General features: G+C 46.4%; 2 protein-coding genes across 3 annotated transcripts; one reads left to right on the forward strand and one right to left on the reverse strand.

Annotated features, from left to right (window-relative positions):
- Window positions 1-41,290: 41,290 nt before the first annotated feature.
- On the reverse strand, window positions 41,291-48,563 carry CMPK2 (cytidine/uridine monophosphate kinase 2). 2 transcript variants are annotated; one of them, XM_053380933.1, is made up of 5 exons: window positions 47,825-48,562; window positions 46,466-46,580; window positions 44,879-45,080; window positions 43,402-43,635; window positions 41,291-41,847 (listed from the first exon to the last, which is right to left on the reverse strand). In XM_053380933.1, exons 1-5 carry the CDS (start codon window positions 48,467-48,469, stop codon window positions 41,724-41,726), a joined length of 1,320 nt encoding a protein of 439 aa, XP_053236908.1. In that variant the 5' UTR covers window positions 48,470-48,562; the 3' UTR covers window positions 41,291-41,723. The 2 variants fall into 2 exon arrangements, with proteins under 2 accessions (XP_053236908.1, XP_053236909.1); XM_053380934.1 differs by lacking the exon at window positions 41,291-41,847 and having other exon boundaries at window positions 41,856-43,635; window positions 47,825-48,563.
- A 974-nt stretch (window positions 48,564-49,537) lies between these two features.
- On the forward strand, window positions 49,538-60,678 carry RSAD2 (radical S-adenosyl methionine domain containing 2). Its single transcript, XM_053380935.1, has 6 exons — window positions 49,538-50,298; window positions 51,594-51,755; window positions 54,179-54,408; window positions 55,705-55,854; window positions 56,939-56,971; window positions 59,456-60,678. Exons 1-6 carry the CDS (start codon window positions 50,016-50,018, stop codon window positions 59,618-59,620), a joined length of 1,023 nt encoding a protein of 340 aa, XP_053236910.1. The 5' UTR covers window positions 49,538-50,015; the 3' UTR covers window positions 59,621-60,678.
- The last annotated feature ends 1,804 nt before the right edge of the window (window positions 60,679-62,482 follow it).

Raw genomic sequence — 62,482 nt, forward strand, 5'->3', positions numbered from 1 at the left:
CAGCTCCAAGTCCCTAACGATTGAATGCAACCCATTTGCCCCATTTATTGAATCATGTATCAGGGCTGGGTAATTTGTGGCGCTAGGAATGTTATTGCATTCCAGCAATCATCAGTCTCAGCCAGCACAGCTAAGGGATGATGGGAACTGTGGTTCAACAAAATCAGGGAGGGGGCATAGGGTTCCCATTATTGATATAAAATGCTAAAAGTAGGCCAACATATATATTTTTTCATATTAAAAAAACATGTAAATTAAATTCAGCCTCCTGCCTTAGGAACAACCTACAGCTCCCTTCTGGATCATCAAGATGATTGACAACTTGAAGGTTGGAGATGATGTCAAGTTTTCATCTGTTCATAACCACATCTGAATACCACTAACATAATAAGATTACTTTCCACCCCGTCTCTTTAATTTGTCTCCCAAACAGCAACAACCTGTCCTCCATTTTGACTACGGCAAGAGTTATAAGGTGCTTGTCATGCCTATTTTAAATTAGCCATAAAATCTGCCTGGGCAAGAAAACCGAGTGCAGAGAAGCAGGCATGCAGCCAGAAATATAGTGCTAATTCTTTAAAGCATTGGCCTGCGCTCAAGCCGCCCAATTTCTCTCTCTGTTTTCCCTCTTGATTTGACTGTTCTTCTTCTCCCCCCCACACCTATTCTCAGGTTTTGGGTTTCTTTAACTCCTTTTCCACTCTTTCCTCCTTTCACTCTCTTCCAGATTGTGCAAAGTTTCCTCTTTCCTTCCAGCTCCTTTTGTCTCATGCTTTTACACTGGTAAGCCCAAAAGGAGGAGGAGGATTTCTATATGGTAACGTGTGGGAAGGCACTGAACCAATTTGGAGGAGAAGGGCAAGAAGAGCTTGCTATCCACACAGCAAGGAGGGTACTGAGAAGTATTACTATGCTTGGGAGAACTTGTGTTTTTTTTTTGTGTGTGTGTGTGTGTGTGTGTTTGTGTGTGTGTGTGTTTGTTTGTGTGTAATGCACTTGGAGGGAAGAGCTGGCTGGAACTCTAAACAGAAGCAGCAGAAGGCACTGCAACATTTGGTTGCAGGTCCCATTTGTGACATACCACAGATGAAGTCCCTACTTTGAAGCATTTACCATATAGAAGCATTTACCTTCTCCCAATCCAGAGGTTTTCATACCCTTTCCTTTTTGAAATATACCAAGCATGCCCCCCCCAACATTTCTCTGATGAAAAGAGGGACGCCCCATTCGATAATGGTAATTTTATTCTTTCTCCCCCACACAACTGACTGAGTTGCCCCAGCCACTCTGGGCGGCATCCAACATGTATAAAAACATAATAAAACACTCGACGTTTTAAAAAACACCTTCACTGTACAGGATTGCCTTCAGACGACTCGGGAGTCGGAGAACTCCATACCCCTCAACATTTCTCCATTGAAAATAGGGACACCCTAAGGCAGTGGTGCCCAAACTTTTTTCAAGGAGGGCCAGATTTGATGAAGTGAAGGGCTGTGAGGGCCAACCAAAGTTGTTGCGCTTTTTTTAGGATTGAAGTTGTTGAGCTTTTTTTTTAGGGTTGAAGTTGTTGAGGTTTTTTTTGAGGATTTTACCCCATAAACTGCCGAAAGGGCTGGATTAGACCCCCCGAAACGGACTTAGGACATGTCTGTGGTAGAGCCTTTGGCCAACAAGGGAATCAAAGGTGTGCTAAAGGTGGGAAAGGAGATTGCAGAGGAGCTGAACGGATTATTTGCATCTGTCTTCAGAGCAGAAGACTCGCGAGTAACATGAAAGTAATAAGGTGAAACAGGAGAGATGCAAGCCGGAAAGGGCGACGGAAGGGCCTGGCTGGGCGACAATTCACCTCGCAGGCGGTGCGCCATCCCTTTGGCCCAGGCGCAGCGGCGAGGCGGCGGCTGCTTGGTGACCTCCTCGCCCGTCTCCTCGTGAGGGAAACACGGCATCGGCGTCGGGGCGCCTCCGGCGGAGCAAGGCCACTGGCCTTCGCCTTCCCCTCCACCTTCCTCCTTTTCACCGCGCCGCCTGCGCCTCCGCTGCCTCCCGCTCTCGGCGGGCCCTCCTGGGCGTCGGGCTCCAAGGGCGAAGGCGCCCCTCCTCGGCCCCACTCCACCATGCCCATCTGCAGCATGGGCCCCGCCGCCGTGCTCCCACCAGCCGCCCTGGCCGCTTCGCCCGCCTCCTCCTCGGGCTCGAAGCCCGGGTTGTCCTGGCTCCAGGCCTGCCTCGAGCAAGACGAGAGCGGCAGCGGCAGCGAGCAAGACGAAGGAGGAGGAGAAGGAGAAGAAGCGACGACGACGACTCCGCCGCCGCTGCTGCCTGGCGGGTCCCACATCCGCCCCAGTTCCAGATGCTCCAGGCTGCCGGGAGGGCAAAATCCCGCCATAGCCCCCCGACCCTGGATGAAGGCCGCCGCCTCAGAAATTTTCTCTCAGACCGGCCGAGTAACGGCGCGGGAAGGGAGCGACTTCGCTTTCCCCACCGCCCGCCTTCCAGCCCCCCATCCCCGCCCACAGAGCGCCGCCTCGCAGGGGGAAGCGGGCAAGCCGGGCTGGCGACTACACGGGCCACATGATGAGGTCTGGTGGGCCGGATTCGGCCCACGGCCCTTGTGTTTGACACCCGTGCCCTAAGGAAAAGAGATTAACAGTAATCCTTCAAGTGGGTTGATTGGTTTGGCTATGTGTTGGTTAAGTGGTTAATTGGTGAGCTATGAGATGAAGGGGAGGGTCAGATGCCTTGTCAATCAAAGAATGCCTTGTCAACCAATCCCAGGCATCTTTGTCAATCCCAGCAGCCTTGCAACCAATCCCAGGCAGCTTTGTCAATCCCAGCAGCAGGTATAAAACAGCCATTGGCCTGCGCTCAGGCCGCACAATTTCTCTCTCTGTTTTCCCTCTTGATTTGACTGTTCTTCTTCTCCCCCCCCCCTATTCTCAGGTTTTGGGTTTCTTTAATTCCTTTTCCACTCTTTCCTCCTTTCACTCTCTTCCAGATTGTGCAAAGTTTCCTCTTTCCTTCCAGCTCCTTTTGTCTCATGCTTTTACACTGGTAAGCCCAAAAGGAGGAGGAGGATTTCTATATGGTAACGTGTGGGAAGGCACTGAACCGATTTGGAGGAGAAGGGCAAGAAGAGCTTGCTATACACATAGCAAGGAGGGTACTGAGAAGTATTACTATGCTTGGCAGAACTTGTGTTTTGTGTGTGTGTGTGTTTTGTGTGTGTGTGTGTGTGTGTGTGTTTGTGTGTAATGCACTTGGAGGGAAGAGCTGGCTGGAACTCTAAACAGAAGCAGCAGAAGGCACTGCAACATTTGGTTGCAGGTCCCATTTGTGACATACCACAGATGAAGTCCCTACTTTGAAGCATTTACCATATAGAAGCATTTACCTTCTCCCAATCCAGAGCTTTTCATACCCTTTCCTTTTTGAAATATACCAAGCATGCCCCCCCAACATTTCTCTGATGAAAAGAGGGGCGCCCCATTCGATAATGGTAATTTTATTTTTTCTACCCCACACAACTGACTGGGTTGCCCCAGCCACTCTGGGCGGCATCCAACATGTATAAAAACATAATAAAACACTCGACGTTTTAAAAAAAACCTTCACTGTACAGGATTGCCTTCAGACGACTCGGGAGTCGGAGAACTCCATACCCCTCAACATTTCTCCATTGAAAATAGGGACACCCTAAGGAAAAGAGATTAACAGTAATCCTTCAAGTGGGTTGATTGGTTTGGCTATGCGTTGGTTAAGTGGTTAATTGGTGAGCTATGAGATGAAGGGGAGGGTCAGATGCCTTGTCAATCAAAGAATGCCTCGTCAACCAATCCCAGGCATCTTTGTCAATCCCAGCAGTCTTGCAACCAATCCCAGGCAGCAGGTATAAAACAGCATGGCCTGGCCTGCGCTCAGGCCATTGGCCTGCGCATCTGAAGAAGTGTGCATGCACACGAAAGCTCATACCAAAACTAACTTAGTTGGTCTTTAAGGTGCTACTGGAAGGAAAAAAAAATTTTGTTTTGGCTTTTACACTTGTAAGCCCAAAAGGAGGAGGAGGATTTCTATATGGTAACGTGTGGGAAGGCACTGAACCGATTTGGAGGAGAAGGGCAAGAAGAGCTTGCTATCCGCATAGCAAGGAGGGTACTGAGAAGTATTACTATGCTTGGGAGAACTTGTGTTTTGTGTGTGTGTGTGTGTTTGTTTGTGTGTAATGCACTTGGAGGGAAGAGCTGGCTGGAACTCTAAACAGAAGCAGCAGAAGGCACTGCAACATTTGGTTGCAGGTCCCATTTGTGACATACCACAGATGAAGTCCCTACTTTGAAGCATTTACCATATAGAAGCATTTACCTTCTCCCAATCCAGAGCTTTTCATACCCTTTCCTTTTTGAAATATACCAAGCATGCCCCCCCAACATTTCTCTGATGAAAAGAGGGACGCCCCATTCAATAATGGTAATTTTATTCTTTCTACCCCACACAACTGACTGGGTTGCCCCAGCCACTCTGGGCGGCATCCAACATGTATAAAAACATAATAAAACACTCACCGGAAGAGAAGGCTCTGATGCCATTAAGAACTTAGGATAGAGGCGCGTCGAGGAAAGCTTAAAAAAGGTTAACTACTTCTATACTGGCTGTGGAAATTAGCTGTACGTTGGATTTCCTGTAGATATTACTTCCCTTCTTCTTTTTTTGGAATTTTTGATTTGTATGAGAGACTAAGTTTCCAGAGAAATAAGACACTGCTACATTATTGGAAACAATGCTATATTAAAGGGACTTGGTGACATCTAGTGGTGGGACTGAGATTGCATAACTTGACAATATTTCTTGGAGTTTTATGAAAAAGAATCTCCAAGGGATGGGGGTAGGCCAAGGTTTTGAGAATGGTATAAGTGCGATTTATTCTGAACAAAAAGCAAAACTGATTGTAAATAATGTGGTTACAGAAGAATTTGCTATTGAAAAAGGGACACGACAGGGATGCCCAATATCCCCACTGCTTTTTATATCTGTCCTGGAGGTTTTATTAAACATGATTAGAGGGGACCAGCTGGTTAAAGGGATTCAGGTCGGAGCTAAACAGTACAAACTGAGAGCATTTGCAGATGATCTAGTTTTAACTTTACACGAGCCAGACACTAGTACGAGAAGAGTTTTAGAGTTAATACAAGTATTTGGTCAAGTAGCAGGCTTTAAGCTGAACAAACAGAAAACGAAAGTATTGGATAAAAATTTAACAAGTGCAGAAAGAGAGAAATTCCAGAGTGATACTGGTTTATTGGTAGCAAAGAAGGTTAAATACCTGGGGATAAATTTGACATCCAAGAATGTGAATCTATTTAAAGATAACTATGAGAAATGCTGGGCAGAAGTGAAAAAAGATTTAGAAATATGGTCAAGTCTGAGACTTTCCTTGTTAGGCCGAATTGCTGTTATTAAGATGAATGTTTTGCCGAGAATGTTATTTTTGTTTCAAACATTGCAGATTGTGGACAAAATGGATTGTTTCAAGAGGTGGCAAAAAGATATATCTAGATTTGTCTGGCAGGGCAAAAAGCCCAGAATAAAATTTAAGATACTAACTGACGCAAAAGAAAGAGGGGGGTTTGCCCTGCCGGACTTAAAACTGTACTATGAATCAGCGGCTTTTTGCTGGCTGAAAAACTGGCTGCTTCTTGAAAATACAGATATTTTGGATTTGGAAGGGTTCAATAATAGATTTGGCTGGCATGCATATATATGGTATGACAAGGTTAAGATCCACCAAGGTTTTAAAAACCATATTGTTAGAAAAGCCCTATATAATGTATGGATTAGGTATAAAGATTTGTTGGAAAACAAAACACCCAGGTGGTTGTCACCGATGGAAGCTAAGGAAGTGAAAAAATTAAATATGGAATCCAAATGGCCGAAATATTGGGAAATCATAGAGTATGAGGAGGGAAAAGTTAAATTGCAGAGTTATGAGAAATTGAAGTCCAAAGTAAGAGACTGGCTTCATTATTACCAGATAAATGAAGTTTTTAAACAGGACAGGAAAATTGGCTTTCAGGTGGAGAGGTCGAAGTTAGAAACAGAGCTTTTGGAACCCAGTACTAAGAATTTGTCAAGAATGTATAACTTGCTGTTGAAATGGAACACACAGGACGAGATGGTTAAATCAGCTATGATTAAATGGGCACAAGACATTGGACATGGCATTATGTTTGCTGACTGGGAACAGTTATGGACCACCAGTATAAAGTTCACGGCATGTAATGCCTTAAGAGAGAATATTATGAAAATGATTTATAGGTGGTACATGACCCCAGTCAAGCTTGCAAAAATTTATCATTTGCCCAATAACAAATGCTGGAAATGTAATGAAACTGAAGGTACTTTCTATCACCTTTGGTGGACGTGCCCAAAGATTAAGGCTTTCTGGGAAAGGATTTATAATGAAATGAAAAAGGTGCTTAAATGCACTTTTGTGAAGAAACCAGAAGCCTTCCTCCTGGGCATGGTAGGCCAATTGGTGTCAAAGAAAGACAGGACTTTTTTATGTATGCGACAACAGCAGCAAGAGTACTTTTAGCAAAGTACTGGAAGACACAAGAACTACCCACACTGGAAGAATGGCAGACGAAGGTGATCGACTACATGGGACTGGCTGAGATGACCGGCAGAATCCGCGACCAAGGGAAAGAGACGGTGGAAGAAGATTGGAAGAAATTTAAAGTTTATCTTAAGAACTGTTGTAAAATTAATGAGTGTTAAAATGTTTTGAGTAATGCAAAATAGAATTGCAGCGATAAACAATTGGACATGAGAAAAAGGATTTAAAGGAAGTGCTATAAGTAATTAAAATTAGGGGTTGCTGGAAAGATTTAAAACAGGGATGCAGAAAAAGGAGGTATGGGGAAGTCGTTGAAAGAAGGCTTAATGAAAAGAGGGTTAAGAAATTATACGTGTTTATATGTTTGTTTGTTTTTGTATTGTTTTGTATTGTCTTTTAATATGTGTTGGAAAATTAATAAAAATTTATTAAAAAAAAAGAGAGATTGCATAACTTGGCTTCTAACCTTCCTTCCTTTTCATCGCCTTTTTTTTTTGTTACCTTTTATCTTCGCTATTTTTTGTCCCCCCCACCCATCTGTGTGGATTAGCCTGATTGGAGGCAAGAAGAACCCCCTGCAGCGGCGTAATCTGAGTGGAGGCAAGAAGACTCTACAATAAGAACTTTGTACTGACTGTTCGAAATATACATAAGGGGAGAAATATTATTATTGATGATTACAAATAGATAAGAAGGGTAATGCAAAAGAACTAGAACTGGAGAATTTGTAAAACGGAAACTGTATAATTTAAAAGGGTTAAGCGAATAATCCTTGCGGGGGGGAACAGGAGGAATGTACTGCACGGGGAAAGGGGAATTATAAGAGTATAAGATGTCCCATACAGTGAAGAAAGGACCGACCGAATGGAGGGACTCCTGGTGAGAGGAAAGGATCTAAACAAGAGACGGATTTTAAGGCAGATATCTTAAGGATGTTTGCGGAAATTAAACAGAGTGAGAAAAACTTAGAGTCTAAACTAGAGCAGGTAGATAATAAAATTGAAAAAATGGACAAAAAATGGATGAAACAGTTATCGAGTTGAAAGGTCAAATAAAAGAAGTATTTAGGAGAACTCAACATGCAGAGGAAGGGTTAAAAAAGACAAGAATGGAGTTAAAAGATATTAAACGGGAGGAAGAAAAGATCAAAGCAGAAATGATGGACTTAAATAAAGCACAGGAAGAGATGAAAGATGTTATAGCGATGGACTTCCGGGTTGGCGCCATCGTCTAATGGCGGATTCCCTCCGAGCTCCGGAGGGAATCTGCTCAACAGGGGTCGGGTTCTGCCGCGGCGGCGACGCGGGGACCCTTAGAAACCACAGGCGCTGAAGCCTGTGGACCTGGTGACTTGGTGGGCACCATTTGCGCGCGCCCCCGACCCGCAAAGAAGCCTTTTTAAAGGTTTCGGAACGGGGGACGGAGGGAGGTGGTGTGCTGAGAGTTCGACTGCTTCCCCTGCTGAGTGAAGCCGCATGCCATGGACGGAGAGCGTTAACTTCTTCTTTTGAACTTTTGGATCAAAGTAACGACCCGTGAGTAACACGGTAATTGGACTTAAAAGGGAAAATTACTTCTGGGAATTCGGCAAGATCGGGTAAGGTGCTAAAAAGGAAGTCAACCTGCCCGCCTTGTAAACATCGTAAAGCAAGGGTTTTATTACTAAGGTTGTGTGAATGTCTTTTTTGTGTGTGGAAAAGTGCAATTAACTTTATATTGGGCCAATTTAAGTGACTGTGCTGGAGGATAAGAGAACGGAATTCACCCCTCCCCCAAAACCCGGGAGCGATCGGGGAGAGAGCCTGTGGAAGCGGTTTATAGATTTTGACAGCTGTCAAATTAGCTGTCAAAGTTGGGGGGGAAAAGGAGAACTGTGTCTTTGCTGTCTTTGCTGGTTACATCTGATACAATTTGGTAACAAATTGTTAAAAACAAAGAAGAAAAGGTTAATTTGTCATTAAGTAACTAGAATCCCTCTAGAGGGGGTTCAGGACATTACAAAAATGGCTGTAAGTGGAAAAATACTGGCTGAACTGGAAAAGACCTTCCGTCTTTTGGGAAATCTACAGAAGCAGACAAATGTTTTGACTATGAGTGTAATAACAATGAAGGGAACAGTAAACAAAATTGCTGAACCTGGAAAGGATATGATTCAAGCTCCTGCAGATGAACAGGGAAGTGTTGTTGCTGATACAAAAATCCTTATAGCCAAACAGGAGAAAGAGTCTGAGTCATTTGAGATGCCATTTAAAGAATATGAGAAAGAAGGAGGCGCTGGGATGTTGCAGATGGCTAAAGAGAGCCAGAGGCCTGTTAAGTTGGAAACAATTGAAAATAAGAACATGACAATGAAAGTTTGGCTGGAAGTGAAGAATGGAATCTGGAGAGATCTCCTTTTATGGGGATCTGAAGACATATGGAATATAAATATGGACAGTACAGAGTTTGGAGCCTTTGGGACATTTGAACTTATGAGAAGCAAGAAACTAGATTTTGGCTCCATTGTTAAATATGGAGGTCTGGCTGGAAGAAATATGGATTTTACTGGAACAGAGCCTCTTCGAGATTCGGAATTTAAAATAAAGGACTATCAAGAAAACCGGCAGAGAGAAATTGAGAGAGGGTTAAGTGCCTCGGATGTGAGATCGCCAGGCTGATTTTGGATGGACTGATGGACTTTGGTTGGGGATCGAAACCGGGAAAGGGGGTGGGAGGGCTTCGGGAATTTAAAGGGTGTAAAAATATGATTCTGTTTTAATTAAGTTGGCTTTTGCCACTAACATAAAAATGGGGATTTGGGGAGAGATTTGGGGCCGACCTTAGCAAAAGATTATCAAAAATAAGTGTTTCGTGTATAAAGATTGGGATTTTTAAGTTTAAATAGGTTAATTAAATTGATGGAGGAATTTAGGGAAAGTATGCTAAGAATAAGTTTTGAAATATAAAGATAGAGGTTTAGAAGTTAAAATTTGTTTAAGATAATTGAATTAGAGGAAATAAGGTAAAGTGGGGGGGATAAAAATTGCTGAGCTAAAAATTGGAATTGGAATACAAGAAGGGCAGGTGTGGGGAAGTCAAGGAAATTGGGTATGGAATGTAATTACGGTAAACTTTTTAAACTGCTGTTTTTCTTTTTCTCTTCTTTTTCCTTTTTTTTCTCTTTTCTGTTTTCCTTTGTATTCTTTTTTGAAAATTTTAATAAACATAATTAAAAAAAAAAGATGTTATAGCGATGAAAGAACTCCGACAGAGGGAAGTGAATTTGAGGCTTAGAGCTGTGCCAGAGATACAAGGTGAAAACATCAAAGAGAGGCTGATAGCAGAATTGGCGGAATGGATGGATATACCAATAGAAGAAATGGCCAAAAATGTGCAGAATGCATTTAGAATGCGTGTGAATACAACAAAAGCAAAGAAATTTACAGGAGATTGTCTGATTACATTTAAGGATAAAGAAATGAGTAACAGAATTTTAGGAAAAAACAGGGAAAAGAGGCTGAACATAGATGGGAACTACATAATTATTTTTAAAGATATCCCAATTAGATTACTTAAACGAAGAGACTCTTATAAATCACTGGTACCGACACTGAAGAAAAACAAAATTGAATTTAGATGGGAGTTCCCGGAAGGAATATCATTTGTGTATAGAAGCAAGAGACATAGGTTGTCAAATTTAGAAGAAACTGGGAAATTTTTGAGGAAATATAAGGAATTAAGATCAGAGGTGAATGGAGCTAAGGGAGCAGAGGGAGGATCACCAGGAGAACCAAAAATGGAGGAAGAAGAAGAAGGGAGTGGAAGACAGACGGAGGAGGAAGAAGAGGAGAAAGAAGGAGATTCGGCGAACTTATAAAGAAAAGGAAACTCACGCAAATGGTGGGCACCATGGGGTTAAAAATTTGGAACTGGAATATTAATGGGATGAATAATAAAAAAAGAGGAATAAAATTGAACAATTTTTGAAAAAGAAAAATTTGGATATTATCTGTTTGCAAGAAACGCACGTGGCTAGAAGACACAAAAAAATTCTAATTAACAAAAGATTGGGGAATGAATTTGAATCTTCAGATAAAGAAAAATAAAGAGGGGTGGTACTGTATGTTAAAAATAAGATTGAAGCCAAACAAATCTTTAAGGATGATGAGGGAAGGATGATTGCGGTTCGAATCAATTGGCAAGGAGAAAATCTGGTCGTAGTGGGGGACTATGCACCAAATGGTAACAAAACTGAATTCTTCGAAAACCTAGAAGAGAAACTACTCGAGTACATGGATCAGAAAATTATTTTAATGGGTGATATGAACGGGGTGGTCTCCTTAGAAACGGATAGACGGAGAGAAGGAGTAAGCAAAGAAGGGAAATTACCAAAATCTTTTTTCTCAATGGTAAAAAATTGTAACCTGATAGATATCTGGCGGTTTAGACATCCGTTGGATAAACAATTCACTTTCTATTCGGAACCAAATCAGTCGATGTCACAGATAGATCAGGTCTGGATTTCAAGTGAATTGACACCAAGAACCAAACAAATAGAAATCAGACCCAAAGTAATTTCAGACCATAATCCGATTGAATTTGAGTTGGAGAGTTTTGAGAAAAGAACTTTTAGATGGAGATTAAAAGAATATCTTTTAGACGATCAAAAAATTGTAGAAAATGCACAGAAGAAGCTAACAGATTATTTTGCTGATAATTGTGATAAAGGAACAAAGAGTAAAGTGGTTTGGGACGCGAGTAAGGCCGTAATAAGAGGTTACTTCATCCAGCAGAATGCAATTAAAAACAAGAATAGAGAGAGAGGAAAAGAGGAAATTTTAAAGCAGATAATGGACAATGAACAAAAACTAATTAAGAAACCTAACTGTCGGAAAATAAAAGAAAAGATCAAAATCTTACAAGCCCAGTTTGCCACAATAATAAACAGAGAGGTGGAGTGGAATATTAAAAGACTAAGACAAAAGAACTTTGAATTCTCAAACAAACCAGGCAAGTGGCTTGCGTGGCAAATTAAAAAAAGGAAAGAACAGAGTACAATAAATAAAATTACAGTAGAGGGAGAAGAAATAAGCGATCCAAAAGGAATCAGGAAAGAATTTTTGGACTATTATAGAAGCCTTTATAAAAACAAGGAGAGAAACAATTTGAGGAGAATAGAGAGATTTCTGAAGGATAAAAGGGTGCAGAAAATCCCAACAGATAAAAAACAACAATTGAACGCTCCTATTGAAATAGAAGAGATAGTAGAAGTAATTAAAGAATTGAAGAGAGGAAAAGCCCCAGGACCTGATGGATTCACTGCGGGTTATTACAAAGAGATGAAATCTATCCTGGTGAACCCATTGAAGGAGGTTATGAATAACATTCTAAGAGAAGAAGAAATTCCGGAAACATGGAAAGAGGCATATGTTACATTTATTCCAAAACAAGATGCAGATCTAACTCAAGTCAAAAATTATAGACCGATTTCACTGCTGAATATAGATTATAAAATCTTTGCAGGAGTTCTGGCGAGGAGGATGAAGATTTTATTATCAGAAATTATCCACAAAGATCAAGCGGGTTTCCTTCCTGGCAGGCAGATGAGAGACAATACAAGGAACATAATTAATATGTTGGAATATCTGTCTGCCAGGTACGACAAACAAGCTATAATGATGTTTGTGGACGCAGAGAAAGCATTCGATAATGTGGCATGGGACTTTATGTTGAAAAATTTGGAATATATGGAAGTGGGCAAAGATTTTCTTAATGGGATAAAAGCAATTTATAGGGAGCAGAAAGCTAAATTGATTATTAATAATGTAGTAACGGAAGAAATAAAGATACAGAAAGGAACGAGACAGGGTTGCCCACTCTCCCCACTTCTATTTATAACAGTGCTAGAAGTCCTTCTGAATTCAATTAGGCAAAACAAAAAAATAAAAGGAGTGACAATCGGACATAATGAGTACAAAATTAAAGCATTCGCAGACGACTTGGTAATAATGACTGAAGATCCTATAACTACAATTGAAGAAATCTTAAAGGAAATAGATCTGTTCGGAGATGTGGCAGGCTTCAAACTAAATAAGAGGAAAACGAAAATGATAGCTAAAAATATGGATCAGAGGGTAATAGAAACAATCCAACAACAGTCACAGATAGAGGTGGTTAAAAAAGTTAAATATCTTGGAATTTGGGTAACCCCCCAAAATATAGATTTATATAAGAACAACTATGAAACGGTGTGGAAAGAAATCAGAAAGGACCTAGAAGTGTGGGGAAGATTAAAACTGTCATTCTGGGGAAGGATTAACACAATTAAGATGAATGTGCTACCAAGGTTGTTGTTTCTATTTCAGACCATTCCAATAATTAAGGGGAATGGAGTCTTTAAAGAGTGGCAAAGGGTGCTCTCAAGATATATTTGGCAGGGCAAAAAAACGAGAATTCAATTTAAATTGTTAACAGATATAAGAGAAAGAGGAGGTTTTGCCCTGCCAGATCTGAAATTATACTATGAGGCATCATGTCTTTGCTGGTTGAAAGATTGGGTTAAGTTAGTGAACAATGAACTGCTTGATTTGGAGGGTTTCGACAACAGGTTCAGCTGGCACACCTACTTGTGGCACGAAAAAAGGAAAGTACATAAGGGATTCGAAAACCACATCTTTCGAGGTCCACTAATTGAAATATGGGAAAGGTACAAAAACCTGTTGGAGCCTAAAGTTCCACACTGGTTATCACCTCTTGAAGTGTTAAGTGTGAAAAAGATTAATATGAGAAGTAACTGGGTAACATACAGCCAATTATTAATTAAAGAAGGTGGGAAATGGAGATTGAAACCTTATGGGCAGGTTAAAGAACTAGTATTTGATTGGCTACAGTATTTCCAAATAAATGCAATGTTTAAAAAAGATAGTAAAGAAAGAGGATATGCGGATAAAGACTCTAAATTTCAGACGGAGATTATAGACAACGATGTGAAAATTTTATCTAAAATGTATAAGATGTTGTTAGATTGGAATTTAGGAGATGAGGAAATCAAGTCTGTTATGATTCACTGGGCTAGAGATGTGGGCCATAGTATACAATTTGAAGATTGGGAAAAACTGTGGAAAGATGGATTAAACTTTACAGCATGCATGACAATAAAAGAAAATGTCATGAAGATGTTTTATAGGTGGTATATAACACCCATAAAATTATCGAAAATGTACAAGGTTTGTAATAAGTGCTGGAAATGCAAGGACAAGGAAGGCTCCTTTTACCACATGTGGTGGGAGTGTAGAAAAGTGAAAGAATACTGGGGAAAAATATATATTGAATTTAAGAGGATTCTAAAATATACGTTTTTAAAGAAACCAGAAATCTTTCTGTTGGGGATATTAGGGAATGAGATACAAAAGAAGGATTGCAAATTTGTGTACTATGCAGTTACAGCAGCAAGGGTAATGCTAGCCCAGAAGTAGAAACAGCAGGAAATACCAACGGTGGACGAGTGGAGAGCAAAGCTATTAGATTACGCGGAGTTGGATAAACTGACGGGAAAGATTAGATACTTAAGAGACCAAAAGTTCATTAAGGAATGGGGAAAATATGTACCGTATTTTTCGCTCTATAACACGCACCTGACCATAACACGCACATCGTTTTTAGAGGAGGAAAACAAGGGAAAAAACATTCTGAATGAAACAGTGGATGTATCATTTTTGTGCTTCATGCTGTGGCCACAGACATGTGATCTGATGGTGAATTTGGGGTGACCCAATGCAAAAATGCTGAGAATTCCTGTGGATCCATGCTTTATAACCACGTTTTTGCACCATTGCAGCCCTAGGCAACAGTGGGTGCGTGATTTTTCTGGTGCAGGCTGTAGCCATGGACATGCTATGTGATCTGATGGTGAATTTGGGGTGACCCAATGCAAAAATCCTGAGAATTCCTGTGGATCCATGCTTTGTAACCACGTTTTTGCACCATTGCAGCCCCAGGCAACAGTGGGTGCGTGATTTTTTTGGTGCAGGCTGTAGCCATGGACATGCTATGTGATCTGATGTGAATTTGGGGTGACCCAATGCAAAGATCCTGAGGATCCATGTGGATCCATGCTTTGTAACCACGTTTTTGCACCATTGCAGCCCCAGGTAACAGTGGGTGCGTGATTTTTTTGGTGCAGGCTGTAGCCATGGACATGCTATGTGATCTGATGGTGAATTTGGGGTGACCCAATGCAAAGATCCTGAGAATCCCTGTGGATCCATGCTTTGTAACCACATTTTTGCACCATTGCAGCCCCAGGCAACAGTGGGTGCGTGATTTTTTTTTGGTGCAGGCTGTAGCCATGGACATGCTATGTGATCTGATGTGAATTTGGGGTGACCCAATGCAAAGATCCTGAGGATCCATGTGGATCCATGCTTTGTAACCACGTTTTTGCACCATTGCAGCCCCAGGCAACAGTGGGTGCGTGATTTTTTTGGTGCAGGCTGTAGCCATGGACATGCTATGTGATCTGATGGTGAATTTGGGGTGACCCAATGCAAAGATCCTGAGGATCCATGTGGATCCATGCTTTTTAACCATGTTTTTGCACCATTGCAGCCCCAGGCAACAGTGGGTGCGTGATTTTGGGGGGGCAGGCTGTAGCCATGGACATGCTATGTGATCTGATGTGAATTTGGGGTGACCCAATGCAAAGATCCTGAGGATCCATGTGGATCTATGCTTTGTAACCACATTTTAAGTGGGGAGCGAAGGAAAAACAAAGAAGGGACATGAGAGGGGTGTGCAGAGAAGCAGCTGGCTAAGAATGCAGGAGAGGGATTTAATGGGAGGGAGAAAAGAAAGGCAAAAGTTTCCCCCCACCCAAGCCAGCCATCTCTCTCTCTCTCTCTCTCTCTCTCTCCCCCTCTCTCTCCCTCCCCCCCTCTCTCTCCCTCCCCCCACTCTCTCTCCCTCCCCCTCTCTCTCTCCCTCTCCCCCAGCAGCACGGGAGCACAGAGAGGAATTAGACTCTGCTTTCCCCTCTGCTTGCCTGGAGGGGAGGGGCTTTCCCTGCTCTTTGTTCCGTTTCAGCAAACACAGCAAGGAAACAGAGACGGGTGGGCAGTAAGACCCTGAGGCAGAATGCAGGAAAGCAGCCACTTCCTCTTTTCAGGTTTCCCTTCTCCGTGAAGCGCGATTTGATTTTTGCCTGATTTTTCGGCTCCAGGGACCACACATTCGCTCAATAACACGCACAGACATTTCCCCTTCCTTTTTAGGAGAAAAAATCTGCGTGTTATAGAGGGAAAAATACGGTAGATTACCTGGAATATATAAGTGAGGGCCAAACAACGTTAATGGGATTTAAAGAAGCACTGTGAAAGAATAAGAGCTATTGACTAAAGGGAACAGAAGAGAGAGAGATATATAATGTCAATACAAGCTAGGAAATGCGTAATTTTAATTATTACCACGAATGATTTACGGACAAGCTGAAGGAAGTCTTATAAGAGATGGTAATGTGGAATTTTTGATGTGAAATATGTAAAGTGTATACTTTTTTCTTTTTATTTTCTTTTTATTTTCTGTTTATGTTTATTTGTAATTCAATAAAAAAATTTAACTACGAAAAAAAACATAATAAAACACTCGACGTTTTAAAAAAAATCTTCACTGTACAGGATTGCCTTCAGACGACTCGGGAGTCGGAGAACTCCATACCCCTCAACATTTCTCCATTGAAAATAGGGACACCCTAAGGAAAAGAGATTAACAGTAATCCTTCAAGTGGGTTGATTGGTTTGGCTATGCGTTGGTTAAGTGGTTAATTGGTGAGCTATGAGATGAAGGGGAGGGTCAGATGCCTTGTCAATCAAAGAATGCCTCGTCAACCAATCCCAGGCATCTTTGTCAATCCCAGCAGCCTTGCAACCAATCCCAGGCAGCTTTGTCAATCCCAGCAGCAGGTATAAAACAGCATGGCCTGGCCTGCGCTCAGGCCATTGGCCTGCGCATCTGAAGAAGTGTGCATGCACACGAAAGCTCATACCAAGAACTAACTTAGTTGGTCTTTAAGGTGCTACTGGAAGGAAAAAAAATTTTTGTTTTGGCTTTTACACTGGTAAGCCCAAAAGGAGGAGGAGGATTTCTATATGGTAACGTGTGGGAAGGCACTGAACCGATTTGGAGGAGAAGGGCAAGAAGAGCTTGCTATCCACATAGCAAGGAGGGTACTGAGAAGTATTACTATGCTTGGGAGAACTTGTGTTTTGTGTGTGTGTGTGTTTTGTGTGTGTGTGTGTTTGTGTGTAATGCACTTGGAGGGAAGAGCTGGCTGGAACTCTAAACAGAAGCAGCAGAAGGCACTGCAACATTTGGTTGCAGGTCCCATTTGTGACATACCACAGATGAAGTCCCTACTTTGAAGCATTTACCATATAGAAGCATTTACCTTCTCCCAATCCAGAGCTTTTCATACCCTTTCCTTTTTGAAATATACCAAGCATGCCCCCCAACATTTCTCTGATGAAAAGAGGGACGCCCCATTCGATAATGGTAATTTTATTTTTTCTACCCCACACAACTGACTGGGTTGCCCCAGCCACTCTGGGCGGCATCCAACATGTATAAAAACATAATAAAACATTCGACGTTTTAAAAAAAACCTTCACTGTACAGGATTGCCTTGAGACGACTCGGGAGTCGGAGAACTCCATACCCCTCAACATTTCTCCATTGAAAATAGGGACACCCTAAGGAAAAGAGATTAACAGTAATCCTTCAAGTGGGTTGATTGGTTTGGCTATGCGTTGGTTAAGTGGTTAATTGGTGAGCTATGAGATGAAGGGGAGGGTCAGATGCCTTGTCAATCAAAGAATGCCTTGTCAACCAATCCCAGGCATCATTGTCAATCCCAGCAGCCTTGCAACCAATCCAAGGCAGCTTTGTCAATCCCAGCAGCAGGTATAAAACAGCATGGCCTGGCCATGTTGGGATACTGCCAGGGAGACAAAGTCCATCTGAGCCCCCAAGGCGGCTGCCGGACGTTCCATTGCTCTCCCGTAGTCACGCAGTATCAGCAACAGCGACACGAAGCCTCAAGAATAGATAGCTACATTCTTAGGCTTGTGCACACTCTATCAGCAGAATTCACACAGCAAAAGATGCACAGCAGGAGAGCATATTTACAGTTTATTCAGCGTTGGTCAGAACAAAGAAACCATGACCGCCTGCTCAGGCAACAACAAGAAAACGAAAGCAACGGAAAACATAAACATCCTGTGAACAGGAAATACGCAGACTCTGTGACTCACAAAGCCTGCTCCCTTTTAAGTTGGAACGGAAATATCCTAACATCCTCCCCCTTTCCGTATAACCTGTAGTACCTTTGGTTCAACCCAATTGCAACCTTTGTACGTAAACCTTAAGTTGTTCTCTGTTAACAACCTTAGACAACAGATCAGCAGGAATTTCATTTCCTGGCATGTAGGACACCTGAATGAGGCCTTTCTGAATACACTCTCTTGCACGATGTAGCTTAATCTGCAAGTACTTGGTTCTTTGCTTGCAACTCTCCGAGTTCAGCAAAGCCAAACAAGATCTATTGTCTTGATACACTTGTACAGGACATTTCACAGAAACCCCGATGTCCTTAAACAGTTGCATCAACCATTCACAATCCATGAGTGAAAATGACAGAGCATTGAGTTCTGCTTCACAGGAACTTAGGCTCACTGTCGTCTGCTTTTTGCACAACCAGTCAAACAGGCAGTGGTTGTACATGTAGCATACTCCAGAAGTGCTTGTACCATCCGTGGTGTCACTTCCAAAACTCGCATCTGCAAAGATTTCAAGACCTCCAGTCTTCTGACTGGTGAACCTCAGCCTGCAGTGCAAAGTCCCTTTCAAATAGCGGGCTATGCGCTTCAGAGCTTTCCAATCCTGAACAGTAGGATTGTTAGCATGTCTGCTAAGCAGGTTAGTGCTTACAGCAATGTCAGGTCTTGAACATTTAGCAATGAAATTCAACTTGCCTAGAATGCATCTGTACAGCGTTGTGTCAGAAAACGCTTCAGCAGTACTATCTACCTGGTAACCTGTCACCATCGGTGTGTCTGCTGGGTTTGCATCAACCAAATTTAACCTGGTTAATACATCAGCAATTTTCTGTGTTTGGTGTACCAGAAAATTACCTGCTTGGTCCCTCTCCACCTGCAGAGAAAGATAGTTGGATACCTCACCAAGATCCTTCATGCCAAAGTGCTCCTTCAGCTGAGCTAGGGTGCTTTGGTAAAAAGCCTGATTCTTCCAAAACATCAGAAGATCATCAACAAAACATAAACAATACAGTTTGTTTTGCCCCTCCTCCTTGACAAACACACACGGATCAGCTTTGCCCTGGTGAAAACCTAAAGAAAGCAACGTCTCAGTGAGTTTTGTGTTCCAACACCTGGCACTCTGCTTGAGACCATATAAGGATTTCCACAGTTTACAGACCATTCCCTTCTGTATCTGCGTTCCATCAGGTGGAAGCATAAACAGCTCCTCCCCCAAAATTCCGTACAAAAAAGCTGTGTTAATGTCATGATGGGAAACATGCAGTTTTTCCTCCGCAGCGATCTTGAGCATCAGCCGAATGCTCTCATATTTGACGGTGGGCGAGTAGGTCTCGTGGTAATCCTGCCCTGGTACCTGTGAAAAACCTCTGGCAACCAATCTGGCCTTGTGTCTGACAACCTTGCCATTCTGGTCTGTCTTGGCCTTGAAAACCCATTTGCTGCCAACCAGTCTCATTCCTGGGACTACCGGTACCAGCTCCCAAGTTTGGTTCCTGTTCAAGGAATCAACTTCAGCCTTCATGGCATTAAGCCAAGGCTCAGCATCTTTAGAGGTTAACTCCTGAACCTCTTTGAAGCTTGAAGGTTCCCACACCTTTTCTGAGCTACTAAGAACAGCAGTTGCCGTCTTAGCAAACTCATCAGCAAATCTCTTCGGAGGTTTGCCTTTGGTCGCCCTTTCAGACCTGTGAACCAGACGCAAGTCTTCTGGACTCATCTCCTCTTTCTTAGGAGAAAAATGACTAATGGTGAACAATGGTTCTTCTAGTTCATTGTCAGACGCATCAGATGGTCTGAATGAGGCCTTTGCGCTCTTGTAGTCTGCTGTGTCGTCACTGTCACTGACAGCAGCAGCAGCGCCGCCCACTGAACTGGAATCCGAACTCTGATCATCATCACCACCATCATCATCATCCTCAGTTTCCTCAGCTTTCTCAGGATGATCTGCTTTCTTCACATCACCTTCATCCTCCTCTGGGTAACTCTGGAAAATTCCCACATTTCCCCCCCACTTAGGATTGTATTCAACACTCCTTGTGAACTTTATGGATTTAGAGTTAGTCATCCGTACCCTGTATGCACCTTTTTCGTACCCCATGAACAAACCATGTGCCCCACGCTTCCCAAGCTTGTTGCTTTGTGGGGTGTGTACCCACATGTCAGAACCAAAGATTCTCATGTGCTTGACGTTAGGTTTCTTACCAAACATCTTCTTGTAGGGAGTGCAACCAATAGGTGATGACAGTCTCCTGTTAAAAGAATAAACAAAATTTGCCAAAGCCTCCCCCCAGAACTTCTCAGGGAGATTGGCATCATGCAACAAGGTTTTCATTCCTTGCAGCAACGTTTGATTTGCTCGCTCCGCAAGCCCATTCATCCATGGTGATCTAGGCGTTGACAAGTCATGCTGGATTCCCTTCTCAGTCAGGAAAGCTTCAAACTGCTGAGAAGTGAACTCCCCGCCTCGATCAGTAAACAGACAGCCGATATGTTTACCGTGAGCATTCTCCAACCAAGCACAGAATGCCTTGAACCTAGGAAATGCTTGCGATTTCTGCTCGAGCATAAACACATGAATGTACCTGGAAAAAGAATCAATTAGAACCATGAAGGACCTTGCTCCTCCCAAAGAGAGCGCAAGAGGACCAACCAGGTCTGCGTGCACTAGCTGGTAGGGTTTGGAAGCCTGCCTGCTAGACTCCTTGCCTTTTGGAGCAACCTTCACCTTGTTCTCTGCACAAGATACACATTTCATGTGAAACTTACAGGGTTTGATGTTCAAACCCTCAACCAACCCAGGCATTTTTGCCAGCACTTGCCAAGACATGTGACAAAATCTTCGATGTGCATCGTGAATACATCCTGCATGAAGAACCTTGTTTGTGCAACACAACAAGAATCAGCATCAGATATAACAGCTTTGTCACCAAAAGTTATACAGAATAAACCATCCATAAACTTTGCATGCAAAATGTCCTCTTTGCCTTTTCTGATGACACAGACAGTCCTCTTGAAGGATACCTCAAAACCACGCCCAATCAGCTGTGGGACACTAAGCAAATTGCCCGCAGCTCCTGGAACAAAAAGTACATCTCTGATGGTAGTATGCAGACTTGCAAGTTTCACAGTCCCAACTCCTGCAATTTGCAAAGTCCTCATGGCTCTTGAGTCCTGTGCCCTCCAATCATCTGTCACAGGGGCTGGGGGGTCCTCAGAAATGGTATTCCACACTCCAAGCTTTCTCATCTGGCCCTCACAGTACCTTGCCCAGGTCTGATAGTTGTGGCCATTTAGCTTTAGTGGACACGGAGCAGCCAGGTGGATCTCACCATCTTGAGGTGTGAAGGAGATAAACAGGTGGCGGTCCTTCGCAAGATGGTGGGTGCACCCTGAATCTACAATAAATTTGGCCTTTGGAGCAGATTTTGCAGCAAGCAAAACCTTGTTTTCCACCGGCATGGGCTTTTGCAGCATGCCCCCCTGCTCCTGGCCATCAGATTTGCCTTTAGCCTTTGGTGAAGCTGTGCCAGCAAACAAAGCCTTGTTTTTCCCTGGCTTGGGCTTTCCACCCCCCTTCTGCTTCGGGCCATCTGCAGGCTTTTTCCTTTGTTTATTTCCAGTCTTTGGACAAAACTTCTGAGTATGACCTTGGTTCCCACAGTTCCAGCACTTCACAGCTGCCAACGCTTTGGCTCCCCCTGGAGGCTGGAATGCTGTCCCACATTGCTCCCCCTGAAGCACACAAGCCGACTCAGCTGCATTTCTCCTGTCGTATTTGTTTTGCAAAGTCGCCAAGACCTTTGTAGCAGTGAGGTCTTGCGCAGGGAGGGTCGCCAGCTGACTTGACACGGCATGATAGCTTTCATCCAGGGAGTCCAGGATGAGAATTGCAAACAGTGCCTCAGGCATATTGAAACCTCTCTGAGTCAATTCCTGTCTGAGATGCTGCAAATGTAAAACGTGGGCTCTAAGGTCTTCCCCTGGCTCCAAACGCTTCCTGTGCAGCTTTCTGAAATAAAGCAACACAGACCCAGCCTCTCTTTGGAGATGACAGGCTCTAAGCCCATCCCACATCTCACGGGCACTGGTCTTGCCAGCCAGGGTGATTAATTCTTCAGGAGCTACTGAGAGCAAAATTATCCCCATGGCTCTTGAGTCCTGTGCCCTCCAATCATCTGTCACAGGGGCTGGGGGGTCCTCAGAAATGGTATTCCACACTCCAAGCTTTCTCATCTGGCCCTCACAGTACCTTGCCCAGGTCTGATAGTTGTGGCCATTTAGCTTTAGTGGACACGGAGCAGCTTCTGAGGATTGTAAAAGATTGCCTTCAAAGACCTCTTATCTCGGCAGCTCATAAATCACGATGCCTCTGGCTCGGCTCCCAGGCCAATTAGACCAGCCGGACTTCAAAGACTCTCTTGCACGGCATTCAGAAAAGCCTCTGCTTTCGCTTTTCCGGCACATACCTTTCAGCAGTCTGTCGCAGTCTTACTCTCCTGTAAGTGCCGTGAATCTGGGCCCGAAACCTGTTGTTGGGATACTGCCAGGGAGACAAAGTCCATCTGAGCCCCCAAGGCAGCTGCCGGACGTTCCATCGCTCTCCCATAGTCACGCAGTATCAGCAATAGCGACACGAAGCCTCAAGAATAGATAGCCACATTCTTAGGCTTGTGCACACTCTATCAGCAGAATTCACACAGCAAAAGATGCACAGCAGGAGAGCATATTTACAGTTTATTCAGCGTTGGTCAGAACAAAGAAACCATGACCGCCTGCTCCGGCTGCTCAGGCAACAACAAGAAAACGAAAGCAACGGAAAACATACACATCCTGTGAACAGGAAATACGCAGACTCTGTGACTCACAAAGCCTGCTCCCTTTTAAGGTGGAACGGAAATATCCTAACAAAGGGTGCCCCCCGTTTTAAGCGGGGAGCGGTCATTGCGTGGACAGGCGGAGTCCCCAGATCCCGCGCGGTCCCCCCCGTCATGTAGAATAACGACTCAAGACAACGTGCTATGGGATTAAATTGGCCACAACTTTATTAAATTTCAAATGTGGGTAGACCTTGGCTCAGGCATTGGGCGGTCTCCCTCCCCAGTCCCCAGCCAGGGACCTAGGGAGCATCAGGGTTATCCAGTGTGGGGGGGGGATGGGCCGGCTCTGGAGAACATATGTTAAAGCAGAGATAGCCGCCCCCGTAACGCCGCCTCCTCAGGGGAGAGCAATGACGACCTTTCGGCGTACGGTCAAAGCCTCCCTTCAGAAAACCCCTTTAACGGGGAACCCTGGTATCGCCGCTGCAAACAGGAAGATGGACAAAAGGATTCCACCCAAGGCCTGATACCGCCACCCAAGATCGCAAAGATTGCGGTCTCGCCGCCAAGACTACCTACATCTGAAAAACGCCTTTGCCATCCTCCAACCAGTGAATCAGGCCATGCCTGATGTCGCTCAGCGAACACTCGTTACCAAGGTCCTATAGGTGCACGCCATCGGGCCGAAATAGCTCCTGCATGTAAACTTTAATGTTGGGGTGTTTCACGACCCGACCTCCCATGCGAGTGGTTGCAGAGCACACTGCCCTATTGATTTTTTCCACAGTATAATTAAGTCTAGTGGGTTTGATGTTGCGTGGCAAGTCCCCTCCCCCATGTGAAATGAAGACACCGGACACAGAATTTAAGGTTAATGGGCATAAAAAGGCCACAACTTTATTGATTACAGAATTGAAAGGTATTGGCCTTAGGCATTGGCTCCTATCGACTACCCGGCATGGGGACCGGGGAGGATTGTCCACAAGCCGTGGGAGTCCTGTTGAAGTACGCCAACTAGGATCCCACGGGTGTCACCGCTCTGGGGCGTGCCCTTACCTCCCTAGGTTTCGGACAAGGCCACGCCCCTCGGAGTCCTCTACCGGACTACCCTTACTTTTGGGGAAGGTGATGGCGCTTCCTTCCCCCCTTCATTTGCATAACAATTGACCCCTGCCAATGCCTAACCGCCAATACCAAATAAGTTGTGACGTTTGCTACGAGGTAGGTGAAAAAACCAAAAGGCTTGAAGTGTGCCAACTTGGAAAAATTCCTACCAGGCCCCTTGCGGCGACCAACCGAAGTCCATAGCAAGGTCAAGACTAGCTAAACCTAAAGGGAGGGTGGGATGGGAAAACCGCTCAGCTGGAAAGGGGGCAAAGAGGGCGGTCCCCGGGCGCGCCTAGTCTTAAATAGGCTAGGCCACGCCTCCCCGGCCCGCTGATTGGCGGGCCGGGTCGCCGACACGCCCGGGGATTCCCTAATGACGCGGGGGCAAGGGCCAGCCCCCGCGTGTGGGATGTGGGAGGGATTTCTGCCCGCAACCCCCTCTCCTCCCAGGTCAGAAATGGCTTTGCGTGGCAAGTCTCCTCCCCCATGTGAAATGAAGACACCGGACACAGAATTTAAGGTTAATGGGCATAAAAAGGCCACAACTTTATTGATTACAGAATTGGAAGGTATTGGCCTTAGGCATTGGCTCCTATCGACTACCCGGCATGGGGACCGGGGAGGGTTGTCCACAAGCCGTGGGAGTCCTGTTGAAGTACGCCAACTAGGATCCCACGGGTGTCACCACTCTGGGGCGTGCCGGAGGCCCTTACCTCCCTAGGTTTCGGACAAGGCCACGCCCCTCGGAGTCCTCTACCGGACTACCCTTACTTTTGGGGAAGGTGATGGCGCTTCCTTCCCCCTTCATTTGCATAACAATTGACCCCTGCCAATGCCTAACCGCCACTCGAGCAAAGCTCGCCGCCAATACCTTCAAGCCTGTAACCAATTCCTAATCCCTGCTATGATGTCCCCCAACCAAATATCATTTCCATCGTCAGACAGATGCACGCCATCCCATCTGTAGAGGGCCTCATTGCTGTACTGGATGCTCGGGTGGTGGATGATGCCCCCGCCCAGAGCTGCCACTCTACGCTCCACAGCCCGCTGCAAGACCCTTCTTGCTTTATTGATTCCAACTGGGCTCACGCAATCCCTCCATGTCCTCCTCTCAAGCAACGAGGACCACAGGATAGTAATGTTTGGGTAAACCGTCATCAGGCCATCAAAATCGTCAAAGATGTTCCATCTCAAATCAATAGCTTTGCGGTACGCCAGGTCATTTTCCCCCAACTGGATGATCAAGGCATCCGGGGGGCCCTCAGAGGCGGCTCTCGCCATCACGGTTGGCTTAAATTCACTCCAGCGCATCCCTCTTCGCGCTATCCACGCTAGCTCAACATTAGCAGGTAAGTTCAAGTTTTGCCCCAGCCCGGTACTAATGGCACAATTCCTGGCCCAGTGCACAATGCTGTGGCCCACCAACCAAATGCGAACCTTTCGGAATTCTGAAAAGCAAAAGGACAAAGAAACCGAGGTCAGAGACGCGCCCAGTAGTCATAGGTTCTTTCTTACGTAAGCTCTGTATGCATTAGATTTCCACCGGCCCAGATCCTTTACCCTCTCCGTGGAAAGCCCGAGGTGCACGGCAGTGGTTGCAGCACCGATCCGAAAGGAGTGAGCCGCAAATTCGGCCGCGGGCTGCCCACATGCAGCCAGAGCCCTGCGCATCACCCGTGTAAACTGGTGCCTAGCCAAAGGCGCTCCGTCAGCATGAATTAACAGGGGGCCTGGGCTACTGGGTCTTAGGTAGAGGAAATGCCTTGTATCCCTAACTGGGCAGGGGCCACTACCTTGCGCGGCTGGTAACCGTAGAAGGGCCCCCCTGCCCTGCTGGTCAGTCTTGGAGCTCCGAACTTGGACTATAAGCTCGTTAGCTGAAAGGGTCAGATCGCTCAAGAGAATACCCCTCTGGGCGTGGAGAGCCCCTCCCTCACAAACCATTTCCCCTATGCGAAGGGCCCCAAAGAAGGCTATGGAATAAGCGGCCGAGAATAGGCGAGCTTCGTATTTTGACCAGCATATTTCACGTAATTTTTTGTGTATCTGTGTCAAAATGTCGAAAGTTATGGGCCTCCTCCTGTCAGGGGTGGGGGGCTGAAGCCGGCGCCACCCTTTTAAGGTCTTACGCACTATAAATTTTGCACACGGGTCGGTGGCGAAAAAGGTTTTACAAAAATATGAAATCCCTGCGGAGTGAATATTGAGAGTCTTAGGTGCCCTGCCCATCTCTTTCAGGTGAGCTAAATAGTGGAGGACCTCCCTCGTTGAGGGAACAGATTTCCGCTTCGCGCTGGGAAATTTATTGCGGAACTTTAGGAAGTCAGCCCATGCTTTTTTATAAGATCTCATTGTGGAAGGGGCGACTGCACCGAATACTCCCTTCATCACTTCTTCCTCCCAAGACTCCAAAGATGCTCCGGGAAAGGCATCGATGATTGTTCCGCATCCGGCGCTAATGAGCGGAAGTGCTCCATCTGAAAGCGAGACAGAGCATCCGCAATGTCATTATTGATACCAGGTACGAATTTGGCTGAGAAATATATATTGTTCTCCAGACACAGGAGGACGAAGGACCGCAACAAGTTTCCCACCCTAGGGGTGCGCGCGGACTGCCTGGAAAGAACCGCTACCACTGCCTGGTTATCTGTGTTGAAACAGACCCTGTGATTGCGAAACTCCTCCGCCCAGAGATGTACTGCCACTAGGATAGGGAAAAATTCCAAGAATGTAAGATCCCGGGAAATGGACTGGCCCTGCCACTCTTCCGGCCATTTTCTCGCACACCACTGACCCCTGAAATAAACTCCAAAACCCAAGGACCCTGCTGCATCTGACTGAACTTGGAAGTCAGCATTGAGTGACATGGAGTCCTGCCACAGGGATATGCCATTGTATTTATCAAGGAATTGTAGCCAAACTTCCAAATCTGCCTTGACTTCCTTAGAAAGGCGGACCCTATGTTGCGGTGCTCGGAGACCCGCCGACAGCCTGGCCAGACGGCCACAAAAAGGTCGGCCCGGTGCCACCACCCTACAAGCGAAATTTAAGTGACCTAGCAGGGATTGAATTTGCCTTAGAGTCACCTTCTTTAGAGGCAGTAGCTGTTGTATCAATTCCCTAAGGGCTGCCAGTTTTTCTTGAGGCAGTCTGGATGTTTGGGCTACGGTGTCTAACTCGATGCCTAGATAGACCAATGACGTAGATGGCCCCTCCGTTTTCTCCGCGGCCAGTGGCACCCCCAGCTCACCATGAAAGCCTCCAGAAGGGAGGAGCATCGTTGTCTGCTATCTGCCACCAAAATAAAATCATCGAGGTAATGCGATACGCCCGACGATCCTGTCCTGATGCGTAGGGCCCAATCCAGAAAGGTACTAAAGGACTCAAAAGCTGAGCAAGCCACGGAGCAGCCCATAGGCATTGCTTTGTCAATGAAATACGCCCCCTCGAATCTAAAGCCCAGCCAACGGAAATCCGCTGGATGGACAGGAAGAAGGCGAAACGCCGACTCAATGTCACACTTGGCAAGGAGTGCCCCACGCCCAAATTTGCGGATCATTTTTACTGCTTGGTCGAAAGAGGCATATTTCACTGTACACAGCTCCTGGGGGATCGTGTCATTGACCGAGCCTCCCCTTGGGTAAGAGAGGTTGTGGATCATGCGGAATTCCCCTGGGGTCTTTTTTGGTACAATACCCAACGGGGATAGGTGAAGTCCTTCTACTGGCGGCTCGGCAAAGGGACCTGCTACCCTACCTGCGCTGATTTCCTTCTCTATCCTTTTCCTGACTATCTCTGGCCTTTCTCTAACTGATTTTTGATTTTGAGGGTCCCCGGTGTTAGGGGGAAAGGACACGGGGATTCTGAAACCTGTGGAGAAGCCCTCCCACAGGTACTGAGCGGATTTCCGATCGGGGTATTGATCCAGCAGGGTTTTGAGGGGCTGAAGATGGATAGGGGAGAAGGCCAGGCCAAGATGCAAATTACTGGCGGCTACTGGTCCCTTGATGGGAGGATCTGGGGGCGCCCCTGTTATTGTTGTGGAAGAACCCCCGGCCCCCACGAAAGGGCTGCTGTTTGTTCTTGAAGCACGCAGAGGCGGGGTGGTTGCCCCCGCACCGCTCACATTCATGAAGATACTTACAGGAGGGACATGAGCATACACCCCTGTTGTACTCCCAGCAGTGGCGGCGCCGTCTCACCTCTGTCTTACCCGCCTTGGCTGAATCCTGGTTTTTCTTTTCAATGTAAGGATTGACGTCCTCGCCCCAGTAATTAGGATCCGTTAGATCCCATCGGGTAGAAGGCAGGAGAGAAGCATTTCTACGGAAATTCTCGTCATAAGTTAAGGCAGCATTTTCCCCAGCTAGCGCGTGTGCCCTCCTCACGTGAGCCAGATAGGCAACCAAATCCATGGAGCGCCGCGGATAAGCTGCGCAAACGACTCCCATGAAAACCTGGAACCCATCCAGCCAATTCTCAAAGGTTCGCTCCGCCCTAGGGGTCCTATACCTCCGCTTACCGAAGGAGCGCCTCTTCTCACCTTTTCCTGTTAGCTTAGTCGGGGGGAGGAGGGTGAACATGTCCACGTAGTCCCCATTGAGGATTTTATTCCTCTTCTTCTGGGACAAATGGTTCCCCAGTATAAAGTCGGTGGACTGATTGGTGGCAACTTTTACATCCTCCACTAAAGCCCCATCTTTCCAGTCCAGCACACCATTAAAGGTCTTACGATGGGAATTAGCCCTCCTTTCATGTGCCCAAAGTGGGATCCCGTGATTCGATTCACCCAGACCCCAGTAGCTATCCATGGGGCCCTCGCTATCCGAATCCGAGGATGACGTACCTGACTCGTCCTCAGTCTCGGACCGCTTACTTCTTTTTTTCTTCGAAGAGGTGTGCTTTTTCTTGGACTTTCTTTTCCCTCCTTGGGCCTCGACGTTGGCTGGGTTCACACTGTCGGCTGCCCAAGCCCCTTGCGGTTGCTCATGCTCCTCCTCCCCGGCGGAGCCCGCGCTGTCATCAGTAGAGCTGTGCTGAGGCTGCTGCTCCTGGAATACACTAGGAATGTCTACAACCTGTGAAACCGTATTGCTACTGATCCCTTTGGCTATAGCCTTCCCCCTGGTGTGACCTTTAACTGGTGCCTTGCCCTTTCCAGCGCTTTGGCTGGCTTTCTTATTAATGGCTGCCTGGGCACGGGTATTGGGGCGACATGCGTTTGAGGTTTCCAATTGTGTGCAACCCACTGCCGGAACTGTGATGCCCGGCTGGCCCTGATTGTTAGGGGGGGTGTCAGGTATTACATCCTGTGATGGTTCCGGGGCCGGGAGAGCTAGAGCCCCAGGCCTGCATTGCCTGTAAAATGTTTCAAACGCCCTAAAAAACTGGGCAAAAGCTTGAGGATTGCAGGGCATCCTCTTGTGGATGGAGCCAGCTGGTTGCCAGAAGTGGATGGCTGCTGGTCCCCGCCAGAAGCCATTGCAATCTAAATGCAAGGCCTGCTAAATCTCCAATTAACAACCCAACCAGGAGTGCACCTGCTCCAAATCGGCACGCTGCTGCGGGTTTCCGGCTAGTTCAGTATTGTCTACACTATTTTAATGCACCACTCAAGTCAAGGCGTTGGCAAAGGGGTCTGCCTAGTTCAGTATTGTCTACACTGGTTAAGGCCCGCCAATGAAATAAGGTGCTGTTAAATTTTCTAGAGATTCTACTTATAAATTTACTCCCTCTGCTTATTTATTAATTCGCAACAACTGAAAAGTAGATGCAGCAGTTGACAGCCGCACTAAGAGGAAGGGCTATTGGGTGTAACTCAGATTAACATACAAGAGAAAGTAATTAATTAATTCCCCTTTATTTATGTATTTTATTATTACTATTATAATTATTCTTATTACAATGTTCTCTTAAAGACCAAGAGTAGATTGAATGGACTTTCCAGCCAAAGGCAGCCCAGTGGAAGATGCTGCCAGGGGGGGCCTCCTTGTCTTCTTTATTTGGCACCCCAAAGCCACCCAAATAAGTGACCAATAATTAGCAAATCAAATGAAAAACCTATAGCTGATCTTTAGCGTTGTTATAGAGACCAAAATAATATAGCTATCCAATTATCCTCTATGCAAATCACTCCCTCTGCATCCAACCACGCTCACGGCAAATGAAAAGCAGCACAAAATTTTCAGGCACTCGGCACTTTAACCCCCACCAAAATGAAATGAAAAACCTATAGCTGATCTTTTAGCGTTGTTATAGGGACCAAAGTAATATAGCTATCCAATTATCCAAAATGAAAACAGCTCCCTCTGCACGCAACAACGCTCCCAGCAAAAGAAAAGCAGCCCACAATTTTCAGGCACTCGGCACTTTAACCCCCACCAAAATGGCAATCATGAAAAATTATGAGCAATTAAATCACTCCAAAATTACACACGCCACTCCTGACTACTACACCACAGAAGGACTAATTACTCCACCGGTTTGTGAAAAAACCCCAGCATAAATAAGCTACCCGAGATTCACCTCCGTAACAAGCTGCTGCGTTATTTATCCAGAGAGGCTATGCAGTTTAAATGTATTCCCGCCTCCGTACGCCTCTCCCAAGATGGCCGCCGGGGCTACCACACGTGGACCCTACCAAGATGGCGGCCGCTATCCGCCCTTACCCTGTGCCTAAACCAAAATGGCCGCCCGCGCACTCCCACGTGTTCACAGCAAGATGGCTACGACGATCTGCCCTTATGATGCCCTTTACAGAAATGGGTGCCGCGGCTTCAAAATGAACGCCGGGAGGAGGTGCCGCAACCAGGTGGGTGGCTGCCATAACCACAGCAACCCGGCAAAAGAATCTAGCGGGAAGGAGCGCGGCTAGCGGGAAAAGTGAGCGGAGTTAGAGGGCAGAGAGGCGAGGGAAATCAGTTCAGAGCCGGGGCTCTTCGTACAGCTGTATAAGGCTAGAAAGGTAGAAAACCGAAGGAGGAAAGCCGCTGGGAAAGCAGAAACAGACCACCCCGAGGGAGGAATCCCACCGTCCTGAGGCAAGGCAGCAGCGGAGACCAGGTGCGAACAAGGGGGGGCTCCCCCTTTGCGTACTTTACCCCAAACGCTGTCCGGTTATGATTCCCGCGGTGCCTGGAACTCGGGTGCTGCTCCAGGGAAGGTTAACCCGCTGTTCAAATCCACCTGGATCTCTGCGGTGTGAACTCCCCCTCCAGAGGCGAACGGAATCACTCAGCGATGGAGCAAAGAGAAAAAACTTGCAGCGGAGCCGCTCGCTTCCCCGACCTTCTTCCTGCCGGCAGCCCCCTCTAAAAGTGATTTCAGCTCGAATTCAGCTCAAGTTAAGCCTGCGATCTCCCAGTGATTTCAGCTCAGGGGAAGTGAGGACACCAACAAAGCAGGAGGTGGGTTCCCGAGAAGAAGCAAAAGAACGGCTCCGAGCAGAAGCGAAAACCGCTCAGCTGGAAAGGGGGCACAGCGCTCCCTCTAGCTGGTCTAGCTTTGCACGAAGCCTCCGCAGGGCACGGGGAGACTTCATCCCGCTGCCCTGCAGAGGCTTTGCGCAGCTAAGCCCGAAGCTAGAACAGCGCTCCCTCTCGCTGTTCTGGCTTAGCCGCGCAGCCTGCATTCACTTCATAAGACGGACACACATCTTATGTGCATCTTATAGAGTGAAAAATATGGTAATTAGAATAGGAAAGATCTCTACACATCAGATCAATACTTTCTGCACTAAGAAATGCAAACGTCAGTTATGTGACCTAGCAACTCAGTGGTGTAAGTCAACCTTTTTTTTAAAGGCTTGTTTTCCCTCTCCCAGGCTCTGGCAGGCTCCTGAACAGTGTTTGGAAAAGGGGCTTGCCCACATTTCTGCTTGTGTTGGGCCCTAGAAGGCACGAGACCATAAAATCATAGAAAGGGTCATCTTGTCCAATCCCCTGCAATGCAGGAATCCAAGGAGTCCAAGCTCCTTGGCAAGCTCTTTAGCGATAGATTGGAGCATGTGGCAATCCAGGGGGGGGGGCGACCCAAATTGCTGTTTGCTCTGATTGAGCCAAAAAAGAGTGGTTTTCCCTAGGGGAAAGCCGTGAGACAAGAGGAACTGTGAATAAGCAAGTTACACCAGCATAATTTACCCTTGTGTAAATTGCACTCGCTTCCTTTAGTTTGGATCGCCCAAAGAGGCTTGAGACATCCTCATCAAAGATCTCCTTTATCTAAGACCTGAGAAGACTTAAATTAAAGCCGTATTATAAAACAATGCGATCCGAAGATTAATTAACTAAGCTCTTTGTTAATAGTTCTTTACTTAATTTAGTGAATTTAGCTAGCTAAACTATTGTGTTTGCCCGACATAAAGGGATCGCAAAGCTTGTGGATTGCAACTTGTTCATGTCAAGGGTTGGACTGATTAAGAGAGGCACAAAACACACATAAAACTTCATTTCCCCACTTGAACCACGTTCCCATAACTGCCAACTGCAAGATGGTGTTTCAGCGCATCCTTTCGTAATTATTTTTTCGTGATTTCTTTTGATAGCAAATTCACATTACGGCTATATTTCTTTGCACCAGAACAAAATTGGAGGTGGGGGCTGCGTAACCCAGTTGGAGGGGAAGGGAGACTTCAGGAGCTAATGTATTATTGTGTCCACTCCCCTTTCCTTTTCTTAATGAGCCAATTTGGTAAAAAAGAATGTTTTAAGGCATCCAGAAAAGCTTTAAAAGCAGCGGGACCTCTTGTATATATCCCAAGATGCAGCCAAGAGTGAAATTTTATAGACCCCCTGAAAAAATGAGATCCCTATTATGGAAAGTCTGACACACCCTTAATTATAACAGCATGAGCGAACCTATTAAAATATAATACATCAGAGGCACAGAAGGGCTCTCTACAATGTGGTGTCAGATCAATGCAATTGGTGCATGGTTTTGGAGTTCCAGGAACCAACATTTTCCCCAGGCTGAATGATGCAATGATAGCGGAAATAGCGCTGGTTGAGAACAGCAATGTTGCAGAGCAGGTCCGCTAAGGAAGACTTCGAAAATTAAAGAGCGATGCAGCTGAAAGTGGAGGTTTTGCTCATAGGAGCTGATGAGATGGGCAATTCTATCATGATCAGTGCACCATCACGTTCCGCAGCAATTTAAAGACTACACATACGTACATACCAGGGGTATGTGCAGGGTTCAAGTTTCACCTTGCATTTTGGTGCTTTAAAAACATTCTAGCCTGTTTCTGAGGTGTTCTGTGCACTCTCTGCTTTGCTCTGCAATCAGCTCCCAAGATGCTCTGTGTAGAAAATGAAGCTCTGAGTCCCCTGATTCACTACAATGGGGAATCTAAAAAAATTGTTGGAATGCCTTTTCCCTTTCTTTTTGCCAAAATAGATGAAATTTACTCACATGGCTGTGTGGATTAAGCCTCTAGAACATGGGTAGGCAAACTAAGGCCCGGGGATCCGGCCCAATCGCCTTCTAAATCGGAATCAGCGTGTTTTTACATGAGTACAATGGGTTCTTTTATTTAAAATGCATCTCTGGGTTATTTGTGGGGCCTGCCTGGTGTTTTTACATGAGTAGAATGTGTGCTTTTTTTTAAAACGCATCTCTGGGTTATTTGTGGTGAATAGGAATTTGTTCTTTTTTCCTTTTCCCCCCAAAATATAGTCCAACCCCCCACAAGGTCTGAGGGACAGTGAACCATCCCCCTGCTGAAAAAGTTTGCAGACCCCTGCTCTAGAATGAATGAAGCTTGGGAAATTGCAGACAAATACCGTATTTTTCGCCCTATAGGACGCACTTTTTCCCCTCCAAAAATGAAGGGGAAATGTGTGTGCGTCCTATGGGGCGAATGCAGGCTTTCGCTGAAGCCTGGAGAGCTAGAGGCATCGGTGCGCACCGACCCCTCTCGCTCTCCAGGCTTCAGGAAGCTATCCGCAAGCCTTGCGAGCCCGGGGGAGTTCCCGCGGGCTTGCAAGGCTTGCGGGCAGCAGCCCGAAGCACGCGGCGACCTCCGGAGGATGCCCCGTGCTTTGGGCAAGGTGTCCGCAAGCGTCGCACGCACGCCGGGAGGTTCCGCCAGGCGCGCAAGGCTTGGGGCGGCAGCCTGCAGCCCGAAGCACGGGGCGACCTCCGGAGGACGCCCCGTGCTTCGGGCAAGGTGTCCGCAAGCCTCGCGCACCCGCCGGGAGATCCCGCCGGGTGCGCAAGGCTTCTGGCAGCAGCCTGCAGGAGGGCTCTGCGGGGCAGGGAGGGGAGAGGCTGAGATGGGACTCTGGCCGACCCCGCACACCGCAGAGTGCCTGCGCCATGGCTCGCAACTTCAAGCTCTTCTTTGACTCCCTGGGACACTTCGGCAGGTAACAGGCTGAAGCGCCGAGAGGGAGGCAGCAGCGGCAGAGGAGGAGTGGGGTTGGAGAGTTGGAGGCGCTGTGGGTCTCCAGTCTGGCCCTCCGCTCCCTGGGCAGGGGTGAGGGTGGGGGTGGCGAGGCGCGGGAGAAGCGGAGAGCTTTTTTGACTCGGGCGCCCGCCAGGGGTAGGGGAGGGAGACACGTGCACACCGCGGGGGAGCGAAGGTTGGCCACTTCCAGTGAAGGCTTGTTGCTAGTTTTGACTCTCGCCCTCCCTCCAAAAAGCGGGAAGCAGAGAGCGCGCTTCTCTTCTCCCGCTCGCGGCTTATCCTCGCACAACAACCTCGTGAAGTGGGCTAGGCTGAGAGATGGTGGCTGTCCCCAAGGTCACCCAGTGAGCTTCAGGGATGAGTGGGGATTTGAACCCCGGTGTCTTCCCAGCTCGATTCACTACAGCACCTTAATGCAGCGTTTGAGGGCTTAGAGGCTAATAAAAGCCCCTGTTTTAAAATACCGGTGAAGGAAACCTTAAGGGAGTATATGTACTATATATGAGGTGGGAGATATTTTGGCCAAACGACTAAAAAGAGGAAGTTCCCCTAAATTTTCCCCTTTATCCCAGAGGTCTGGTAGTGGTTATTTTGCACATGCTCCAAAAAACTCTTCCTGTCATTTATGTGGCATGAGCTCTGTGGGTAGGGTCCAAGTGAGCCTTGGCTCCCATTCCCACATGGGGATGGAATATGCTGTTTGAAGGGGGTTGTGGAGGTTTTCCTCTTGCCCTGTGTGTGCAAAACACATTGGGAGCTGCTTATAGCAGGGGTGTGTGTAAGGAGGGGCTTGGCAAACCTGTGTCTTGGGGTTCTTTGAGTATGCTCTCACCTCTAGAAACTTATCTCTATGCTTAGGCAGGAAGAACCAGCTGCACAAATATAAGACAGGGGGCACCTGGCTTGCCAGCTGTTAGCATCTGTCTGTCTCAAGAGACAATGGAGTGCACCTCTGGGGGTGAAGTCAAACCGCTGGAGAATCACAGGGCCCACAGTGACTGCACAGACTGGTAACTGCTACCTCCCACATTGTTTTGGCTGTTTTAGCAGCACCAAAGTAAACTCACTGGGGCGCAAGCCTGGGCAGTGTTGATGGAGGTCCTGGGCTGCCCAGATGACAAGTCCTCACTCTGCCTCGCTGATGTGGTCCAAAGGAAAGCAGAGCAAAACATTTGGCACCAGCTTGGCTGCAGGAGGAGTACAAGGCACAATCCAATCATCTTAGGGACACCACGGAGCACGCCCCGTGCTTCGGGCAGGTGTCCGCAAGCCTCGCGCGCCCGGTGGGAGGTCCCGCCAGGCTCGCAAGGCTTGCAGGCAGCAGCCTGTTCTGGGGGCTGGGGTCGGGGGAAGCTCGGGCTTCCCCCGTGCCAGCCCCGTGCCTGGGGGGGGGGAAATAATTTTTTTTCTTTATTTCCCCCCCCCAAAAAAAATAGGTGCGTCCTATGGGGCGGTGCATCCTATGGGGCGAAAAATACGGTAGGTCCAGGGGCTTTTTTGTGAGGGAAGTAAAATGGATTCACTTTCTTCCACATCCCTTATAGCAGGGATCTTTAATAAGTCTTATTATGTGAGGCTTTCTTGATCAGATCACCGCCTGCAGAGTTCTGAAAAGCTGTGGCGTGTGTGTCTGTGTGTTTGTGCAGACGCACGCATGTGTGGTATAGCAGAGCAACACAGGATTTAAAAACCAACTCTTAAAAAATCTAACTCAGGCGAGAGGAGCTACTGATGTCTCCAACTTAGGGGAAGGGTACCCTCAAAGCACCTCTATTTGCTTTGTTCCTTGGCATCCCATTCAGAGCCAATGTACATCCCTGATATATGCAAACACACAAGTCTGGTAAAATAGGAAGAACTGTTGTTCAATCACAGTGTCGAAGAAAATGCAACCATGGGTGTAGCCAGCTGCCCCATCCCCAATCAAGTAAATAAATAAAAATACTTAACTAACTGACCAATTGCATTGCAGACAACTCGGTTCTGCCTCCCCTAACATAAAGCCTGCACCGCTAAAATAAATCCCAGCTATGCCCATGTGAGCAACCCTGAATACTTACTACCACCACCTCACTGCTTGTACTCTTTATCCCATTTACTTTAGAGTAGTCCTGTTAAAGTCACCTCCATTAAGGTCAATATCAGTAGACAACAGTTTTGCTGCCTTCCTTTATAGTGCAATAAAAAAATTAAGGTCATATATATATATATATATATATATATATATATATATATATAATAATGTTCATAAATGTACCAACCAAGCACGTACATAGATATGTGGACCACATGTCTGGAGCAGCACAGGAAGACCTCCCTGAAACTATTTTGACTCCCAAACTGGCCAAATGTTTTCTCTGCAAGGAGGGAGGGGGTGAGGGAACCTTCCCATTGTCTCAGGAATTGGCATAGCTCTCAACTTTTCACTTGTCTTGCGAGGAATCCTATTTGGAATAAGGGAATTTCCCTTTAAAAAGGGGAAAAGTTGACAGCTATGGGAATTGGGTAATCAACATCTCAAAGGAATGGGCAGACTACCAGGAAAGGCAATCAGATAAGGCATTATCAGATAACCTGGCAGACAGGAAAAACAGCAACATTCAAATTTCTGTTGTAGACCGCCTTTTCTGTGAAGTAGGTAAGATGTTTGTGGCGGGGTGTGTGTGTTGGGTTACACCCTTTTCTGTGATGTATGTATGATGTATGGAGGGGTGGTCTTGAGCTCCAGGGCAGGGAATTTAAAATGTCTATATAAGGGCAGGCACACCTTTGTTCTGGGTCCTCCTCCGTCCTCCTGCGTGTAAGGGGAGCACCCTGTTGCAACAGCTTTAATAAATCAGGCTTACTAGCTGCTTTGCTTCTCAATATTCTCTGGTTGGCCTCTGTTATTTTCTCCTACCGATAGGGAACCCACTTAAGGACTCTATACGGGCTCTTGGATACCCCATAACGGAAGAAGGGCAGATTTTGTTTACAACAATAGTCTGTGTTTTATGTTGTCGATACCGGTTTTCTTGAACAAGAGCAAAAGAGATGAGCTCCTAGCAGGGGGTCAAGAGATATGTTGGCCTTCCAAAAGCGCTACTTTCTAATGAGGGTGAAAGAGGAGAGCGCAAAATATGGTCTGAAGCTCAACATCAAAAAAATGAAGATCATGGCCACTGGTCCCATCACCTCCTGGCAAATAGAAGGGGAAGAAATGGAGGCAGTGAGAGATTTTACTTCTTGGGCTCCATGATCACTGCAGATGGTGACAGCAGCCACGAAATTAAAAGACGCCTGCTTCTTGGGAGAAGGGCAATGACAGGCCTAGACAGCATCTTAAAAAGCAGAGACATCACCTTGCCAACAAAGGTCCGTATAGTTAAAGCCATGGTTTTCCCAGTAGTGATGTATGGAAGTGAGAGCTGGACCATAAAGAAGGCTGATCGCCGAAGAATTGATGCTTTTGAATTATGGTGCTGGAGAAGACTCTTGAGAGTCCCATGGACTGCAAGAAGATCAAACGCATCCATTCTTAAGGAAATCAGCCCTGAGTGCTCACTGGAAGGACAGATCCTGAAGCTGAGGCTCCAGTACTTTGGCCACCTCATGAGAAGAGAAGACTCCCTGGAAAAGACACTGATGCTGGGAAAGATGGAGAGCACAAGGAGAAGGGGACGACAGAGGATGAGATGGTTGGACAGTGTTCTCGAAGCTACCAGCATGAGTTTGACCAAACTGTGGGAGGCAGTGGAAGACAGGAGTGCCTGGCGTGCTCTGGTCCATGGGGTCACGAAGAGTCGGACACAACTAAACGACTAAACAACAAAAAGCTTCTTTGCTTCTCAATATTCTCTGGTTGGCCTCTGTTATTTTCTCCTACCGATAGGGAACCCACTTAAGGACTCTATACGGGCTCTTGGATACCCCATAACGGAAGAAGGGCAGATTTTGTTTACAACAATAGTCTGTGATTTATGTTGTCGATACCGGTTTTCTTGAACAAGAGCAAAAGAGATGAGCTCCTAGCAGGGGGTCAAGAGATATGTTGGCCTTCCAAAAGCGCTACTTTCTAGTTTTCACACAATTTAACAAATTTTTTTGCCAGCTTTGGAAACACGTGCGAAACGTTTTCATTTCAGAGCACGGAAACTGCAGCAAAACTTGAGATGCTAAAGAAAGGTTTCCATGTTGGGGATAATAATCGCTTGCAGCAGGCACCTTTTAAACGGGAATGCCAAAGTGTTTTTAATCCAAAACAGCCTTTCTCATCATCCTGGTGCCATTCAGATGAAGTCATTCCAGCACCCATCAGCCAGGGACGATGGGTGCTAGCAAAATCCGGAAGGCACCAGGTTGCCGAAGGCTGTCTTACAGCATTTTCGCCCAGGGAAGCCCTCCCCCTTATTCACAAAATCCTGCCAGACCACGATCTATCAACAGCAGCTCCACCAGAGAGCTCCAGCATGGCCCGAAGCTCTAGACTGAGCGTAATGCGTTCTGCTGTTTCAGCACTCTTTATCTCTGCTCGCTATCCCTCCAAAGCTGGAAATGATTGCCTTGACAGAAGGTATTTGTTGTTGCCTGACTTTAGAGACATGCTGTGCCTAGCTCTTTTCTGCCCTCTAGTGGCAATATCTGCTCATCTAGTTAAAAACAACAACAAAATGAAACACACACACACCCCTAACAAAACCGTTTGCCAATATTAAAAGGCAATTGCGGTACACAGCGAAGGAACTAATTTCCATAGACCAGAACCAAGTCCTTTGGATTAAAAAGAGCCATTGTAAATATTAGTTGAGAAGGCGACCCAGCACTATGTTAATGGGATTTTGGTCCAGTAAAATATCATGTTAGCTCTAGATCATGGGTAGGCAAACTAAGGCCTAGGGGCTGGATCCGGCCCAATCGCCTTCTAAATCCTGCCCGCAGATGGTCCGGGAATCAGTGTGTTTTTACATGAGTAGAATGTGTGCTTTTATTTAAAATGCATCTCTGGGTTATTTGTGGGGCATAGGAATTCGTTCATTTTTTTTCTTCAAAATATAGTCCGGCCCCCCACAATGTCTGAGGGACTGTGAACCGGCCTCCTGCTGAAAAAGTTTGCTGATCCCTGCTCTAGACGCACAAGTTAGTGATGCTTTAGTCCAGTGTTTCCCAGCTGGGGGCCATATGGCCCCTGGTGGGCCCGAGGATATTCCAAGGGAGCCACAGGTGAAAATGCATAAATGGGGGGGGGCACAGCACGAGCATAGGCGGCCACAGAGGGAAGTGATAAGTGAAGAAAATACTCCTTAGAGTATTAATCTTAATTTTTGCTCTTCAATTTTAGTGAATTGAAATATGCATTAAATTCGCAAAAATCTGCTGGTTAACATTTTGAGGCTATCTTTCAATTTATAGCACAAGCAATTTGAAATATGAATATTCCTCTTCGTGGAAATGCATCTTCAAGCATCTATTAATGACTACTAATAGTCGTGATGACAACTACACAGAGTTCTCCTTAGGTTTTCATGCTGTCTGCCCTGAATGAGTAGTTTGGTTTATTTTATATGCACATGCATAATCACATAGACAACAGGTGCACAGCCAAAGTTTTGCAAGAGAAATGACAATTTTAATCCATGCAAGATACATTACTCCTCCTGTTGAAATGCAGGACAGTGACAAATTCAGCTGATTAAAACACGAGAAGTGGGAGAGTGAACTGGCTCATTTAAGTGAAAGCTAGAGACCCCTCGGCTCTACCCACTACAAGTCAAAGTTTAGGATTACTTTCCTACATAGAGTTTGCTTGAGGAGACATGAATCTTCTTCATTTGCAATTGTTCAGATATCAGCCACTCCAAATGATCGTTGGCAATATAAAGGTAAAGGGACCCCTGACCATTAGGTCCAGTCGTGGCCGACTCTGGGGTTGCGGCGCTCATCTCGCTTTATTGGCCGAGGGAGCCAGTGTACAGCTTCTGGGTCATGTGGCCAGCATGACTAAGCCGCTTCTGGCAAACCAGAGCAGCACACGGAAATGCCGTTTACCTTCCCGCCGGAGCGGTACCTATTTATTTACTTGCACTTTGACGTGCTTTCAAACTGCTAGGTTGGCAGGAGCTGGGACCGAGATACGGGAGCTCACCCCGTTGCGGCGATTCGAACCGCTGACCTTCTGATCAGCAAGTCCTAGGCTCTGTGATTTAACCCACAGCGCCACCTGCGTCCCTCATTGGTAATATAGGCCAAAACTAAAAGTTTAGAGCTAAACAATATTCCTTACGATCTTTTGCTGAAGCCAAAATCCAGCCCAGCGGGCTATGCATAAATACTCCTGTTTCCCCAATTTCTTTTTAAAACAGTGAGCTGCACCTCTCTTTGCTGCCACTTGAGTGTGCCAAAAAAAAGGGAAGGAAGGAAAAATGAAGTTGAGCGATGTGAGTTACTTCGTAAGCCACAGAAAAGCAGCAGTGTGGCACGAAAGGACTTGCACATCCACCGTTCCGTGCTGCCCCCCAGTGCAGAATTATATCTCTAATTATCAGAGTAATCAGCTCTCAGGACATCATTTTACATTTTTATGGACTATGACTCACTGGGCAGATTGACTCTACAAAAAAGCATTAGTGTTATAATGGCTTAATTGTCATAGCCTCCCTGCAAAGAATTGTAACTGAAGTTTGGTGAGAGTTGGGAATTAGGATTGTGCCAAATTGCTGCCTGTGAACATTTTCCAAGCGGAAGGGTGTGTGTGTGTGGAATTCATGATCACCACCTTTTTACCTTTTTGGTGTACCACTTTGCAACTTTTCAGAACTGCTGTCTTCCCTAACTCACAGTTCCAGCTCCATATTTTTTTATTAAATAGGCTAGTGAAAGAGGAATCATGTAGGCAGCATAATGAGTTTGCTAAATTAAGTAACCCATCAGGTTTGGCCATGTGATATTGTCACAAAGCCAAGTCAGCACAAGAGCAGGAAGCAGTGCCCTCACTCTTACCTTGTAGTCCCCTGAAAAACTGGGGAAATAATAATAATAATAATAATAATAATAATAATAATAATAATAATAATAATAATACATTTTATTTATATCCCGCCCTCCCCAGCCAGAGCCGGGCTCAGGGTGGCTAACACCAATAATATCACAGTAAAAACATAATAGGGGGAAAGAAAAGAAAAGAAAAGAAACCAATTTAAAATACAGGTGAAAACGAGAGGGAGGGCAACAAATCTCTCCCCAAAAAACATATACCCCTGATTTGCCTCTGGTTCTACTGAGATTTCTGTTACAAATCCTTGGTGCTCATCAGAAAACTATAATTGACAGGATTTTTGGCTAACCCACGACAATGTGGCATCTGTCCCATATAATCCAATATGCTTCTCACTCTTTGAGAAAATGAAGTTGTTAACACTCCTACTCAACACTTATCTGCTGGGAAGTTTGGGGGCAACCCCTTTTATGCCAAAGCAGCCTGGCACTACTACATTCACAACCAATTATGGTAAATGAAACTGGTTTTTAACTAGGTGCAGAACAGCTTTGAGAACCTCTTCTCTAGAGGGACTGGCGTCAACTGGTTGACACGTCGGATTCTCCATCCTTCTGTAAGATTCTTCAACTCTGTCAGAAAAAAGTAAGGAAAAGTACAAATTTAACCCACACATAGAAGTGAGTCACAATGTTTCCATTGCAATGCTACTCAGTTCGCTCCTTAGGAACCTACTCCCAAGACAATTTATTTAGGATTGACTCCTATAACAGATTTCAGCTATCCACTGATATGTTTATAGTACTATCCTCCCAGGGTGGTGGCATGGTCGGAGCCATGAAAGTGCATCAACAGGGATGCCTGATTGGCTCTGCCACTGTGCTTTTTCAGCTCCAACCTCACCAACCACACCGTGACACTCTCACACCATCCCAGTAACCAGCAACAGTGTTGATATCAAATGGGTGGCTCCATGGCACCACCCCACCTGTGTTTACCCAACATGAATCACACCAAGCTGAACAGGCCTTTCACACTAGAAAGTTTGTTTAGGATTGTAGCCTTAATTGAGCTGTTTTAGATGCATATCCCACTTTCCAACTGGAGTCAAAAGACTTCACGACACATCTGAAGTACAGCCATAATTAAAACATTGAAAGAAATGGATTCCTAAGGAGAACTAAGGGACAGCGTGGCAAGGTGGAGAGAAGAGGGGACAGGATGAAAAACAGCTCAGAAAATGGGCAGGGGGTGTCACTGCTGTGTTGGTGAAGGGGTCAAGTGATCTGGTTCAGGAGCAAGTGGGTAGCAGGATCTTTGCCTGCCTGCCTCCTTCTCCAGGCTATCTCGCCTGGAGCAGGTGGCCTTATCCAAGTCTTTAAAAATGCCACATGGTGTAAGCCATAGGTAGGCAACCTAAGGCCTGGGGGCCAGATCCGGCCCAATCGCCTTCTAAATCTGGCCCGCAGATGGTCTGGGAATCCGCGTGTTTTTATATGAGTAGAATGTGTCCTTTTTTTAGAATGCATCTCTGGGTTATTTGTGGGGCCTGCCTGGTGTTTTTACATGAGTAGAATGTGTGCTTTTATTTAGAATGCATCTCTGGGTTATTTGTGGGGCATAGGAATTCATTCATTCCCCCCCCCCAAATATAGTCTGCCCCCCCACAAGGTCTGAGGGACAGTGGATCGGCCCCCTACTGAAAAAGCTTGCTGACCTCTGGTGTAAGCCATGAAGTGGGAACCTATGACCTCCAGATGTTGTTGGACTACAACTCTCATCATCCCTGAATATTTGCCGCACTGGCTGGGGCTGAAGGGAATTGTAGCCCAACAACTTCTGGAGAGCCACAGTTAAAACAACTCTTTAAAAAAATGTCCAGCTCAATTCTTCTCTTTTGCCTTCTCTGCACAGGGTGTGGCTCCCCTCTGACAGCTCTGCTTTCTCTATACAGGCATTCCTCCTCAACCAACACCTAAACCTTCTTTAGCCATCTTGGTTCCCAGGCAACACATCATCAGGTTGTTGACCTAACAAAGCAATATGCCGGGATAGAGCTGACCGACTGGTTTGTCCATTTTAGCAGTACCTTACATCATAGAATCAAGAGTTGAAAGGGGCCCTTGAGTTCATCCGCTCCAATTCTCTGGCCAAGCTTACAACAATATTATGGGTTTAATACATACTTTTGACGGAAACAAGTATTAGCTTCTAGCTCAGTCTCCTCCTCTGTTTTCTCCATCCCTCGTCCCTTCAGTCTCCGGATTCTTTCCTCAGGACTGACAGTTAGCAGTAGAACAACATCTGGTTTTAGGAGGTCTTCGGGCCAGTGGTATACTTCGTGATGCAGAGGAGGGAGATTCTGCACTTTCCCACTTATTTCGGTGGCAACTGCATACGCGGCAGTGCTGTGCCAATACCTATCAAATTACAGGTGTGGGTGAAACTTGAGGCATTTCAAGGTTTCAAGAAAATTCAACACTAGGTGCATAGAATGAGCTGTGCAAATAGGCGACTCTGCATCTAACTAAAATCCGTTATGTGGCCTTCATTCTCATTTTGGACTACATCTCTTCTCAAGAGGCATTTAAAGCAGTCTATACGAAGGGCTAGCCTCACAAGAACCATGTGTGAGGTAGGTTTGTTCAAGCCTGCAGGGATGTCCAACAGGTCGATCGCGATCTACTGGTAGATCCCTGTGAGGTTTTGGTAGATCTGTGGCTCCCTTTCCTCAGCGGCGTTGAAAGTGACTCCTGCCCCGCCTTCTCGCCCTGCCCTCCATTGTTGTCTGATCAGTGGAAGGGAAGACGGAGCTTTCTCCCTGTGGCTGTTTTCATTAAAAGCGATATTATTGTGAGCAGCTTTTTTCCTTAGACCCTTGCCCCTTTAACCCCCCCAGAAACAGAACTTCCCTCCTAAGAAATGGGGCTTTCATCCTCCCTTAAAAAAGCTCAACAACTTTGCCCTGAACCCCAAAAAGCAGGGGTAGATCATTGTCAGATTTTAATTCTGAAAATAGATCGCAGTCTTTTGTGAGTTGGCCACCCCTGGTTTAAGGGATGGTGACGCTGGTCACATCTATGCCATGCACATTTAAAATACGTCTGTACCACTTTGACAGTCATGGCTTCCTCCAGAGAATCCTGGAAAGGGTAACTGCTGTGAGAAACACACGTTCAATCTTCCTTGAGTGCAAGCAACAAGTCCTCTGGATTCAGGCCTGTTAACTTCAGGTAAGAGTGAGATCCAGCCAATCAAAACAAGGGGTGATTGACTGGTTATATTATACATGCTTTTGCTTTCTAAGACTCTAAAGCAGAACGATGGCAACAGGTAATGTAATTATATACAGTGGTACCTCGGGGTTACATACGCTTCAGGTTACATACGCTTCAGCTTATAGCCTCCGCTAACCCAGAAATAGTACCTCGGGTTAAGAATTTAGCTTCAGGATGAGAACAAAATCGTGCAGCGCCGGCACAGCAGCAGCAGGAGGCCCCATTAGCTAAAGTAGTGCTTAAGGTTAAGAACAGTTTCGGGTTAAGAACAGACCTCCAGAATGAATTAAGTTCTTAACCCGAGGTATCACTGTACAGACAGAAAAGGGGCTCCCAAGTTCTTTTTGATAATGTGCAATGAAGAGGATATTTCTTTTTTACCAACCTGTCTACGATCACTGGTAACTTAGAGGATGCTTTCGCTATTTCGGAAGCAAGGATGTAATTGGTCAGAGCATAAAATGCCCTCCGTATGAGCGTTGGTTCATCATCAAATATCTTTCTCCACTGGCTGACACTAGGCGGAGGAGACCTCAAGAGAACAGCATTCAGCGAATCCTTCACAGCTTGAGTCAATGTTGTTTTGCCTATATATAATACAAGGAAGACAGTGTCCTTTATTCACGGCACAGTGCAAGAGTTGATCTAAGAAGTTCAACAGAGACAAAAGCATCCTCTGAAAGCCTCTTGAATTTTGTAACATCTGTATAAGTACTTAAAAAAATGCATACTGTTCAACCAGAAATTGCAGGGTGTAATGTATTATTATTATTATTATTATTATTATTATTATTATTATTATTATTCTTTGTTTGATTAAATTGGTATACTACCCTTCATCCAAAGATTCCAGGGTGGTTCACAACAGAAAAATACAAAATAGGAACACAAAATACATAATAAAACAAAACCAACCAATAAGTCCCCTCCCACAGACACATTTAAAAAGCCACAGAATTCCTGGCTGGAGAGAAACGTTTTTGCCTGGTGCCTAAGAATATGTAAAGAAGATGCCAGGTGAGCTTCCCTGGGGAAAGCATTCCACAGATGGCAGAGGGATGCGGGTGGCGCTGTGGCCTAAACCACTGAGCCTCTTGGGCTTGCCGATCAAAAGGTCAGCAGTTTGAATCCCTGCAACGGGGTAAGCTCCCGTTGCTCTGTCCCAGCTCCTGCCAACCTAGCAGTTCGAAAGCACCCCAGTACAAGTAGATAAATAGGTACCACTGCAGCGGGAAGGTAAACTGCGTTTCCATACACTCTGGCACTTGTCATGGTGTTCTGTTGTGCCAAAAGCAGTTTAGTCATGCTGGCCACATGACCCAGAAAGCTGTCTGCGGACGAACGCCGGCTCCCGTGGCCTGAAAGTGAGATGAGCACGGCAACCCCACAGTTGCCTTTGACTGGACTTAACTGTCCAGGGGTCTTTGACCTTTACCTTTTTACCTCTACAGATGGGGAACCACCACAGAAAAGGCCTATTCTTGTGTAGCCACCCTCCAGAACTTCTCATGGAGGAGGCAAACAATGTAAATGTGCCTGAGTGAATTTAATGGCCTGTTTTTCCCTCCTTCCTGACACTGATGGTTGTTTTGGTGAGATGAAGACATCAGTTGTCTTCCACCCTACTCTGATTCCTTCCTTCACCCTCGAGACATGTTTGGTGGCCTGTGCTCTTGCTGTTCTTCTCCCATGCCTGACGAATTAGGGTCATCCTGAGTGTGTGAATAGGATTGCAGGTTTAGCATCATCAACAGAGAGACCCAACCTTCTTGGAGCAGCCCTATCAAGGGGGAGCCCCAAGAACCGTCCAATGAAGACCAAATGTGCTCAGTGGCCACTGAAAGTTGACTGTTGGGGATGGATAGAGACCTGGGTGGAGCAGCTGAAACCCTGAATCCCTTCTCACTGCAACATTCTGTTGCAGAGCTCACAGGTTTATTCACGCCTTTTGAGTTTTGCCTTAAACTCTTACCTGTTGCATCCAGACCCTCGATAACTATCACCGGGAAATTGCCCTTCGTTGGATGCTGAGGGCACTGATCCACCATATCAAGGACTGCTTTGGCCTCAGGAATGAGAGAAGTGCACTGTAAGGAAAGCATGTATTTACTAAAGAAGCAGTTGCTTATCAATAACTCGGGGACTGAAGCCTCAGCAATGTCTATGGGGGAGCATTTAAAGGTCTGTCACAAAAGCTTGTGAGAGCTCTGGGAGATAGCGATGGGGCGACTCAATAGTGTTTGTTTCCTGGGGTTCTTTGGAATGTCCCAATGACAGCCTGCCCAGTCCCCTTGCTGGGAGGCCAAGATATGTTTGAATTCCCTGAAACAGGGACAGTGCAGAGAGAGATTCATTTGGGCATTAAAGGAAACAGAGAGGGAAGAAAAAATGCTACTATAGCAGCTGCTGGATAGCTCCCTCAGTAAAGCATGAGACTCTTAATAATCTCAGGGTTGTGGGTTCGAGCCTCATGTTGGGCAAAAGTATTCCTCCATTGCAGGGGGTTGGACTAGATGACCCTCGGGGTGCCTCTTTGATTCTATACTTTTCCAGCAAGTGAAGAAGACCTTGTTCCAACAGGCATTTTGGAACTGACTGCTTTTAACAAGGGAGGTGGTGCCATGCTGCTTTTGTTGTGATTGTACGTTTTCAATAGAGAAAGAGAGGGGGGTTCAATTTTATTAAATCATTTTTTTTAAAAAAATGATTGGTTTCTTTTTACGCTTTTCAGCTGTTTTTAGCTGTAAGCTGCCTTGTACCCCTTTCATGGGGGGAAATAACAGGAACCTCTTTTTTGTTGTTAAAAATTGTGGCATTTATTGTAACAGCTTGATGGTGAGTACCGGCACCTGAAGGCTGCCCATTCTGCCAATCCTGGGAGTTATTTCATTCGCCTAAGCAAGAGACCATAAAGAAGGCTGATCGCCGAAGAATTGATGCTTTTGAATTATGGTGCTGAAGGAGACTCTTGAGAGTCCCATGGACTGCAAGAAAAACAAACGTATCCATTCTTAAGGAAATCAGCCCTGAGTGCTCACTGGAAGGACATATCGATTGAAGCTGAGGCTCCAATACTTTGGCCAGCTCATGAGAAGAGAAGACTCCCTGGAAAAGACCCTGATGCTGGCACAAGGAGAAGAGGACGACAGAGGACGAGATGGTTGGACAGTGTTCTCGAAGCTACCAGCATGAGTTTGACCAAACTGCGGGAGGCAGTGGAGGACAGGAGTGCCTGGCATGCTCTGGTCCATGGGGTCACGCAGAGTCAGACACGACTAAACGACTAAACAACAGCAACAAGCAAGAGATGCACATGAGAAGCAACACTCACCTCCTCCAGGACCCTCCGGGCAGCTCCCCGAGAGCGGAACACGGCGTTGTCCAGGAGGTGCGCGCCGGCAGGATGCAGCGCCGGCTCCTTCTCGGCGACCACGCGCGCCCTGCGCACCAGCTGCCTGCCCTGCGCCGCCCCGTCAAGGTGCCACAGTGCGCAGTGCACCTCGCCGCCTTCCGCCACCTCGTATACCGCAAGGTGGACCGGCGCCGGCAGCAGGTGGCGAAGCAGCTCTTCGAGGGAGCGCTCGATCTCGGGCGCCCGCCGCTCGTCCTGCACCAGGAAGCCTCTCTCCAGCGCAGCCTCGCGGCTGGGGCTGTAGGAGAGGAGCGCCAGCGCTGCGCTCCCGGCGCCGAAGGGCTGCTCCTGGCTCAGCCTCCGCTGCAGAAGCCGGTGCAGCCGGGCAGCCCGGACCCGCTTCCTGGGGCTCCCCGCCGCCGGGAGGCAGAAGGAGTAGCATCTCCCCGGACGGGGCAGGAAGCACCGGGGAGGCGCACGGTGGTTGTTGTCGTCGTCGCTCAGGGAAAAATGGACCAGCTCCGAGCCCGTGAGTTCCACCACGAAGCGGCGATCGGGAGGCGTCGCCATGGCGGAGCGGCATCTGAGCGGCACCAGCAGAGCGAGGGCGCCCCGTCGCAGCATCGCTTCGCCGCAGAGAATCGAAACTTACCGAGCGGGGCGCGCAACAGGCAGGGACGAGAAAGTGATCGAGGAGGAGTGGGGGCGGTTTCCGCCAGGCGGCGCATGCGCTCTCTCTCTCTCTCTCTCTCTCTCTCTCTCTCTAGTGCCTTTGCTCCGAGGGGACGAGTTGCTTTCTGCAACTTTTCATTGGGCTTCTTTTTAAAAGCAGGTTCGCTTCATCACCAGCCGCTCCTGCAGATGGAGAAACGAACCTGAACTTTGGCAGGGAGCGTTTTGCATGTCCTGATTAGGCGGGAGCTGAGGAAAGGGGGCGGGTGTGTGCAGGCGCTTCTTTGCCAAGCGGAGCAAGAATCGGATCCAGAAAACGGAATGGAAACTGACGCGAAGGGAAAGTGAAGCTGACCCTTCCCCTGGGCATTCTCGATTGCTGGGGCGACGCAGCCAGAGGGCTAATAATAATAGTAATAATGAAGGGACAGCCGCATTGGTCTCGTAATGAAAACCACAGCGCTTTCGCAGATATGTTTTGGAATAAACTTTCATTAGCTCACATTCGCGGGTATAGGGAAAACGGAAACAAGGACCCCACAAAGACCCCCAAAAACTAGGAGAGAAGCGTGGGACGTTTCAAATACAGTGGTACCTCGGGTTACATACGCTTCAGGTTACATACGCTTCAGGTTACAGACTCCGCTAACCCAGAAATAATGCTTCAGGTTAAGAACTTTGCTTCACGATAAGAACAGAAATCGTGCAGCGGCAGCAGGAGGCCCCATTATCTAAAGTGGGGCCTCAAGTTAAGAACAGTTTCAGGTTAAGAACAGACCTCCGGAACGAATTAAGTTCTTAACCCGAGGTACCACTGTATACAGTAAAGCTCAAACGTGCACACTATGAACGGAGCGGCCGTTCCCTGCGTTGGTTAATGATGTTTACTCACGAACTTTCTAATATCATGACTTGATCCAAGTTGTTGTTTTTTTAAACGTGCACACAAAACATGGACTTGGTGTGGGGGAATGTGCGCTTGGAAAGGGGATACTGTAATGCACAGTTCTAAAAATGGGGGTGGTGGTGGTTGAGCATTCAAATGACAGGCAGTATCAGCAGAGGCACAGATTATTTGAGGGTGGGATGTGCTCCATTTCTAGACTTCCAAATCATATGAAGCACCAGCTTCACTTTCGCAGTCAGGACAGGTAAGATTCCGCATGAAAAGTTGGGCTCCCTTTTGCACAGAAGTAGAGTCATGAATGAATCACGGCTGTATACTAACTAAAAACGAAAGACTCCTGCAAGGTGTGTTCTCTGTGTGTGTTGTGTGCGCGTGGGGGCTGCTAGTGGGTGTGCCTTTGCATAGGCAACCGAGCGAGTCCTCGCGCCCTTGGCAACCCCGGGCCAATTTTAGTTTCTCGGGAAATGGAAACCGAAACTCTCCTCCTCCTCGCAGCCCCGCCGTCCCGTTATCTGCTCGCTAAAAAGCCGCCGGCTCGCTCCCCGCCGCGCACTGAAGCCTCGGAGAGGAGCGCCTGTGTGCGTAACGAGGATGATGCTCTCGCCTCCCCGCCACCTGCTCGGCCTCCTGCTCCGCGCTCTGGCCGCGCTCTGGAGCAGCCTGGCGCCCCTCTGGCTCTGGGGGGCTCCCGGGCGCCGCCTGCCCGCCCCGGAGAAAGGGAGCCCCTCCGGGACGCCGGTGCCGCTTAGCGTCAACTACCACTTCACTCGGCAGTGCAACTACAAGTGCGGCTTCTGCTTCCACACAGCCAAGACCTCCTTCGTGTTGCCCCTGCAGGAAGCCAAGAGAGGGCTCAGCTTGCTCAAGCAGGCGGGTGAGTGAGTGAGTGGGTGACCCGGGGCTGTCTGGCTAGCTACCCACCTGAATAAAACATCGGGGGTACCCAAGTAAGCGCCGCCCCGCATAATCGATCACAAGATGCTGGGCGCGCCCACTATTTGAATAGCAATGCCCATCAACTTTGGGCAGGGTGGGTGGGTGAGCCAACATCTCAAATATTTTATGGGGGACTGGAAGGGACCTCGGCCCCTAGGAGTTGGCTCCTGTACTAGCTAGATAGGTGGTGCTTTTCCTCCAGGAGGGAGTCCTGCTGTTTGTTGTTTAGGCAGACAGTAGTTCAACCGTGCAAAGGGGCGGCGGTGGTGGGACCTCTTGATGTTTGTCTCCATCGCAAGTTCAAGTGGATTTGTCCCGGTGTGAATATGTATAAGATTGCAGCCTAGATTAATTGCACACGGCCTTTCGTTTGCAATAATCAAGACAAAACGATTGCATTCCAAGACTCCAAACTCTTCTTTTGTATATAATTTTATTAAGCTTTCTGTTTTACAATTTAAAATACTCATTTTACATCCTTAAGATATCACTGACTTCCATTCTTCTCTTTCCGTGGTTCATTTTACATATCATAAAGTAAAGGTAAAGGTCCAGTTGCGAACCGCTCTAGGGTTGCAGCGCTCATCTCGCTTTATTGGCCAAGGGAGCCGGCGTACAGCTTCCGGGTCATGTGGCCAGCATGACTAAGCCGCTTCTGGCAAACCAGAGCAGTGCACAGAAATGCTGTTTACCTTCTCACTGGAGCGGTACCTATTTATCTACTTGCACTTTGAGGGGCTTTCGAACTGCTAGGTTGGCAGGAGCAGGGACTGAGCAACGGGAGCTCACCCCGTCATGGGGATTCGAACCGCCGACCTTCTGATCGGCAAGTCCTAGGCTCTGTGGTTTAACCCACAGCGCCACCCGCATCCTTTGCATATCATAAATCCCTTCATATTTTACACATTGAGTACAGTCTTCCATTATTGCATCCATCAAAACCATTTTATACTGATGAATTTGTCTTAATGCTGCCAGCATGTTCAGCTGTACACAATTATTTCCCATATATTCAATAAACTTTAAACATATGTTCTTCGTGTTCTCTTATTCTATATGTTAAGTTTGTGAGCTGTGCATAAGCACGACTCTGGCCTCTTCTTGACCTGCAGGGGCCCGGCACTTCCTGTCAGCCCTCGTGACAATACACACAAACACATACACGCTGCATGTGCAATTGTCAGAATATGCTTTCGACTTACTCTCCCCCTCACACCTACTTCTGCATCCTAGGCATGGAGAAAATAAACTTTTCAGGAGGGGAGCCGTTTCTGCACGAGAGAGGAGAATTTGTTGGGAAGCTGGTCCAGTTCTGCAAGGAAGACCTTCAGCTGCCGAGCGTTAGCATCGTGAGCAATGGAAGTATGATCAAGGAAAGATGGTTCAGATGCTATGGTAAGAGAGAGCGCAGGAGAATCATCGAGTTGGAAGGGGCCGTGAGGGTCATCTAGACCAACCCTCCCTGCTGGGCAGGAAGCTTCCTCCTAATGTAGGGCTCAAACCCACGACCCTGAGATCAAGCATCTCATGCTGTACCTACTGAGCTAGCTGGCCATAGATGCTTTACTTTACAAGTAAAAGAAATAATCTCCCATTTACCACAGAAGGATAAACACTAATACAGTAGTACCTTGGGTTACAGACGCTTCAGGTTACAGATGCTTCAGGGTACAGACTCCGCTAACCCAGAAATAGTACCTCGGGTTAAGTACTTTGCTTCAGGAGGAGAACAGAAATTGTGCTCTGGCGGCGCAACATCAGCAGGAGGCCCCATTAGCTAAAGTGGTGCTTCAGGTTAAGAACGGTTTCAGGTTAAGAATGGACCTCTGGAACGAATTAAGTTCTTAACCCGAGGTACCACTGTACTAATAGGGACCCTGTTCTCTGAATGTAAATGGAGCCAACGGAGACAGTCTATCCATGCACAACAGGACAATGACCTATATCCCTACAACAGTTTTGGGACGTGGGTGGTGCTGTGGGTTAAACCACAGAGCCTATGACTTGCTGATCAGAAGGTTGGTGGTTCGAATCCCTGAGACGGGGTGAGCTCCCGTTGCTCGGTCCCTGCTCCTGCCAACCTAGCAGTTAAAAAGCATGTCAAAGTGCAAGTAGATAAATAGGAACCACTCTGGCGGGAAGGTAAACGGCGTTTCCGTGCGCTGCTCTGGTTCTCCAGAAGCGGCTTAGTCATGCTGGCCACATGACCCGGAAGCTGTACGCCGGCTCCCTCGGCCAATAAAGAGAGATGAGCGCCGCAACCCCAGAGTTGGCCACGACTGGACCTAATGGTCAGGGGTCCCTTTACCTTTTACTCTTTGCTTTTGCTCAATAGCATTTGATGCTGAATACACGACTACTCACATAAATTGAATTTTCAGCACAGCCTTTTTGTGCGCATTTTGGGTTTTTGTGTGCATTTTGGTAGTCAATACATTAATTGGTAGTTCCTGGAAAAATGAGCTCATTTATTCACTTGCTTTGATGCTGTGCTTATCTGTGGACCTGGGGTTGCTGGGCTCTTGGCCCAGAGAGGGAAACTTATCTGTAAGCTCTGGATAGTTGCCACCTATGGCCTCACTAGGCAGGTGAATGGGTGGGAGGGTCTGGCATGCTGCTTTGTGTATAAGGAATGTGTTAAAGTTTGCTTGGGTGCGGACAAGTCACGGTGACCTCCCACATTTGTGGTGTTTGTCCCGTTTCTCCAAAGGCAGTGGAGCTCCAAAGGCTGGGCTGTAAGTTCACTCTTTCCTATAATATAGCACTAGAATTGACCGCACTGGCATTTTTGACATACTCCTTTGGTATCTCTGCACCAAACCACTCCAATGAGCTGGTGGATCAGGACAGCCGTTGCTCGAGAGGCGTGAACAGCTCAAGGCTGCCTCTCCAGACATTCTGAAACCTTGAACAGGAATCTTTCTCTAGGGTAGCAGAGATACATGACATTTTGTTTCAAGGCCCATTCTTTTTCATCTGTTCGAAAATGTGTTATTAGTCCTTTATCCTGCTTAACCTTCATCTAGTGGCTGGGGGCAAAAAAAAAGATCACATTGTTTATTTGGGGGGTGTTTTTCTGCTCCGGTGAGATTTCCAGGGTTTTCTCTCACACCAGGGATGCTCTGAAAAGGGTTAGGGATGAGAAAATCTGGATTGAGGGATGGGGAAGTATGAGGAGGATGTGTGAACTGTGGAGAATTAATGGAGGCACCAAAGCTTGTTGTCTGCATTACCCAGCAGTATGGATGAGCCCTAATTTATTTCTGCTTGTTTTTGGCCTCAGCTATAAGTTGCTCTGTTTGGGCGATTGGATACCTGTTCAATTAATTAATTAAAAGCATCTAGGTTTATTACTATTTTAGTAAAACTCCCATAAGTTTGCCTCTTCCAGGGCAACCAGCAAGAGGGGCAGTAATACATTAGATTTGTTGAATGAATGAATTCATGGTTGTCAAAATAATGTTGAGCTCGATTGACGCTTTGGTAAGGAATTTATAGATAAATGGAAGAACAGTTAATTACAATCCAAAAGCACATTGTGTGTTATTTTCTGGTCCAGCCTGTGAAAATAACTTGGGATTGAATAGGATATGAATCATTGGCCCATAGTGTGGATCAAGGCTGGCCCAAGACATTTTGCCACCTGAGGCAGACCCCAAAGTAGCCCCAAGAAACAAGGGGTGAGGAAAGATCTACATCATGAACAAGGAGGGAAGAAAGATCAACATCAGGAACTGCTGCCCCTGGGGCTCTTTCTACCTGGGGCTCTTGCCTCACCTTGCCTCATGGTGTTCATGGGTGAACGTTGTCTCTTTCAGGGAAATACCTAGACATACTTGCAGTGTCGTGTGACAGCTTCTACGAGGAAGTCAATGTTTTGATTGGCCGTGGGCAAGGGAGGAAAAGCCATGTTGAGAATCTCCAAAAATTGAAGAAGTGGTGCCAAGATTATGGTGTGGCTTTCAAAATAAACTCCGTGATTAACAGATTCAACATGGAAGAGGATATGAACGAGCACATTAAAGCTCTAAACCCTGTCCGTTGGAAGGTAAGAACCTCTTCTTTTCAGCAAAATGCTTTCATTTCGTTATAAGATTTCTTACTTGCCCTTCACCGTGAGGTCCCAGGACACATTAGAACATAACGACTGTGTTCTACCTCCACTGTTTGAGGCAGCATATTCCTAAATACCAACTGCTGTGAATCAATTCAGCAGAAGCAAAAAATGCATGGTATATACAGACCAAAGGTAAAGTAAGAAGAAAGGATAATGTGCTCAGCGGCAGGTTTATATCTCCCTGTCTCTGAGCACCGATCTTGAGTTCTCACATGGCTCACAGGAGAAAAACACCAGCTGCAGTCATGTTTGACTAGAAAGTACAATAATGTTCTCGTGAATCCAGGAAGATTCTGCACCAATAAAACTCCATCCCTGACAGAGGATTGCTGCAATGCACTCAGGTTCTGCTTACAAGCTTCCTATGAGCATCTGGTTGACGACTGAGAACAGAGTCTGGACTAAATGAAAGTTTGGCCCTAGTAAAATAGAACTGGTTGTGTGGCTCCTCCCAGTTCTCAATTGGGCCAGGAGCTTCCATTCATAAAGCAGACTCGTTGCTTCAGAATTTACGCCCGACACAGTGGTGAGGATGAGGCTAGACATACAGCTGCACAGCCCCTTTCATCACATTCATCCTCTTCACACGCGTAATGCCTGAAGAGACTGGTGATTCTGTTGCTGCTCTAGGAGGATAATGGACCTACTGGCTGATGTGGGTGGCAAAATGTTGTGGGTGTGTTTTCTCATAGGTGACAGTAAGTGAGCCTCCAGTCACTATCGTATAGTTTAAAGGTAAAGGTAAAGGGACCCCTGACCATTAGGTCCAGTCGTGACCTACTCTGGGGTTGCGGCGCTCATCTTGCTTTATTGGTCGAGGAAGCCAGCATACAGCTTCCGGGTCATGTGGCCAGCATGACTAAGCCGCTTCTGGCGAACCAGAGCAGCGCACGGAAACGGCGTTTACCTTCCCGCTGGAGCGATACCTATTTATCTACTTGCACTTTGACGTGCTTTCGAACTGCTAGGTTGGCAGGAGCAGGGACCGAGCAACGGGAGCCCACCCCATCGCGGGGATTTGAACCGCCAACCTTCTGATCAGCAAGCCCTAGGCTCTGTGGTTTAACCCACAGCACCACCCGCGTCCCTTATCGTATAGTTTACCCGTGGTCTATTACTGTGTAAAAAGAGACTACCGAGAGTCTCTCCATCAGATCATTGTTTTGCCACGGTGTTTGTGTGACCGACAAACATCCTCTCTTAATCATACACTCGGCTATCTCACAGGTATTTCAGTGCCTGCTCATCGAAGGAGAAAATACAGGGGAAGAGGCTCTGAGAGAAGCGAAGAGATTTGTCATCAGCGACGAAGATTTTGAACGATTCCTGCATCGTCATAAAGATGTCTCGTGCTTGGTGCCTGAATCTAATCAAAAGGTAAAGTTCTTCTAATGCGGACTATTCATCATCTCTGAGAAAAGACCTTTTTATCTTGAAAACTAGAAATGCTAATGGTTTGGTTTTGTATTTTGAAAGGAGCTTGCTAGCAGAAAAACGCAGGCACAAAGTTTATTGCTTTTTCCCCTGCTGGAAATGGGGGCCACGTCGGCTAGAATTCTTGTAAGCTTGCAGCGCTGTATGATAAGCACTCCAGATGGGTAGGGCTTGGACGGATAGGTCTATCAGTGGAAAACATTAAGCCTTAACAATATCCTGGCATTGCAGCAGTGTTACAGCAGCTTCTGATACAGTCTGTTTCATCAGGGAGGGTAAAAGGTAAAGGAACCCTGGACGGTTAAGTCCAGTTGAATTCGACTATGGGGTACGGTGCTCATCTTGGCTTTCAGGGAGCTGGCATTTGTCCGCAGATAGCTTTTCCAGGTCATGTGGCTAGCATGACTAAACCGCTTCTGGCGCACGGAGCCCTGTGACGAGTGCCAGAGCACATGGAAACACCATTTAACTTCCTGCTGCAGCGGTACCTATTTATCTACTTGCGCTGGTGTGCTTTCGAACTGCTGGGTTGGCAGAGAGGGTAGCTTTGTTGGTTTACTCACTTCTTAAACATTAGCTCATTTTTTTCAAAACAGTTAAGAGGACAAAATTGCGGTAGTAATAGAGCTGTTGTTGATGAATGCTGTCATGTATTATTTTATAACTGTGAGGTATAAGAGAAGAAACCGGGATTGGGTATAGAATTCAGCATTCTGAAAATCTTAGGGGGTTCCCCCCTCATTTAATGTTTGAAGATAAACCATCCCCTTTATGTTTTCTCTCTGTTGAATTTTAGATTGAAAGCACTTTAAGACAGAGAGCGATCCCCTTATACCCAATGAAGTTGTTTTTGTCTTAAAGCATAGATCAGTTCTATGCAATTTATATACAGGTTTAAGTTATTAGAAAAACAACAATCCTATAGCTTAGGTAAAATCTGTCATTATTACTGCTCACCAATCTTCAAACCTACAGATATGTTTTAATATTATTATTTTTTTACCCCATCCCCCTTTTTATTTAACAGATGAGAGATTCATACTTAATTCTGGATGAATATGTAAGTTGTTTTCTTTTGTTGTCTTATTTACCGCCCCCCAACCACAACTTGAAATGTTCATTCCATCTATGGGGCAAAATATCAGCCTTTGCCCTATACTTACTTGGTTGGACAAGTCTCACTTAAAGCAGTGGGGATTGTTCTTTCACAGCCCCATCTTTACCTGTCCCACATTTGATGTCACATATGAAATCTGCGATGTGGTCTGGGGAAAACTGCCTCACAGGCCAAATTAGTAGACCCACCTTGCCACTGTTCAAGATTAACCACATTTTCGGGTTTGAACTAGGGTTACCAGATGTCCCCGGTTCCCAGGGACAGTCCCCGGATTTGCAAATCTGTCCCCGGACAAATTCCATCCCTAGAATGTCCCCAGATTTGCAAATCTGTCCCTGGGAAACGTGGCAGCGGCAGCCTCAGCAGCCTAGAGCCAGCCTGGTAGCACAATTGGCTCTGGCTGGCTTCAGGAGCTGCCCGCTGCCGTGGTGCCCGCCATTTTTCCTCACTGGAAGTCCCCATATGATGTGTCTTGTGCACATATGATATGTCTTGTGCAATCTCCTGCCCCCTTCCCTCTTTGTTTTGACTGATCGGGGGAAAGTCGGGAGTTGCAGGCGGGTGGCTGTTGCCCAGTTTTTAAAAAACTCTGTGCATTTATGTTTCACAGGGTGCGAAAGAAGGGCTTTGCACCTTTATACAATATACATGTGTGCTTGGGCCCAGGGTATTTTGCCTCACCATCCCCACTACTGACTCCCTGTTGCTACTCAGCTTAAAAAAAAAGAGGGGGGAAACGAGTGTGTACCCGGATTCATTGAAAAGCAATCTGGTAACCCACAGTAAACTGTGGTTAATCCAAAACAGAAGTGAAAGTTTTTGATCTTCTTGTGATTGTGCTGGCGGAGAGGAGAGGCAGGCTTATTGAAGCTTATCCCTGTAATGTGTGAATGGCACCAATGCAAGTATTTACAATTCTAGTTTATATTTCATTATGATAAAATTAAAGTAAAAAGAGGGAATGTTATATCCTGTGGAGGAACCCAAGGAAGTGCAACAAAACAAAACAAAACAATATTGGGATACCACACAGATACCCGCCATGTTTTTTTCACACTTGGATACTGGAAGTATTTATTCATTTATTGAATTTATATCCCACCTTTTTCTCTGTGGAGTTCAAGATGGCTTATATAGTTCTTCCACTCCTCATTTAATCCCCACAAGAACCCTGTGAGGTAGGTTAAGCTTAGAGGGAGTGACTGGCCCAAGGTCACCCAGCGGGCTTCATGGTTGGGAATCAAACCCTGGAGTCTCCCAGCTCCTAGTCAAACATTCTAACCACTGCACCACCAGCTTTTAGATGGGGTTCGTGAACAGATGACTGTGCTTGGCTGTGCAGCTCTGGAATATAAGTTGATTGAGCTTGAGCCTTCCTGTATTTTGATGGAATACAGCACCTATACCTGAGAGGATGGGTAGAGCCCCTGTCCCTGAACATTTCCCGGTGTGTGTCTAGTGTAAGGTTACCAGGGGACACTTTTCAACTTCAGTGGATTTTGTATGGGGACTGATTTGTAAATCTGGGGACTGTCCCCGGGAAACGGGGACATCTGGTAACCTTAGTCTAGTGGTTAAGATTTGTGCTGTCAGCATCCTGAGGTTTTAATTCCTGACCACACCAATGTATCAATTCGTTATTTTTTTTTATTATTTTTTACCCTACCTAGGAAACCTGCAGCCCAAATTGCTCAACCATACATGCTTTTTGAAAGTGTTTTTTTTTTGGGGGGGGGGGGAACAGTTGCACATCTCATTAAAAGTGCATGGTTGTAATGTGACAGCAAATTCTGTTATTGGCTGGAATGTACATTTCTATTGCCGGTTCTATTTCACCTGCATACACAAGTACTGCAAGGCGGTCTCAAAGGGTGTGTAAAAATACAGTGTGGCAGGGTAAAGGTAAAGGGTAAAGGGACCCCTGACCATTAGGTCCAGTCATGGCCGACTCTGGGGTTGCGGCGCTCATCTTGCTTTATTGGCCGAGGGAGCCGGCGTACAGCTTCCGGGTCATGTGGCCAGCATGACTAAGCCTCTTCTGGCAAACCAGAGCAGCGCACGGAAATGCTGTTTACCTTCCCGCTGGAGTGGTACCTATTTATCTACTTGCACTTTGACATGCTTTTGAACTGCTAGGTTGGCAGGAGCAGGGAGCGAGCAACGGGAGCTCACCCCGTCGCAGGGATTCGAACCGCCAACCTTCTGATTGGCAAGTCCTAGGCTCTGTGGTTTAAGGGTCGGAAATGCATTTATTTAAAATGTTCCTCTGTGGATCTTCACTGCATACTTCTTTACATACATTTGGAGTAAGGCACCAGGGGTGTCCCAGCAACTTTAATCTCAAGTGTCTGGGATGTGGGTATTTGTTTTGTGGGATCTGCTATATATGTTCTTAATTCTCCTCTCTGTCTGCCCCCCTCCACCCAGATGCGTTTTCTAAACTGTGCAAATGGCCGGAAAGAACCTTCCCGATCTATCCTGGATGTAGGTGTAGAAGACGCAATAAAATTCAGTGGATTTGATGAAAATATGTTTTTCAAGCGAGGAGGAAAATACGTCTGGAGCAAAGCAGATATGGCACTAGAATGGTGACCAAACCTGTCTGTTTACCACATGTGCACTGAAACCATGAACAGTATCCATTTCTTCCACCCTCAAGAGAGAACGATATCTATTTTAGCTTCTTTGGGTGTGACTGTGGACTGCTGCAAGCAAAATAGGTGTACATTTCCCCACAAGTGGGAATTAGCTTTCAGTCACTGTATATTTAAATAATGGCTTGCACCAGCAACAAAAGCAGCACTGTGTATACATCGGCTTGGATAAAACATCTCCCCAAAGACTTAAACACAGAAGAAGATTTGAACTGTCACACCATGTCTTCCTAAGTCTTTGGGTTTGCAGAGGATGACTACATATTAACCAGCAATACCTAACGTCAGTGAGGCTTAAATGTATAAAGAGGAAGGCCCATGGTGTCAACGACACAAGCGCTCAGATACTTATTTACATGCACGGAGGCAGCTGTCATCAACACTTTCAGATAAATGCTGTTAAGTCGAAGATATAGCCGGACATCAAGCACACACAGACATCACTGGAGCATTACGAAATTAAAGGTAAAGGTACCCCTGCCCGTACGGGCCAGTCTTGACAGACTCTAGGGTTGTGCGCTCATCTCACTCTATAGGCCGGGAGCCAGCGCTGTCCGCAGATACTTCCGGGTCACGTGGCCAGCGTGACAAGCTGCATCTGGCGAGCCAGCGCAGCACACAGAACGCCGTTTACCTTCCCGCTGGTAAGCGGTCCCTATTTATCTACTTGCATCCGGAGGTGCTTTCAAACTGCTAGGTTGGCAGGTGCTGGGACCGAGTGACGGGAGCGCACCCCGCCGCGGGGATTCGAACCGCCGACCTTTCGATCGGAAAGTCCTAGGCGCTGAGGCTTTTACCCACAGCGCCACCCGCGTCCCATTACTAAATTACCAAGAGTGAAAAGATTGTATTTGGCGAAGACTTTAGCAATACATAGGAAACTAAATGTGCTACCGCCAAAAAACGGGGGAACTCTCAAAGAGACTTATGGCCCAGCAGTGGCTAATGTGCCATTGGAACACAACAGAACAAATAAAATGGCACAAGCTTTATATATATATAAAGTGTGTGTGCGCGCGCGCGTTCGCCATTTATTCCATACACCAGCAATGATCCGTTAACTCTGGCTGGACACACGTAGTATTATTATTTTGTAAAAGGAAACTATAATTAATAGAATTGTAGAGTTGGAAAGGACCTTGAGGATTGTCTAGTTCAACCCTCTGCAATTGCAGGAATAGGCAGCAGTCCCATGCAGGGATCGAACCTGCCGCGTTGGTGTTATCACCGCCATACTGAGCTATCTGGTAACTTCCAGATTATGTGCTGTGTCGCACCTGAAGCTTCAGCTATTGAGAATGCAGCAGCTAGACTACTGATGGGGGCAGAGAGGGCAGGCAGTGTGTGACCATTCTGCTAGATCACCTGCATTGGCTGCCCAGGTTCAAGTCTCTTGTATTAATATACAAAGCCTTTGAACTACTTGTGTCCTTATATCCCAGCTCCATCACTGAGATCATGTGGAGGAGCAGGATTTGTCCCCCATGTTTCAGAGGTCCAACTGCCCTGGGCTAGAAGCCAGGTGTTTAGTGATGCTAAATGTGGGGGGGGGTTGTGGCGGGGCTAGTGGGTTGTTGTTTTTATTTTTATTATGTCTTTTGTGGTTTTATATCTTGATTTTATTCTGTGTACCACCCTGAGACCCCCGGGTATAGGGCGGTATATAAATTCAATAAATAACCATAATAAATGCTATGGAAAAGACGTGCCTATTTGGTTTAAGTTTTATTAAGATTAGGCAGGCATCTTGAAGATTATTTTGTATTGTTTCGTTCTGTATATATTGCCGTACACCACCTTGATGTTTCTGATGTGACATACAAATACTTTTGTAAACTAATACAGGCGAACGGTCATAAAACTGGAAAAACCGTTGCTTGTTTTTAGTGATTATGTATTTTTTGTGTTTTTATATTATAATTTTATGTTGAAAACACCCTGAGAACTGTGGGTATAGGGAAGTATACAAATTTAATAAATAACAAACAAACATTAGTGTTGTTTTTCTTAATAAGATGGGGGATTACATGCGCTTGTGTTTTTGTGTGAGGGATGGAAGTAAAAGCAATAAATAAAAATGGCTGGTAAAAGAGAATGTGGCGCCATGTGCCTTGCGAAACGTAAGTCTCCTTGCGCAACATAATATTCTCTCCCTCTCACCCCACCGCCCCTAAACCAAGGAAGGAGAGTCCACCACAGAACAGATGCCAAGTACCTCCACACTCATGCCTAGAAACATGGGATGCAGGAAAGTTCCTTATACCAAGACAAACCATTGGTCCACCTAGTTCAGTATTCCTTACATTGGATAGCAGTGGCTCTCCAGGGTTCCAGGTAGGGACATCTCCCATCTCTACCTGGAGATGTCGGGGACTGAACCTGGGACCTTCTGCATGCAAAGCAGATGCTGTACCATTGAGCTACGGCCGTTCTCTCCTCCCCGCCAATGCCCCATGTCCCTCTACTTCCATAACCCTTGGCGAACTAGCTTGGAAACAGGACTTTGCCAAAATGATGAAGCAGATGGTAGCCCCAGTTCATCTGGGTGGGAAAACTGGATGCCTACAAGACCAGGGACTCGAGGGACACTGGGAGGCTGATGCTCCCCTGCACTATTTCTACCTAAGAACTAGGGCTGGGAGATATCTGGTTTTCAACATCACCAGTTAAACATTGCAATATACCCGAGATAACACAATGTCCAAAATAAGGATGGAGCTGATTTTCAACATTGCAATGTATCGCCAGCCAAACATCACAATATACTGATTTATCACAATGTCTGAAACAAGGATGAAGC

Source organism: Podarcis raffonei, chromosome 3 (genome assembly GCF_027172205.1).
Source record: "Podarcis raffonei isolate rPodRaf1 chromosome 3, rPodRaf1.pri, whole genome shotgun sequence".
Lineage (NCBI taxonomy): Eukaryota > Metazoa > Chordata > Lepidosauria > Squamata > Lacertidae > Podarcis > Podarcis raffonei.

Bases quoted from the DNA above. Each gene is read 5' to 3' on its own strand.
- CMPK2 (XM_053380933.1), bottom strand. From the start codon at position 48,469: ATGCTGCGACGGGGCGCCCTCGCTCTGCTGGTGCCGCTCAGATGCCGC. The intron at 46,581-47,824 runs GTGAGTGTTGCT...CTTTCCTTACAG, and splicing joins CCCGGAGGGTCCTGGAGGAG to TGCACTTCTCTCATTCCTGA. The intron at 43,636-44,878 runs GTTGGTAAAAAA...GTAATTTGATAG, and splicing joins TTACCAGTGATCGTAGACAG to GTATTGGCACAGCACTGCCG.
- RSAD2 (XM_053380935.1), top strand. From the start codon at position 50,016: ATGATGCTCTCGCCTCCCCGCCACCTGCTCGGCCTCCTGCTCCGCGCT. The intron at 51,756-54,178 runs GTAAGAGAGAGC...TGTCTCTTTCAG, and splicing joins AAGATGGTTCAGATGCTATG to GGAAATACCTAGACATACTT. The intron at 55,855-56,938 runs GTAAAGTTCTTC...TTTATTTAACAG, and splicing joins TGCCTGAATCTAATCAAAAG to ATGAGAGATTCATACTTAAT.